The following is a 72,089-nucleotide window of genomic DNA, read 5'->3' as shown; positions in this document are numbered from 1 at the left end:
TTTAATAGAGTCATAGTTGTATGGAAGATTCAGAGAAAAGTTTTATGATTTGCAAGTCTTAAATGCTTAGAAAATGTATCTTGAGCTTACAGGCATCTCCATGATGAATACTCAAGCTGAAAGAAGATTTTCATCTCCCTATGGCACGCACAGATAAAACTGTGATTCTCACTGAATATTTGTTGTGCTGATTTCATTTTATCCAGAAGGGTGTGGATGGGTAGGAAAACAACGTTCCAAAATTAAAAGCTCAGAAGACCTTATACTGACCTCTTAAGTCCACATAATAACAAAGCAACATTGAAGGCCTGCCCTCACAAACTCAGAAAACACAGTGCCAGATAATCTTGTACAGTATAGTGAAGCCAAAATATCGAACCTTATTTTAGCTCTGCTCTGACAGATGCACCGAAGCCTTGGGCTCAGGAGCTGCATGTGCTTTTCTGCTCATGAGCAACATTCAGCTCAAGCTTCTAAAAAATATCCTGCATGTCCACAAGTGGAGCTCCCCTTGCTGCAGGGCTGCTGGATGCTGAGGACATGGGGAGTGCAGACTCTGGTACAGCTGGGGTGGGAATTGCACAGTGCATTGCCCTTCAGGGTTTCTCTTTCCTCCCTTGGGAAAGGATGGCAGGGATTAGATACAATGGAGTAGAAGTGGCAGTCCAAGAAGACCTGTGCTTTGCTGCTGACAAGAGATCCATGCCCCTCTTCTGGCATTCATTACAGCAAGCCAGGGTGGAATCCCATCACTTATAGTGACTAGGTCTACATCAGCTGTGAATCCTGATGCAAGACTATACGCAGTGAAGTAGAAAATAGCAGCCTACGTTAGACCTAGGGACAAAGACCTGTGAGGATTTATTCCAGTTCCCTTAAGACAAAGGTCTTTCTTAGCCCAGTCCTGGGACTGGGTATCATGATACAGAGCTATGAGGTTTAAGGCTACTTTCAGCACAACTGTAACAGCTAGAAATTCCTCTTTGGGATTGAGATACTCTGGTGGGTGGCTGTGGCCATTTCCTGACCTGCAGGGTATGTCCTAAGGAATAGCTCTGATTACCTAAATCCACTCTCATCTCTCTCAGATGGAGAGATGACTGAAATGCTCCTGGACCAGGTTTATCTGCAGAGAACTCGCTCTGAGTGCCATCTCTTCACTCTTTTCCTTTGAGGACAGTTGACTTGCAATAAGTCCTTATCCAAAAGTGTTAACCGCAAAAATATGTTTATATTGACACAAAAGTGTCTTTTTAGGGCTGTAATGAGGGAAATATTCCTGCTCAGAAAAGCTCTTATGTTAGTGAGTTTGTATTCTGACAAGGTGCTGCCTGTATGAGGATAAAAGTACAATGGAAATGCTTGGCTACTCCTCTGTAATTTATGCAGCATACGTAATGCCTTTATTGTAAAATATTACTTTTTTCCCTATAATGAAATGGCTAAAAAAAAGTTAAGCCAGCAGATGAAATAGAAGTGCTGCAATGAACTGCTTAGTCTTTTGCCTTGTCAGTCCAAGTAGAATTTTCTGCTCTATACTTTCTAATTGGGTTGCTGTTTATTTAGTTGCAGTTTTTTTCAGTTTAGACTGAAGAACAACAATATTTTCATCTTCGTTTGAAATGGAGAAAAGAATATAAAAACTCTGAACCTTCTAAGTAATGAAATGGGGATTCTTAAGTAAAAAAATGCGTACATGTTTAGAAATCAGATGTCAGAAGTTAGTTTAGGGTTTCATACTCCAATTAAAAATTGTCACAATGACAGATGACAAATACAGTATGGAGGGCACAGTATATCTTTTAAGCAATTAAATTGAAATGCTGTATTTACTTCAGGATACTTTGGAACTGGAAATTTATCCAGAAGCTTATGGGCCAGAGCAAGAGGAAGGCTTGCATTCCTTTCAGAATTCCAGGCAGAAGATGGATGCTCATGTCTGGTGGGATTTTTATCCAGAGACGCTTGCACTCATAAGCCTTGTCAGGATTTTTTTTTGTCTGACTAGCAGGAACTGTGACTAACAGTGTGTACAGTTACTAACAACACTGTGATGGCAGAACTAGGTGCTGTCAGTATTATCTCTTATAATACAGATATTTCTTAAGCTGTGGGTGCAGTGGGTGGTGTGTGATCTGTGATGAGAAGAACTGAAAGGGATGTGGATTTTTTTTTTCAACTAAGGCAGAGAGGCATCTCCTCCCAGACCTTCCACGCTGTCTCTGTGACTGTTTTCCCTAGCTTTTTGGCACAGCCTTGTCCAGGCAGCAGAGCCATTTGCACCATGAAGAACTGAAAGGTCTTGGCATTATCATAGTGTTTTATGGATGCAAAAATCACTGCTGCTGGGTACAGCACAGAGCCTGTCAAAGGTGGACCCAGATAAGGTGAACCGATGAGAAGCTGAGAGCTCAGCTGTTCTTATCCCCATCTGAAATTCCAGGAATGTTATATCAGGATTACAAGCTTCAGATTCTGCTGCACCTTGCTTAAGAGGGCAGCAGCTATAGGGAACATTGCAGGATTTGATAAGTATGTGAAAGAATACATTGAGTACAGATGGTGTACGGCTTTATCTTTTCATGTTCTTGTGAAGGATAACTTGCAATGCTGGGAGATTTCAGGCCTAGGGCATTACATAAAATAGTTGACGACGAATGTTAATACCTGCCTTTTCTGGTCTGGTCAGTTGTCCTTAAAGTAACTCCTGCAGACTCCATCTGGCCATCCTTATGTGACATTGAAAAAGTCAGCACTATAAACTTCATCTGACTGTTATTTTATTAGGGTTTTTTTTTTTTCTTCCCTGTCCAGGCAGATGGAATAATAAGAAAATTCCCTTTGCTGCCAAGAAACAAGAGAGATGATGATATCAAGTTATCAAGTTCCGGTACTTTCCCCTACTCCATTTATTCTGCATTGCAAATGTGTTGTGGAGGAAAGGGTAAACATGTACTTTCTCTGCTGAAGTTTCCCTGCATGTGGAAGAATGAGGGCAAATATAAAAAAAGTGGTGGGTTTTTTTTTGTCAGGAGGGTTTATTAACAGGACTTTTATGTGTAACGTGAAGGTATTTGTTCTGTTCTTCTTGTTGCTTGTCAGCCTTCAGATGGACAAATATGTGAGGGATAGATCTCAACATGCTTGTTCCTTCCTTCTTGTAGGAAGGTGGGTTAAGTGATCAGTTTGACATTCCCTCCAATTCTGTCCTCTCTATGATTTTTGGCTTGCATTTGGGTATCTCTACTTAGTCTGTTTCAGTGGGAGGACACTTTATTTATGGTAGGATAATCCTCAGTTGCTTATGATTTTTTGAGGTGGCAAGGCAGCTATCTGCCATAATGTATATTGCTGTGTATCTCAGAAAGCAGCCATCATGCTTTCCCTTTATATGCTCAAGAGCTGACTGGTAGTTGCAAAGATGAAATCCATGGACTGAAGAAGCCTGTGCAGGACATACAAGGAGTTAAACACACATGCTGGTAGATGCATGCTGGCCACACATGGAAATGCTGGTAGACTTTGAAAAGTTTGAATTTTGTATAAAGCCTCAACTTTGCTATCATAAACCTAAGGCAAAAATAATTTAAGATTTTTGTGAAAGAACAATCTTTTTGGCATTTTACAGTGAATTAGGTACTTCCAAATTTAGATATTTCCACATATATCAACTCTCAGCTCTGTTCTGTGGCTCTTTATGGACTTCCGTAGATGGAAAATCAACATAACCAGCCTCCTAGCTACGCCCTTTTTATCCCAACATAGAATGGAGTAGTAGTGGCAAAGATAAGTTGTGAGAAACTACATGTGTTCAGGAAATCATAGTAGTTGCCACTGCTTCTTGAGAGCCAGTATAGTCAGTTACATCTCAGAGGAGCCATGACTTAATATCAAACATGTCTCTAGAAAGCCTGTTTCTGAAAAGCTAGGTTTAATGTAACCCAAAATACTGGTGATTTGACTTGACTAATGAGAGCCATTTCAGTTTGATCTCTATGGCCTTGACAGTAATTATATTATGCTATATTAAATCTACTGTTACATTTTCAGTTGAACTCTGTAATTAAAAAAGTGCCCTCATTGTCTGGTAGATGACTTAACAACCCCCTTTATTAACTTTTTTTAAGGAAATGGTTTCTCAACATTTTTTCAGTTCACCTGGAGTAGAACCAAATAATTTCCTAAAGGTACCTGCTGACCTTTGATTTGATTTTTAGTATCATTCCTACCACAACTATATTTGAATTAATATCTCTATTTATCAGAATGTTGGCAAGACTATAAAAAATGCAGGCAAATATGTATGTGTAAAATGTAAAATCTCCACAAAACCAGCATACATTCAAATGTATATGAATGGATTTGGAAAAGCCCAGAATGGTCTGGTGTTCTTAAGCATTCCTATCCCTGTTCATTGAGGCTTTTGGAAGATGTTCCCAAAGCCTTCCAGTGATGGAAACTCCAGACCTTTTCTTGGCATTATATTCCATGCTTATAATAGAAAGTTTATATAATACCCGACTTCATCTTCTTTGAATCCTCTCCTTAGTAAAGTTGGAGACCAAGAAATCTGCATTTTTGCAATGTCCTCTTCCAAACTTCTTACCTCTTATCACTGAAAACAATTATTCTAGTATTTTCTTATATGTCTTGTTCTCTAGACCCCACCAGAATTTTCTCTATATCTTTCTTGAAATACGTGGCCTAGGGCTGGACGCTAAACTCATGCCTTATCACTGTTGGAAGGGTTAGTTTATCCATCCTCCATATAACACTCCTGTTTATACACTTTCATATGCTTTTTTTTTGCAAGAGGATGACAACACTGATTCACGTTTCACTTTGATCTGTTAAAATTGTTTTTTCTTTTTTTTTTCAGAACTGCTGTCTCTTCATTCACTTTCAGTCTTCTGTTGGTGATGGCTGCTTCTGCTGAAATGCCATATCTGGCATTTGACCTAACCAAATTGCACCCTTTTTCTTTTCCTGCCTATTTCTACAGTTTGTCATGACCTTTTAAAATTCTTAAAATTGTAGTCTCCAAAGCATTTGCAGTCTTTTCCTGCTTGTTGTCATCTGTCGGTTTAATAAAGGTGTTCTCTGATTCATCATTGGTGCCTTTGATGAAAATATTTACCAAGGTCCAAGAAAGCCCACAACAGAACATAAGCTTTCACAACAAATTATTTGTACCTTATCTTTGAGGACACTTTTTAGCTAGGTTTACCAAAAGCTTGCATTAGTTTCATTTATACTGCATTCCCATAGTTTACTTACAAGAATATCAGGTCATACAGTGTCAAACTCCTAACTAAAGTCAGAAGCTCTATTTCCCCACTATAAAAAATAGAGTGCATTGGCATGAGTTGCTTAGCTGTTACTGCCATTTTGTAAGTACCTAGAAATAATATAAATACTTTTTTGCATGACCTTTTCCTGTATTTTTTTTCTGGGAACTCAGTTACAGATTACTGAATCTAAAATTCCTATTTTCTTGCTTAAACATAAGAATTTATTTTTGTCCCTTTTTTTTGCCTCCTGATTCTACTAGATTTGATTGTTTAGTGCAGTCATCATCTTCTGGAATTTCCCAGCCTTCTTCATGCAGGCATTCAGAAGAGATGACTGAAACGGTCATGCCTGGCCTTGAAATATAGTGATCTGGGATATACATTTGTGAGATTATCCGTGTTCACTCCAGACTGAAACATGTTTTGGCTCCAGATAAGATTAAGTATACCTAGACTGTCTCCAGTGTTTGTTTGTTTTACAAAGTCTTGAAAACAGTCAGTGAAGATCCTACTATATTCCTAGTTGACCAGTCCCAGCACTTAAATATAATTCCAGATGGATATTTTTCCTAATGTGCTATCCAGATCTCTATATTTGAAATTGTTTGCTCCTTGCCTGATCTTTGGTTGGCATGGGGGACAACTGAACTCTTTATTTCACTTTCCTTCATGTTTGAACTCTATTTTTATGCACCCCCCCAGTCTTTTCTAAACTAGGGAAACCTGAATCCCTCTTTTCAGTCCTGTATTTCAAGCCTGTTAATTGTTGCTGATCTTTTTTGCATTCTTTTTGGCTTGTCTAATAGATGGTGCTCAGAACTGGATGGAGCACTCCAGCTGAAATTATCCATTGCTGTTAGTAAGTAGTACAAAAGATTAAAAAAAAATTCTGTACTATGCACCATACTCCTTTTATTACGTTGTAGACTGACACTTAGTTCTTTAGAACCAGACTGTAGACTTGCATACCCTTAAAAAATTTATTACAAAGTTTTCCCTCATTCCAGTTTTATTCATCTACGTTAAGAGTTGATTTCAGTGACAAAGTGTAATTCCACAAAAAAAGTATGCGACTCCAAGGAAGGCAAAAGCTCTTCATCAAATGTCCTCAGTTCAAAAGAAAGGAAAAAGAAAAAGCAAGCAATAACAAAAACAAAACCCTAATTACAAGCTCTGCAATGACAACTTGGCTAAACTAAATTTGTTCTTCCCTGGTGTACTCACATAAGGGCCAGCTGGCTCATGGCTCTTCAGAATTTAATTTGCTGCACCTAACATGAAGGGAAATTCTCTCTGTGGGCAATTTGACTTCTCCAATACTACAAGCAGAACCTTATTCCCCTACTAGAATTAAGCACAAGTACTTTCTAGTTCACGGTCTGGATTACAAGCCATCCCTCCCCTCTGGATGACAAGTTTCACTATGGTTTCACAGAGATTGCAGATAGAGCTGAGACAGAGCGAAGCTTTCTGATGTTGGATAAAACGAATGACTGCATAAGGTAGAGGCAAACGCAAAGCAGTGTTGGATACACAGGCAGCAGAGGTTAGCTGCTCATTCCAGGGATGTTCCTACAGCCAACTTCAGTGTGCTTTTATAGGCAATCACCTGCTTTGCCCATGCCTAGAGCTAGCCCTGTTTCAAATGAAGTCAATGGGAATTCTGCTCAGTGTTTCCCCACGAGCTCTATGCTGAAGCTTAAACATTTGTGTGATGCTCCAAACCTATCCATCCTGGTCTGAGCCATGACTCCGTCTTGCTAACTCCACTGACAGAAGTGCAATTTGCAGGACTCTAGTTACAGGCAAAAAAAGAGTAAGTTTATACATAATTGTTTGATCAATATTTGGAAGTCTCCTAGCCCATGATCCTTTCCTCCTTCTCATGCTCTTTGTATGAAGATGAGAGATTTGCCAGACAGAGGTAAGGTGTCTGGCACATAAGTTGCCAAAAGGTAATTAGCAGGACTGTTTCTGATTTAACATATGAAGCTGGCACTGACACAGGGGCAATGCTAAAGTTCAGATAATATCCTCAGCAGCCCTGGCCAGCTGTGCCAGGTGTGAAGTGTGAGGTCCCCCAAGTGAGAGAACTTGATTTCTATCTTCACCAGCGCTAACAAATAAGAAATATGAGACGCAGGCTAGTAGGGGGAATTTAGTCACTTAGATCCCTGGGCCTCACTAAGCACAGATTTCCGGTAAGAGAGATGCTGTGCTTGGGGACCATGTTTCACAGATATGTTGGCAAGGGAATGCTGGAGGTCATGGTGCAACAGCCTAGGTACCCACCCTACCCAGGTTTTAACAAGAGGCCTTCAACAAATCAAGCAGAAAATAATGAGGTTTTTTTTATAGTTATGCAGGAAGTGGAAACCTGTACCACAGGCACCTTGGTCATGTTGAAGGGTGGTCTGCTGGTAGTGGACCCTGCTTAGCAAGTATCTGTGAATGTGAGAGACTGTAGTCAGTCCTCTTCCTGCTGTGTTGTGCGGAGCTGTTCTCCTCTAGCTTGGTGACCTTTCTCCCACCACCACCACTGATGCATGTGAGAGGCTTTGGATCTTGTGCCCTGTGACAGGATTTGGTTTGCCTCTGCAGAACTTTGATGACTGAAATCCATCTGGGGCCAGTATCAGACACTTATAATGTTTTGAGCATAGCAGAAGAGCTCAGCATCCTCCTGCAAAAATTCAGGCCTGCTCTTTGCCCTCAGAGACAACTGCCAGCGCTCTTGTAAAATGAACTGTACGTAGTCAATATTAAGCTGTTGGCTATGCTCAATGCAACACACAAGTGATCAAATATTCTTGATCACTATAGTTTAATTGGATGTAGGAATGAACACAATTTTGTGAATGGGTACTTTTTGCTTTTATGACTGGTTGGTATTATTGCGCATATGTGAAATATAGGTAAATTAATCAGTAAAATCATCTTTTTAACTGAGAGTGCAATAGCAGAACAAAACAGTGGTTTACTTAGCCTAGTATTGTCGCTCTTGAAGTGGTCAGTAACAGACGGTTAGGGAAAACTCTAAGAAATTGGACAAATTGTAAATTATTCCTCCTCTTGTGATTCTCTCAGGCTCCAGCTATCAGTATTTTAAAAAATTCACGGATGTTGCATCTGTTCTGTTATGTTTATGTACTCATTAACTCCTGAAGTCAATTCACATATTTCTCTAATGTAAAATTTGTCTGCACAGTTATCATCAGTGACATGTCATAGCAATGAATTAGTTAACAATAACAAATGTATTAATTATGTGCTACTTGAAAATTCTTTCAAAATTTCCTTTTGTTTTAAACCCACTACCTCATAATTTCCTAGTGGGAAACTGCTTTTCACAGTTAATTGTCAGTGACATTTGCAGTTTGAAAGCTAGACCGTAACAACTCAGTCATCTCTTTTGCTGTGAAGAGCCCTTGCCTACTTAGCCTTTGTATGGAAGTTACTCATAAGCTGTCCTGTACACATCACTTGTTACCCACTCAAAGCATTGCTTTTCTGCTAAAAATAATTTTTAAAAAAGTGCAGTTTTGGCCTCAGGGAAAGTCATGAGTATAATTTAACTAGAGATAAAACCACTATGAACAATGGGAAACTGGCATTTTAAGAAGCTCACTGGGTTGAAAGCCTGCTAGGCTTATAGTGCTGACCTTGGCAAGTTTACCTTGCTGTCAAGGTACCTATTGTTCCAAGGTAAAAGCAATGAATAATTTCTACTGGTTAACGGGCAAGGAGAAAATACATGCACCCACATCAGCCAGCATCCGAAGCCTTCAGACACAAGAAGGATCTGAGATGAATTTTGAAGATTTCATGTCCTCACAGGTGACTGGTCCTTAAGTGTAATAATGAGGTAACTATTGGCCACTTACCATGCAAATTTGACTGACCAGGGAGGATGTGGGTGGAAGAAATCAGGAGAACTCTCACTGACACACTGGATGAGTCTTAAATCTCCTGATTCTGATTAGTTTGTTAGAATCATTATCTAAGCAAACTTCAAAGAGTGAGTGTATGCTATTTTTTAAAACAAACAGTAGAAGCATTATAAAGTAGGAGGTTAATGACCCAGCTTTCTGTTGGGTTGAAATACCTTTTTTATACAGAGGGGATGGCCCATTTTCCTGACTAACCCTTTGAGCTATGAACCAGAATCTTTGGCTGGGAGCCTCATCACCTTTCCCATGGAAGAAGAGCGCCAAGGAGGTGGAGACCTCCAGGAACAGCAGGACGTGATAACAGCTCTATCACTGCATTACATGTAAGTCAGTCATGTCACAATATCGGCCTGAGCAGTTTTGCTACTTCATTTTATGCCATAGCTGGAGATTTGGACTACCTGACAACTCCTTCTCTGGTACAACTTCACTGGGACACTTGGCTCAAGTGACACGGGTTGACCGTATCTGCTTAGGGGAGAGCTACTTGTAGTTAATCTATTACCAGAGAGCTGAGTGCACCTACATCACAGAGGTGAAATCGATTAGAACTGCAAAAGGAATAATCTGAAAAACCTTTTTGTAGCAGAACAATGGTCAGGGCACTGGTGCAGGCTAAGTTCAATGCCAGCTTCATTCAACAGTGGTCAAACCCATGGTTTTGCAAAACATATATCTGCATTTTTGAAATGGCAGATATGAATGTGGTTATTTTATCTCTTCCTATTTGAAAGCACAACTAACTGAAGAATAATAACTCATCTCTGTTGAATATCAGACATTTTTTCTTAAAGAATAGATTTCTTTAATGCTACATAGATCTCATATCCTCATATGCCTATAAAATATTTGTCGTAATTGTGCTTGTGCATGTGTAGGTGCAAGTGTATTTATGTTTTCTGAGTAGATTGATGCATCTTCCATGCAATGGGAAAAAGCATTTTCTAAGGGATAAGACACTATTTAGTGAACGCATTATTTTCAGTTAGAATTTACATCTGGAGCTCAGCAGCTGGAAACTGCAGATCATAATAATGGCTTTCTTCTGATGATATGTAATACCATCATTCTTTTTTGTAGTATTTTGGCATTGTTCTAATTTTAGTCAAAAATATTTCCACTGTTTATGGGAGTCTAAAGTTCAGTTAGCTATTGAATTTCGTGACCATATTTTGCAAATTGTTGTTGTTGTTTATTTGAATTATAAATTGTGCAGGATATATAACTACTGACTATTATGAAAAGGTCCATTTGTGATATCTAATTCCAGTTTATCAGCCAAACCAGTGAACTGATGGCCCCGGTCAGCACAGTAGGATGATAAAACCCAGCTTTGAAGTATATAATCCTCTTATTAGTTATATAAGACAGGCTAGCAGGAAATTTCCCAAATGAGGTCTTAAACTGTGTTGTTCTCCATTCATTCAAAACCATCCTAGAATCTCAGTAATGACATTTCAAGCCTACCTTTGTGTGGAAAGGAATTATTGTAATTTTTGGCATCTTTTATTAATGAGAAATAATGTCATCTTTTCTGCTCCCTCTCATTTTTCAGTCAATTGTATATTTTTTATTTGCTGCCAATTCTATCGATAACCACTTTTTAATAATTCTTTTCAAACATGTTGGGGCCTTGAAGAGTTAGTTTCTTTTCTTCTCCTGAACACTGTTTTCAGTGGAAAGAGGGGCTGAGAAAGCATTAGGAATATACCCACCAACAACTTTGTTCCTTCTTTAATTTTTTAAACTTACTTCAAAATCAGGAGCTCTATGGCAGTGTACTGAGTGTGCTGTTAGTTTACAGAGAATTGTTGGATTTAGAGGTTAGAGAGCTCCATTTTGTCATTTAATGTTCTAAATCTGTGACATATTTTAATTCACAGAAGAGTCATGCTGATTTAGCTGATAATGGTTTCTATTAATTCCACATGCTGTACCAATTAAAATCTGGGCATGCAAATTATAATGTTTATTCTGGATGAATGGAAGATAGGGGAGGTTGTAAGCCCCAAACGCTGCTTTTAAGCATGGCTCTATTTGAACAGAAAGAGCTTCTACATATTATACTCTGCATGTCTGTGTGTGTTATGTCTCAATCAATCCTTATCAAATGTGCCCAGGTTACAATAAACAAGGTTTTTATTTCCTTAGCTGCCAACCTTGACAAGCTGATGCAGTCTGTCAGAGTCAGACTGGAAACTTTCCATCACACATTACATGACCAGTAAGAAAGATTCTGCCTGCCAAAATCTGTCCTCAGCTGCACTCTTGCAATCCTGTTACCTCTGTAGCATGTCCTCAGTGACACCAGAGCAAATCCCTCCTGTGCAAGGGAGCTCTTCAGCTCTGGGGAAGGCGAGGAAAAGGCATTAGAAGTAGCAAAGAGATCTGAGGAGGTGACTGGTGCATTTTCCCCTTGCAAAGCTTCTTGTTTATCTGTTTGGTTTTGTAAAACACGCATTTTTATTGGAAAAAAAAAAAATAGACCCTTCCGACTGTACGTTGTAACTGATTAACATTTAGTGATCAATTTTGAAGATGAAGAACCATAAGGGCCAGAATCCCTTGGTTTCTCTCTTTGAGCAATGTTCTTTGTATTTCCATTGTGTTAGTAACAGAAAAATTACTTTTAGAAAAAAGCAAAAAAATTTAGTATTTTAAGGTGAGATTTGCAACATCAAGTGTGCTGGTTACTTTCTGGAGTGCAATATACAGTTCCCAATTAGTTTCTTCTATATAAACAAATAACTTTAAAAGTAACAGCTTTGTGTCCTGTATTTTTTGACAAGTGCTGGTTACTTAGCACATTTAATACATGCATTTACTCCCTTTATATCCATGTATAAATGGATATATTGCTTATTTTTAGGCACCTATAGAATATTTTGAGTGAAAACATTGATACAAGTAGCAGATCATGAACAGTACTCTTGCACTGTTTGTGACTTGCATTGGGTAGTTACTCTGTTAAGCAGGACTAGGCTACATCTGGAACTTTGTCTGCAGTCAGTTACATATGACATAACTTACATCCTAACAAGCTTTTTAAATGGGAGATTAGGTGGCAAAAGATGTAGTAACCAGTATTCCTTCTGATATTGCTGAAACTTCAATACTGCGTGAACATTTTTCACAACTACCAGTATTCCAAATATACAAGAACATAAATTGTGATGACCATGCATAGCAAGGCAAAGCAACTGAACAATTTTATTTGAAAAACATTTGCAGATCATTTTTGTTAGCAGCTGAAATAACTGTGATTATGAATATAAAGTATGTGATTGACAGAGTCAAGAGAATTGCTTTGAGTTTCACAGAATGGTGGTGCTTAATAGAATAAATGAAATTTATTTTAAATCATATAAATAAGCAGGTTTATTGTTCAGGCTTTATGAACTAGAAATTTAGCTTCTCAAAGTGATGTTGTATCAAAATCTAGGTTCGGATTTGTGTTTTAACAAAGGTGCAGGTTATATGTCGCATCTAACCCTTTCTGGTAAAATTGCATTATGGAATTCATCACTCCTGAATCAAATTGCTGTCTTTGGTATATTTTAGTTCATGACCTGATTGAAATACTGCAGTGCCATCATACTTTTGAAAGTGGAGGGAGGGGTGTGTGTGTCATAATTAGGGGGGTGGGGGAGAGGGGCGAAAGAGCAGAAACAAGAAAAAAGAATTGTTAGATGTTCTTCAGCAAAGGAATAGTATTGGAAATACCTTGCACAGGTAGCTATCAGTGTTTAAAGAAAAATATGAATAGCTTTAAGAAAACCTTATAGTTGCATTTATTTTGAGATGCCTTTAGATATACTGCATTGTGAAAAAGCTAAACATGTATGTTTATCTTAAAAGACAGGCATAGACCTTGGTGATGGGCAGGTTAGTAGAATTTACTTTTCAAAGGGGATGTTGCTTCTATAAAACTTATTTGTTTGGTAGAACTGCAGCTGTAGAAGAAGGAATTCTTGAAATAAATTAACTGTTCATTTAAATCATGGAAATGAAAGAGAAGATTGCTTTAAAGAAGATCTAATTAGAGATTCTCTGGGCTCATGAAACATCAGCAAATTGAGCAGACATACAGAGTCTTCTACTGTTCATGGATAGGGTGCCATAAAAATACTAGCCATTGCTTGGACTCAGCTGGTGACATTTGTAAGTCATGTTTTTAGTTGTTTGTATGTCAAAAATTACCTGATTTTTATCACTATATCTATGCTAACAAGTGTTTCATGGCTGAAGTAAGCCATTGTCAGATCTCTGCATTTGTAATATATTGACAGTACTGTTATCTGATAATAATTTTAAAGATTTTTGCTTTACTGTATCTAATGCTTTTTGGCCATTGTTTGACAACTTCCAAAAAATACTCCATCATCTGAAAGTCCTGTGTTTGCAAATATTATTGAACTTTGCATTGATTACAGTTATACAGAACAAAGCCTTTGAGCACTACAAGCCTGACAGTTTGGCAAAATTTTAAGAAAGTACTTGGCTTTAAAAATAGTTTTGTATTGTTAAAGACAAAAAATCCAGTGGAACTGTTACAAAAGAAAATAATGAGGATCTTATGATGCTGGAACTTGAAGTTTAGCCGGTAATTCTTTTGACATATAGACCACTTACTTAATACTCTCAGACTTCATAAATCAAGATTCAAAATTTTGAATCTAAGAAATTGATTCAGCTGTAGAAAATGATGATTTGTACAAGCACACTAGGTAGGTAGAGTGATAAAATTAGGTTGTAACAAAAGAAGGACCATTTTACTAGGACAAAAGGGGACTGGTGAAGTTCCTCAATGATTTGTTCCAGGATTGACTGAATCTAGTACCTTCATTGTTGTACAAGTTACCATAGGTTAATAAAATTTGCAGATGATACATTGTTGGAAGGCATTGTCAGTTCATGGAAAGATTTGAATAGTATGTGCTCTTGAGAAGAAATTAAGAGATATTGTGCATTTAATTACTAATCAAAACTTTTGCTGTTAAGAGTGGAGATCATGGGTTGAAAATGGTTGAGGAAGGAACATCAAGGTTAGTATTAATCCTATTATGGTCATCAGGATAATATAGATCTGGAAAAGAGTCCTGTGATTCCAGAAAAAAAATTAGCCAAGGGTTTCAAGGAGAGACTAGAAGATACTTGTGTGTATCTTTCTGCAAGGCAGTGGTGAAATCTCACATGTGATCCAGCATGCAGTTCTGATCACCAAGTTATAAGGAAGATTAATTCAAAATGCCATATGTGCAGAAAAGAGCTTCCGAGACAGTTAGGAGGAGGAAGAGCTTATCTTCACATAGCCAAAAGAAGAGGAAAACTGAAAGAGGCTAGGATTGTTATCAACAAACATAGCAGGAGGGTAAACAATGGGGAAGGAATGGACTTTGAAAGAAAATGTTGAAATAACTAGTGGACATTAACTGGTCATGAATAAACTTGGAAATTCAGGGGTTTGTAATTGCTAAGGTCTGGGATGTCTTCTAGTGGATTGACAGACTGAACTTGAACTCTTTGTGAATGGATGTAAAGTAGTTGCCTGAAAACAGAAGAGCTAAGTGAACCAGAAGTTCTCTCAGTCAAACATTCTTACAGTGTTGTTGGCCCCCATATATTCAACCTGAACAGCCCTGCTACTGAATGCAAACATCAAACAAGGTTAAGACATGCTGCCTACACTTTTGTACAGTGATTCCTATTCATCCTCTAATATCCCTTTAGAGCTTAAGTGTTGCTTCTAGTTTCTTGATATCATTCCAGTGGTTGCACTTCAATAACCTTGTGATAATCTTGGATTCTGAAAGCCTGTGTGAGAATGGAAAAATCAATAGGAAAGTTTTGTTGTTCATAGATTTTAGGGGTTTTTTTACTCTTATCTGTCTGTGTTCTACTTCCACTGTTTAATGTCTGTCTAGAGGGAGACCGAGTTAAATTGCTTTGGATTCAGTAGCATGCTTACATAAGAGCATTCAAGCCTAAAATTTATGTATAAAATAATAAAGCATACTTAAAGTTTAATTGTATTTTAGTTCCAGAAAAGTAGTATGTGTCTGCTCCTCTTTTGAGGAGTTAGTCTGGATCTGTGTGACTGAGAATAACTGAAGTTATTTCCTTGAAGTTTATTCAGCACAGATTCATTTAAAGCAAATGAGCTGTCTTATACCTTGCCTTTTGGCTGGAGGCAATGTCCATTGCTTGTGCTACTTTGCATTATCAAATAGTTTAACCTGCATGAAGAAACATGGCCTGGCCTCAGCCAGCAGAAGATACTTTGGAAAACAAAACAATACACAACTCCCACTTGAAAGAAATCCAAAGAGACCACCCCTTTATCTGTCTTTCTATTTGCACATAGTTGTATTTATATGCCACTTTATAGTATTCAAGATACTAAAGCCATCTGTCCACTTTAACAGGGCTTTGAACAGCAACAGCTGGATTTGCAGCACATCTTCCTTGCCTCTCCTTATTATGTGTGATCCAGAAGTATAAACAGATTTTTCTTTCGCAAAGTCAGGACTTCTGGAAATCATAAAGATTCATGATATTACTGTTGGTGATGGTTCTTCCTCCTGGCAGAAACTTTGTGAAAAAGAGAAAGAATTTCATATCGATGATAGTCAACAGTACTCAACATTTTTCTGGAAAGATGTTTGTAAAAGATTTCTCCTTTTCTTTTATGTAGACTCTTAATAAAGGTAAAAATCCATTGCTGTCATGGTCTTATTTGTATATACTGCCATAAAAAATAGCCTTCTAACACTTAGAGCAAAGGTGCTGCCACGACCCAGACTGGACAGACCAGGGAGTCGTGCTTAATTCAAAATTCCCTCGGGCTAAATTAAGGTGAAACACCACCAAACGATCAGTTAAAGATTTTATTCATGACAGAAGCAAACTGAACTGGGGGGGCGTGGTACAACAGGAATTGGCATAAGACTACTGCTGTAAACCGTGTAACCCAGGGTAACCATATAGAGCAATTCAGGGAATAAGGAGATCCCTCCCGTTGGGTCACGAGGTTCAGAGCAGACCCCCTTGCTTTCCAGACTCCTCCTCAGAGAAGGGCCCAGGGGCGGCTGGATCCACTCTTAGTCTCAGACTTGGTCAATGGTTTATATCTTGAAACAGATGAGGTGTAGGGATTGTGGAAAAGGAAAGAGAGAAGAAGACAGAGAGAGAGAAAGGAAGAGAGAAAGACTTCACTGGTCCTGGGTCCAGCATTGGTCCAGTCAGCCGAGGGGTCCGGTTCCTGTGGGCTTGCAAGCCTGGGGCTTCAGTTTGTGCCCTTTTATGATCCTTGCCCCTCCTTTGGGCGGGCACCCAAACTTGTCAGGCTAATGAGCAGTTTGTGAGCCTTTGGGCTTGGGGGTCCTTTGTGGAGTAACTTCTCCTTCCCTGCAGATGTGGCCATTGTTTGATCTTTGTATCAGAACAGCTTATCAGAACAGGGAGCTGCGCACCCTCCAGCACGCCCTCCCCCTCCTGTTGCTGATGTCTGAGCTGATGGGCTTTTCACCTGGGTTCCTTGCTGTGCAGGGTTTGTCTTTAAGCAGAACTTGCCCCACCACAATGTTTGAGCCATTAACTCTTTCAGTCTCTCACAGGTGCTGATCATTTTAGATAATGACATTCCTGCCCATTCTGGTTCTGGAATTTAGATGCTAAAGAGGGAAGGGGAATTACAAAAGAGCATAAGGATATGCTAATTCTTCTTTTTTTTTTTCCTCCCTGTTTGGAAGCTTAGCAGGATAACTCTGATTAAACACTTGGAAGAAGAGAAATGGGTGTGTCTGGATGCGAAATAGCTATGTTTGCTATGCATCACTTTAAAGGCCTTTTAAATTGGGAACTCTTTTTTCCTCACATGCATATGCACACAGCAGGCTAAAAGCTAGGTGCTCAGAGGCCTTACCATAGCTGACTTACACTGAAAACAACAAAAACTACCAAGAAACCTCAAAAGGACACATGCATTTTGGAAGAACAATTGAAACACGTTATTTATGCTTGCAATTACTAGACATGCTGTGTAATAGTGAAAGAGTAGTAACATCCAGTATTTTCCAAAGTAGGAAGAGCACTCAGGAATAAAGACACACTCCTTTTGTTTTCCCGTTTCAGGATTAAGTGCTCAACACTGCACTTATATGCAGGCGATGCTTACAATTTGATTTACCAACCTGGTACAGTTGTGAGGAGCAGGGTCAGTCACTGACAGACTCCTCACCTGTGACTTCTCCTCCAGCCCGTGGTGTGAGTGCAGAAGGCTGCAGGAGGAGCTGGAGGACCCGGGGGACCCAGGGCTTACCTGGCTCACCTGGCACTTGCAGCTTGTGCCTTTTTCTCTCCGCCTTCTGTCACAAATACGGCTCCCCTGACTTGCTTTTCCTGGCTGCTAATTTGGGGAGGGTTAGGAAGGAGTTTTGTCTCTGGACTACATGCAGCTCCCAGTGACCTCCTAAGGTGAGCTCACCTGAAGTGAGTAGAAGCAAGGCCAAATCCAGTAACTTATATAAAAGTATACCTTGGACTTAGGCTTTCTTCTTTATTAAAAGGAAAAAAATATTTAATTATGTAAGCAAAATGAAGCTTTCCTGTTGTGTTTGCAGGTTGCTTCTTCAGGGGCCCCAGAAGACAGGCCCCAGAAGACAGACCCTGTCGTGTGAAATGCATCCTGGCAGTCTTCTGGAGCATGCCAGGGCCCGTGAGCCTGTGTCCTGCCTTCTTTCCCGCTAAGAGCAGTGGTTGTGTTACAGCCATGGCTGCTACGTTGCACATTATCTACTGTTGCTCCATATCAACAATTGTAAATGCTAAGTAAAATACCTTTTTTTTTTCCCTTCCACAGATTTCTCCAATCTAATTGTATTTTTTATCAGCAGTGATGTGTGATTATCTTTCAGCTGACTCACAGTCCAGACAAAATTGAAATGGTTATTACTTTAAGAGCTTCAGTACTGATATGCAGCTACACTCCTTATTCCCTTTGTATTCGTACTGAACTCCTAGTATATTTCCAAATTCTTACCTCCTTTGTTCCTTTCTCCCACTGTCATCCTACAACAGAAATGACTTTTCTGTAATAGCCGCTTTCCTCTGATGTAATAACATGACACACAGTGCCTTAGACTAAAAGTGGTAAAGAACTAAACACTAGGTTGGATTAGGCTGTTGAATCAGGGTTAATAAAAAAAAAAAAATCTAAGGAAGAAAGAACAAAAAGCAGGGTGCTTAGTACAGGACGAAATGTCACTTAGAGACAGCTGTAGAAACTGGAATTTAAAATGAGATACAATATCTATGGAAGAGTGTCACAATCAGTCAAGTAGCTACTTTAAAATTTAAAAAATGTAAACAATGAAAAATCCCCACCTTTTTCTTTTCCTCTTTTTGACATATCTAATAACTTCTTTTCTGTTGAGAAGAATAATTTAAAAAAAAAAATACTGATTGTTGCTTCTTATTATTTTAATGTGCTTGGAATTTTAGTAAAGCAGTTTTGAGAAAATGTCTTTGAGAAAATGTCTCTGCCCTGATTGTTAGGTCTACTTCAGATACATTTATCACAGTAATATGACAAGAGCATGGGACTGCTTTCCATCTCCTTTCACCTCTCCATGTTCGTGGCCTTGTAAAGGGCCTGGCCATCTCCACTTGAACCTGGTGCAGTTTTACTTTTTTGCCTAACTTCCTGCATTGGACATTTCTGCAATGTAATAAGACTGTCCCTTAGTCTTCACATGGTCCCTTCCCTTGCACAGAATAGCACCAGCCAGGCCAGTTTCACCACAGAGAAGTTGCTGTACTCTTACAAGTGAAATAATACCAGCACTTGTAGCTCAAGTTCTGTGTGATGATTTCCCTCAACTGAAATTACTGTTCTTAAAACAGTTAGTGCTCATTAAATTATTGCACACTGACTCAAGCTATGTGTTGTAATATATAAACTTTGTCAGTTATCCAAATGCAATCTATTACAGATGCTACTGACTCCCATGGTACAGTAAAGTGTATGTAAATAACAATACTCCTGAGGCCTTATTAAGTTAAAATAATTTAATGCTGTGTAGGAAGGGAAGAGGAGGAAAGAAAAGTGGGAATTAAACAGTGTGTTGATGTGGCCCTAGAAAGATTTTAAATGACAGTTATCAGATTCAGACTTTGCAATGCATGGGTACTGCGTTACCTGATTGTAGTAGGCAAGAAAAAGAAATTGCAGGTATGTACTCCTGTGGTTTTAGCAAGTAACACACTTTTGGATCCTTCTTACATCATTTAGGGGACAAGATTTCTGGCTGCAGCTATAGAGTCTCAGTGTTTCAGCAGGGATTGCTTGTGCTTGTGACAACCCCCTGTTGCTGTCATTATTATCCGAGAAATTCTACTTTCTGCCAAAGGTGATACTCTTTAACCTGTCACTGACTAAGATTATGAGTTGAAATTGCACTTGTTGATTTAGATTGTTCTGGGGTTTTTACGTTGTATAAGTGCATATGCATTATCCTTTAATGAGTCAGGTTATTTAAATTTCAGATCAGATTGGAGATGTAGTGAGTGTGATGGTTCTATATTCCTCTACCATCTGTCACTGAGGAGCTCCTTAAAGCTGCAGCCTCGGTTAGAAGAACAGTTTGGTCCTATAATCTCTCTGTTGCTGTTTCTAAGCAAAGACTAGAGACAGGCTTCTCATCTACTGAGGATGTTTTTTTGAATGAATCTTTCATAGCGACAGTGGAGACACTAAGGCTATGCAGAATATTCAAAGACTATTGTGTTGGTGTTACGAATGTGATGTGTGCCTCAGTGGTTCAGACCAGGGAAGTTTCCTGCAGGAAGTCACGTCACAAGGTAGTAATTTAATGCAAATCCCTGGTGCTGAAGCAAGGCAGGTGACTGGTCTTAAGTTGCACTCCCACGGGGAAGGGAGGTATCTGGTCTTACTGCTTTTCTTCCTTTTGATGCCCTTCAGACATCTCAGACAACCCTAGCTGAAACAGGGGAGTCGCTCAATCATTTCAGAAGTGAAACGAGACTGACCAAAACAAAGACTCTGCAAAGATGGTCTGAGATACTTCAGCCTTAGTGTCTCCTTGCAGAATTTGGGTGACAGCCTGGAAAGAGCTAGTGATTGTTTTCTTAGTGGTTTTCTCTGTGATGCTTTTGTTCTGAATGTATGGTACCTTATCAAAGCTGGTTGGTTTTGATTCAGGCTGTCCTTAGTCTCAGGAGACAGTCCGTTTGCAGACACTGAGTTAAGTCAATCTTGCTCAGGTGGATTGTAGTGGACTGCAGGCATCAGTTAGGAGAAAAAGCAGGGACAGGTTGGAGGCCTGCATCCAAAGAGAAATGTCCTTAGGGAGCCCCTGGTGGCACTAGAAGCAGCAAGCCTGGGTGCTGATAGCAAACGTGAGTGCTTGACAGAAAGGAAAAGGAATTGGTCTGCAATTAGTTGTCCTCCACCCGCAAGAGAACAGCAAGATCTTTTTTTTTTCCTCCCCTGAAAACATCTATGATATTTTCCCTCTTCTGCATGCCCACGTTATCTGGTTAAATAGTGCTGCTCTTGCTCAGCAAGAGGCCCAATGGCATAGCTACTAAGGCACAGGGCTCAGTAGATGTAGTCTCACATGTCCTGCAATGATCATTAGCATTTTCCGCTCTCCCATTTTCTGTCATATAGTTTGTAAACTCTCCAGGAAAATCGTGTGTGAGGGACCTGGATGTTTGTTTGTTAGGGCCTTCATTAAAAAAAAAAAAAAAAAAAAAAGGTAGTGATATCTCTGTTGTTTTACTTGATTTATCCAGCTCTAACCTGGGTTGAAATATCTGAGAGTGGAGGGAGGAAAGCTCCATTCTATTCCCACTTTAAAAAAAAAAAAAAATCAATTATCTTCATAACTGATCTACAAAAGCTATTGGATTGTTTTTAGTTTGTCTTTCAGTAAAGGCTCTACTGTTGATTTAGTGATGCTGGCTGATGGGTAAATACATCTCTTATCAGTTTATTTATAGTTTAAATAGATGTTGCTGTGATCTTTAAATGGCATTGAGATGTCAGTGAGGACAAATGCCACCCATCTACTGAATACTTATAGGCTACTGTCTATATGAAAAAGTCACATGCACAAATTAAACATATGGTGTTTGCTAACAAGAAGACCTTTCCTACTGCTTTGGAGTACTGATGTGAAGTGCTTCACTGATATGTGAAATCAGAATCATGAGCAAAGTCATAATCTTCCTCTTACATGCAAATTTATGACATGGAAAAAATGGATGCTGCTTTCTATTCTTCAGCCTCACTCATGTCTCAATAATGTTGGAATACTTTTTGCCTTTACATTTCTAATTGGCTTCATGCTGCTGTGACTTGTCAAAATTCTGTCCTTGTCATAAGAGTGTTGCTAACATTTTCCTGTAAAACTTGTCCTGAATTGTTAAAAGAAAGCACTTGCGTATGTTCCTGAGTGTTTGGCTTCTTTCATTCATTGGAGTATTTTCTTATCTTCAAAATGAATTTGCTAAGTAACACTGACTTCCCATCAAAAAGATGTTTTCTGTTGGACAAGTAGGACTTCAATGCTATAATTCAATATATGTCACTAACCACACTAACCACAGTTGTGATTTCAGTGCTGGCATTAAAAAATAATAACATTTTAAATTACTTTTTCTCACCTCTCTGTTCAATTGCAAAATACAGTCCCTAGCACATGGATCTTTCCCATTAGTACACTTGAACTTCTTGAAATGACTAGATGAAAAATATGTGCTAGATTATAGGCTTGCACAGTGAACGTGACTTAAAGCACATACATCAGAATTTTTTTGAAGTCTCAGACTGTGTATAAATACTGACAAAATTAAATCACTGAAGAAGGCGATTATTAGAATACTCTAAAGACAAGGTTTTCCTATTTCGAAGTACTACTTACCAGTGAGATAAAAGAAATAAATCCCATTATAGTCAACATGATACTATTGTTACCTAAACTTCTGTTAATTCTCAGTTCTTTGAGTGTAGAATGTATTGTATACAATTGTACATAGTTATTTCTAAAATCTTTGTTTTCTTGTAGTGCTCCAACATGACACACAATCCCTGCTGTGCTTTGGACAGCACCTTGAACAGCCTGGCTTAATGGAGAGGAAAGGGTGTCATTGCTATGTGCAGTGAAAGAAGGACCACGTGAGTTTCTAGGAAAGATGATTACAGAATTGTAAAGGATATGGCAAAAATATAAAACAACATATGAAGGAAACTCTAGGAATAGATGAAAATGTTAGAGGGGGAAGGCGAAATATGTATATGCCCAGTGTATGATTCATAGAAGGTTGAGAAAAAAGAGAGTTTATTGAAAACCTGCCTGCAGTTTTGGGGTGAATATTGCCTGCCAGTTCCCCTGGGCACTGTAAAATTGCAGATTTTAAGTGTCTTATAAAAGTGTCATTGTTCCCAGTTCTACCTGCTGTGGCAGACATCTGCACTTTGGGAATCTGCCTTCCTAATACAAAAGGCAGCCAACAGCACTACAGAGTCAGCTCACTTACCCTGCTGCAGTCCAAATGCATTTAGGTCAATGTTACACAGGGGTTGTTTTTATAGTTTAAAGAACTTTAAAAAAAAGAAAAAAGGATGCTCACACAAATTACTATGGAGGCATATACCCAGATTGTCCAGGTCTGCTCAAGATCCCTTGCCAAAACAAAAACCTGGCAGTCTCCACTGCTCACAGAGCAACATAACTCTCCATGCCATAAAGCAGTGCCTTCCTCCCTGCCCGCAGCACTAACATGTTTCTGCTCGGCGGCAGCAAAATTCTGCAGCTAGAAATAATCTATCTGCATCTCAAGAATGCAAATACTGTGTCATGTATATCACCAAAACATTTTCCAAACTTCTTTTTAAATCTTCCAACACCTCTGGAGGAAGGTGCACTATCCCTTTTTAAAGGACAGGAAGATGGAGGTACTGGAAGAATGAATTCAGTCCTACTGGGAGAAATTATTTTGCAGCCATGGCAGTTTCTTGTTTGTTCAGCCAGATGTCCCTTCAGCAACTACCTCACGTAGTGTTCTCATTCCTGTTTAATTCTCTTAACTTTGTTGAACTGACACAGCTGTAGGAAAAAGCTGTGGCCTCTGTTCCTCCTGTGTACCATTAGCAGAACTCTTTATTGAGGTCACTTCCACCACAAGACAGGCATGGGACCTGCATTACTGTCCTCAAGAGACTATTTGGGTGGCAGATTATCTCGTGCAGACACACGATGCTCAACAAGGGCAAAGCCCAGCTTGATATTTGAATTCTAGTCTGAGTTTGCAGGATTAAATGTTAGCAGTAGAGACAAAAGGTCCCATTTCATTTTATTCATAAACTGAACAAAACTATTGAACAAAACATTGAGGGATGTATGCAGAAAACCACACGGTGGTAAACTAATTCCCATTTTTCAGAGCAGGTTCATGATAACCAGGTGAATGTTGTAATGATAACCAGGTACATATTTATTTCTCCCCTGAGCATTAAGAAAGAGAGTGGCAGATAAAAGATAAAAAGTGTTACAGGAGACCTGACATGGAAACAATGTGTCCAAGGTCAGACAGCAGTGGGTCAAAAACCACTGCAACTTGCTGCCTCCTGACAGCCGAATCCCTGGGTGAAGCCCACTTTGTTTCTAACTGTATGCTTGTGAAGCAGAGTTCGGTGGCTCTGCCCACTGTACGGATATTCGTCCTGCTGTATGGAAATGTCTGCAGCAGAGCTAATAATCCTAAACTCTCATTAAAGTTATTAGGGAGAAGTACATTCAGGGCACAGTTCATCTCATCCTAAAACAGATGTCTAAATTAGATAAATCATGCCTTAAAAGTTCCTGTGTACGCATTGACTACAAAAGGAGCTCTGGGTGAGCAGTTCAGCTGTAGATGTTGACCTAGCAGATGTCTAAAATTGTGAGAAGCAAAAATGGGTCCATTTCATTTACAAAAAATCAGACTGGTATGTTTGTCTTCTCTGAGAATTTTTTATCTTGCATTTGGAAAATGAACTCAATTTTTTGTCTTTTCCTTTTTTCTTATTATATGGAGTAACATTAAAGAGGCTGGAATAAAAACATAATCTTTTGATTTTGGTGCAGGAATAGTTTTTCTCAAACTTTGTGGAATAACTTTTGTTCCAGACAGGTTTAGATGAAAACAGTCTCAAAAATGTGCCATTTTCTCTGAAATAGGAATTCTAAGGTTTGAACAGCTCTATAGCTCTACTCAATTCTCTGAGTAAGAAATATGTCCTTAAGTAAAGTAATCATACATGTAGGCTTGCTAGGAAGTGTCCTCTTTTGGAAATTTAACTTAGACAGGCTTTTTATTATTTATCCAATATCTTTGACTGTAAATTCCAGACTGATGTCAACTTGACACGGTCAGGTGAACTGTACTACATAAGTAGTGAGCATGCATCTTAGACAGAAATATGGTAACCCTCTTCTGGTCTTTTAGTGGAAATAAAAGTGAGAAAAAGGCAATGAGTGTGCAGATAAGGAAGCAAAGGGAAAAGGGGGCAACAGGCAAGGCTGGTGGAAAGCAGAATATTTTCATACCTGAAGGTGCTGATTTCATCATCCTATTCAGATAAGTTTTGAGTTAGATATTTTATCCATAAGCTCAGTTTGTTCTTGAGGAGCTCTTTAAACAGAGGTACAACTTATGGCTATGTTCACACTGTATGTTGCTGCTGTGGTAGTATGTGGGGTTAAAACCCTAGCCTAGACTGACACTTGGGCACAGACCCTGCTGCTCCCCAGCAGCAGTCCTCTGCCAGCCTGGCAGCACAGCCTTGTCCATTGCTCTGTGCACAGGAGCTCTGAGGCTCCTCTCTGTCACCTGTCCTCCTTTGCAGTTATTTTACCCTGCTTTCTTTCTTTTCCCTATCATTCTGTATTCCTCCTCTTCCTCTCTGTTTCCATCTTCAGGTAGAATTTAGTTCTCAGTGCTGGTAACTATTTATTTACTTTGCCATACTGCAAGTTTTTAACTGTCTAATTAAAAATAAGCAAATAAGATCCAGAAAGAATTTTTAATTGGGTGTTAACAGTCCCTTGAAAATTAATGGTAAGGTGACTGTCCGTACGTATGCAGGGGATGATGACAATTAGCACTTACTTTAGGGGCATCTCAGTTCCTTTCTCTCCCCAGATCCCCTCTGTGGCTGGGCACTGTTTGCTGAGGTCTCTCAGCCATCTGCTCTTTCATTATGCAGTTGAGGAGTCGCAGCTATTGCGCACCTTTTGTAACTGTACTGCCACTTCACAACATGTCTCTGGCTGCAGTGATGAAGCTGGCTTTGAGGATGCTCTTATATTTGCCCAAGTCCTTTCCTTCTTTTCCATCCCACCTCCTTCCCCCATTTGCCTTTTCCTGAGTTGTGTTGTTACGGGTATTTGTGGGGCTGTACGGCATATGTTATCAGTGAAATAAAGCGGTTGAAAAAAATAATCCTCATTTGTACCAGCAAAATGTAGAGAGGACAACAAACAATGGTGCAGGGGAGAAAGCAGGGGATATGAAACTAAAAATAGCCTGACCATCAGAGGAGGGTTGTCGTATAAGTACATTCTGTATTACCTAAACTGACTCTATGTGCTTGGACGTGCATCACAGATTCACTGTAAATATTACCTTCTGCAATGGTGTTGTATGTGGACGTGGTTCCTAGCTTGGCTTTGCCAGTAATCAGCTTGCCTTGCTTTGAAGCTGAATGGAGACTCCTCTCATGAAAATGTGTAGTCCTGCTGGAGGTGGGTGGGGAAAGGTTAAGCCTGTGCTTCCCTCCTATGCACCAGCTGCTCCTGGGGATGGAGCACTTGTTTATACCTTAGCTATTCACAAACCCTCTCTGAGCTTCTCCTCAGATAAAGTCTATTCATGCTGTCCTCAAGAAAATATGTCAGCTTAGTCAGGCTTTGGTTTTCAAAGAAGTCCAAGTGATTTGGGCACCCAGTTTATTTGAAAAAAGTACCTGTCCAAATTCAGATGGCTTTGAATAGTCCCAGTTGAAGTCTGCTTGGTGGCAGAAAAGGAACAGACTGATAAGGCAACCTTGGCCACAACACTGAAAAATGACTCAGTGCTATTATTCAGCTTCCAGCCTCCATTGCATTTAACAGTATTTATTCATTACTTGTCCTAAAATCTTCTTTTTTCTGCCTTCCACTTCCTAATCAGGGACAGATTTCTTTTACGGACATTCTGGAGGACTTGTTTGTACAAGGCTGATCAAAAATTGCAAAACTGAATTTAAAAAAGACAAAATTATGTACTGAAATATGGAACATAATAATGGCAAACTTTTCACAATAACAAACCAAACAGCAAATAAGACACGTAACTGTTTACTCAAAGAATCCTTTCTTTAATGCACAGGATGCTTTTCAACGCTGGGGACTAACTTATTCTGAACCACAATAGTTGAGAAGCAACAATCTTTACCATGAGTGAAAAAGGTGATATTATGCATGGTTTAGGTAGCTAATTCGTATGACTGTCTGGTATGTCTGCAGTGCACAATGCTGTGCAGTATGGAGACAGCTGAGCTAGTCCCAAATGCACTAGCCTTTCTGTCAGAAGTGGGGTAGCTAGATATCCATGCAGGTTCATTTGTTCTAGTTTTCACTTTTCAATCATCTGTAATGCAGATGTGCTTTATGAATCATGGAACAAAATGTTCTACCTCCTCGCTTACAGCTTATGTTATCAGAGAAAAACTTTACAAATATTCTGTGAACTGTGCTCGTGCCATTTGTTAACAAATTTCTGGCACTTTACTCCTGTGAACAGCTTTCTGTTGCAAAACCAAACCCTAGAAGATAAGTTTTAAAAAAATAAAGCAAAGGCAAACTGTATGTTAGATAAATATTGCATTATATTCTGCATGGCAATGAAAGCCATTGACTATGCAAACGTACCAACATAATTTAGGTCTTCTTATCCTCTAATCCATTTTTTTCCTTTTTTTTGTAAGACTATGTTACAATTTTAAAAGCATCTGAGTAACTACTTCCCAAAGACATTAAACAGCATATCATTCTTCAAATTTTCTTGTAGGCTGCACATTTTTGTTAGACTCAATCATGTAGGAGGCTGTAAATTTCATATGGGTGCATTTGATTTAATTAGTGGCCTTGATATATGCACTTGTGCCTGCTCTGAATGTCAGGCCAGAGCATCAGCTGGTCTAAAACAGTAGTCTTCTATTTCATCCAAAGGAAGTACTTGAATTTGCATCCTCTGAGGAAAAGGAGCTCTGTCTGCATTAGCAATATCTATGTAGAAATCCAGAACCCAAATTCAAATGTCTGGTGAAAACTCGACTATGAAAAGAAATCATGGTTTATACTCCACAGTCTGAGTGTCTTCACTTGATCATGTAGTTGGTGACTTCATGCTTTTTGTAATCTACCCCAGGCTAAAAAGGAAAGCCATTTTATGGCAGCTACGAATCCAACTGTCAGTCCTTTAAGATCTGTTTTCTTCATTTCTTTTTGCTTTTCTATCATTTCCTGAGGCCTCCTGAAAACTTTTTTTTGCTGTACCCACAATCTTGTTTTGCATTTTCCATGGTGCTCATAAAAACAGTCTGAAAAATTCATATACAAATTTGAAGTGCAGTAAGACTTTGTAAAAGTAATTGTATCCTCTCTTCTTGTTCCAGAAGAAAAATTACAAGACCTTCCTAGGTACCTAGTAAATCACGTTATTCTTCAAATTTGGCTCTCTTTGAACCTACCTTACGATAGGTGTTTGTGTATGCATCACCATGGTAACCACCAGAACTTCACCTACAGCATGCTTAACTGTAACATGGAAGTACTGAACACAGCATCAGACTTACTGTGTATCAGATCATTGAACATGCACAGACTGACTTTTCATAAAATGAATCAAACAATTCAGGGATATGTTGGATTTACTCCACCCGCTCTGCACAGCAAACTGAAAAACATTATTGCATGGACGCAGGCCAGCACACGGGCAAGCTGCACCCTCCCTGCTCTGCCTGGGTGTGCTGGGATGAAGTTCGGCTTCTGGTTTTGCAATGAAGAAAACCTGTCATGAGCTGGGTTGAGCTTATCTCCAAGATCCTCCATTCAAAAACTAAAGAAAAGACATTTCTCAATTTTTAAATTTATTTCCCCTTTGCTGCAACAGTAGCCTAGTTTGTTCTGCTAAAAGTACATGAGAAGCTGGGTTGAGGCTGTCTCTGATTGGGGTGGGGACTAGTAAATTTTGGAGCTGTTTTGTGGGTGAATTTTTATGAAGTTACTGTGTTAAACAGAAATCCTTTGATAGAACTATTTAGAGGATATGATGTGATACACTTATGCATCTACATTGCTTTCCTTCATTAGCCAAACTATTAACACTTCTCTCTCTTAATAAAAGAAAGAAAAAGTTATAGCCTAGAAATGGTATGAAGCAAACTCATATGGACCTTTAAAAATAATCTCTGCAATAAGTGAATGCCCTTTCACTGGCTTTGCAGTTATTCAACTCCCAGTTAGAAAGTTCATACTCCTAAGTGTTACTTGTGCCACAGGATTTTTCATCAGGGGATTTCTTTTGACTTTGCACCTCCTCATCTTGAGCTAATGCTACCTACGCTTTGTTGTCAGTGTAAGTATATCAGCAACTAACAGCAGTTTCTGATAAGGCATTTCTTGATGATTATCTACAAAAATGACAATTGTCCATTCTCACCATTCAAACTTCTGCATCATTACAGATCAGCAAGCTCAACAATGTTGAAATGATGTTCTGCAAGGCTGCAGAGCTGAGGGCAATTTACAAGCCTAATAGCAATATTAAGCAAGATGGATATTTTCCTGTAGTTAGTAAGCAAATTACTCTTCCTGCATGTCTGCTGCATTTGATGTTTACAGTATTTACATTTACAATATTTACATTAATATTTAGTATATGCTTCTGATTCACATGAAGATCATGAAGATGTACATTTTATGCAGTTATGTGTTGCTAATGCATTTTGGCTATGGCAAGCTCTTAGTTTTCTTAGGTGTAACTGAGGCTGAGTTTGTGGGGTCTGCAGCCAGCAGTGGTAGAAGTCACTGGTTTTTAACACTCACACATGCACAGAATGGAATTTTCTCACTCCTCTGTATATATGCAAATACCTGTTATAAGACATGAAAGTAACTATTTATTCCTTGTTTGATCAGATTGTTTGTCCTAATAATTTAGACCTGAAGGTTATTTTTAAGTGAACACTCATTAAGGTGTTCTGGTCACTTGAGCTAAGCAGTATTATTTTATGTGTGAGACCTCCCTGCATTTCTACGCATGCTGTCACAGATAGTGTTTTTTCGATATGTTTCCCAGAAGATGGATCACTGAGATTACTCAGCGACATCAACCTCTTTGTCACTGCACAATGACACATGGTATTCTCCAGGGTCCACTCTGGCTACCGCTGGTGTGTGAAGCTCCAGTTGGCATGACAGAGGCTTCCCTAATTGCTTACAGGTGCTGTGCAAAGCCATCCTCACTGACGCCTGTCAAAATTGAGCTATTCACAGCTGACACATTCTTCCTGAGCCTGTGGCTGAATTTTCTGTTTTCTTTTTTTTGTGTGTGTGTTTTTATCTCACTTGTAGGCCATATTTGTATGCATTTTTTCCTAGATAAGACCTCAAAGAAGAAAAAGGCAGCTACTTTGAGACGGAGCCTGATCTGTTTATGAATGCTATTTCTATCACACGCACGAACAGGAAGCACAGCAATTCTTCTCGAAGTGTATATCCTACAGATTGCCAGTGTAGCATATTTCTCTGTTTATCTGGATTATGACAAATTACATTTCATAGAAATATTGAAATGTTCCCAGGGGGCACAAATGATTCATAGAAGTGTTGAAATGTTCCCGGCGGGCACAAACGATTACACCACTTGCTATGCAGAACCTTTAAACTTCTGGTTCACTACATGAGTAAATTTAGTATTTTACTGGAACCGTTTTGCTTGTTTATTTCTCTTATACTCAATAACTAAGATCTCATATTGGAATGACTGAATGATAAAGTGGCAGTTGAAATTCTATGTAGATAAATGTGAAGTAATGCATTTAAGGAAAATGTCTTCATTTTACATTAAAAATAACAGGAACTGAGTGAATATTAATATATAGGAAAAATATTTTGGGATTACAGGAGTTCTGTAGGAGCATGAACTTATTACCCAATAAGACTTATCTCCTCTGCACTCCTGAAATATGTTATAAATGAGAAGGAAAAAACAGAAAATAAAACAGAAAATATAATTTTACTAGTGTATAAATCCATGGTATGTCTGAATCTTGAACAAAGTGTGCAGTTCTGACCTTACCATCTTAGAAAGTTGTCACAGAATAAGAAAAGATTTAGAGAAGAGCAATAAGGATGAACAAGTTATGGTGTGGTGCACATATGTGGCAAGCAGACAAGGGCATTTTTGGAAGGGTGAAAAATAGAGATCTATAGATTCATAAGTGACCAGGAGAAGGTGGATAGGCAATAACTGAAAATTGATTACTGGCCTAAGGATACCTATGGTTTGAACTAATACAACTGTTCTTTTGGAAGAATAGAAGGCCTTAGTAATGATACCTAAAAGACATAGAGTTTGCTTAGAATTTTCTGTTCAAATACATCAATGAAGCTGAGCTATGTTCAAACTGACAGAGTTTGGAAATTTGGGTAAAATTTAATTTTAGTGAAGGCTCTTCAAACTGCTGCAAAATTCTTCACAGACAGCAAATTGGCAACTTGGCAACTTGGGAGGAGTACAGGGATCTTGTTAGATCATACAGAGAGAAAATTAGAAAGGCGAAAGCTCAGCTAGAACTAAATCTGGCCACTATCGTAAGGGACAACAAAAAATGTTTTTACAAATATGTTAACAGTAAAAAGAATCCCAAGGAGAATATCTATCCTTTAATGGATACAGAAGGGAACGTAGCAACCAGTGATGAGGAAAAGGCCGAGGTACTTAATGCCTTCTTTGCCTCAGTCTTTAATAGTGAGTCCAATCATCCTCAGGGTACTCCACCTCATGAGCTGGAAGGTAAGGATGAAGAGCATAACATACCCCCCTTAATCCAGGAGGAATTAGTTAGGGACCTGCTACGCCATCTGAACACTCACAAATCTATGGGACCTGATGGGATCCATCCAAGAGTACTGAGGGAGCTGGCAGAGGTCCTTGCCAAGCCACTCTCTATCATCTATCAGCGTTCCTGGTCAACAGGGGAGGTCCCAGAGGACTGGAGGCTTGCCAATGTGACTCCCATTTATAAGAAGGGTCGGAGGGAGGATCCGGGGAACTACAGGCCTGTCAGCCTGACCTTGGTACCGGGAAAGATTATGGAACGGTTTGTCTTGAGAGCACTCACACGGCAGCTCCAGGATAAGAGGGGGCTCAGGCCCAGTCAGCATGGGTTTACGAAAGGCAGGTCCTGCTTGACCAACCTGATCTCCTTCTATGACCAGGTGACCCGCCTAGTGGATGAGGGAAAGGCTGTTGATGTTATTTTCCTAGACTTCAGCAAGGCCTTTGACACTGTCTCTCATGGCATACTCCTTGAGAAGCTGGCGTCTTGTGGCCTGGATAAGTGCACTATTCACTGGGTGAAAAACTGGCTGGATGGCCGAGCCCAGAGGGTCGTGGTGAATGGGGTGAAATCCAGTTGGCGGCGGGTCACAAGTGGTGTTCCCCAGGGCTCGGTGTTGGGCCCTGTTCTGTTTAATATCTTTATTGATGATTTAGATGAGGGGATTGAGTGCACCCTCAGCAAGTTTGCAGACGACACCAAGTTGGGAGGCAGGGTCGATCTGCTTGAGGGTAGGGAGGCTCTACAAAGAGATCTGGACAGGCTGGATCGATGGGCTGAGGCCAATCGTATGAAGTTTAACACGGCCAAGTGCCGGGTCCTGCACTTCGGTCACGGCAACCCCATGCAACGCTACAGGCTTGGGGAAGAGTGGCTGGAAAGCTGCCCGGCAGAGAAAGACCTGGGGGTGCTGGTTGACGGCTGGCTGGATATGAGCCAGCAGTGTGCCCAGGTGGCCAAGAAGGCCAATCGCATCCTAGCCTGTATCAGGAACAGCGTGGCCAGCAGGAACAGGGAGGTGGTTGTTCCCCTGTACTCGGCACTGGTGAGGCCGCACCTCGAGTACTGTGTTCAGTTTTGGGCCCCTCACTACAGGAAAGACATTGAGCTGCTTGAGCGTGTCCAGAGAAGGGCAACCAAGTTGGTGAGGGGCCTGGAGCACAAGTCTTATGAGGAGCGGCTGAGGGATCTGGGGTTGTTCAGTCTAGAAAAGAGGAGGCTGAGGGGAGACCTTATCGCTCTCTACAACTACCTGAAAGGGGGTTGTAGTGAGGTGGGTGTTGGTCTCTTCTGTCAGGTGGCTGGAGATAGGACAAGAGGAAATGGCCTCAAGTTGAGGCAAGGGAGATTTAGGTTAGATATTAGGAAAAATTTTTTTACTGAGAGGGTTGTCAGGCATTGGAACAGGCTGCCCAGGGAAGTGGTTGAGTCACCATCCCTGGAGGTATTCAAAAAACGAGTGGACAGGGTACTCCAGGGCATGGTTTAGGGGGCATGGTTAATGGTTGGACTTGATGATCTTGAAGGTCTTTTCCAACCGAAATGATTCTATGATTCTATGAAATTCTTTTTTGGGGGCATCAAGAGAAAAATTGCTTTTAGTAGCTTTACCTTCTTTGTGGGTAACATACTGACCTCTCAATTAATAAAATTTTGCTATACACTTTGACAGTGCCTGGATTTCTCCCTTGGGTCCTTTCAGACTGTGATATGAGGAACTTCAGCTATGAAGCTGTCATTGAACGTTGAACTAGATGTTGAACACTCCTTTTCCCACATTGTTCTAGGTGATAACTAATCAGCATGATCTGATGCCTCCAATTCTGTCTGTAATACGCTAAGTTCTGAGGAGGAAGGGAAAGGGTAGGGGCTAGGGGCTAGAGGCTAGGGAGAAACTGTTCTTCATCTACCTGCTATAATGAATGAAAAAGTAGGTGAGAAATGTCTAATCCCAAACATTAGCAGTCAAAGGGCAATCTGTCCATCTATGAACGTAAGGATAGGAATTTTTAAATTCTAGTTAAAGCTTTGAATCATGTTTACCCAAGGAGGTCTCAAAGATAGAGATGTTGTCTTTAAAAGCTCACTGCTGTATAAGCGTGCAAGAGTAATGGTTTGCTAGAGAAGATGCCGGTTATGAGGTGGGTTCTACTTCAAAATCATTCTTCAAAAGACATTTTGAGTTATAACAGTATTTCACAGAAATAATCAAATCAACTCACTATATGTTTTCACCAGTAATTGTTCTGCCTTTTTTTCTTTTTTTTCTTTTTTTTTTTTTAAATTGCAAATAAATTAGAGTTACTGACTTTACTGCCTATTGCTAAATCAGCCTGGAAGGATGGGAATGAGTGATCAGGATTCACCACTGTACTTATCCTAGTACTCCACAGACTGCAACTGATTGCAACCAAAGTAGGACATCACAAGCTCAAACATGGTTAAATAGTGAATAAACAGCATGTAATTTTTGTGAGGCCCAGCTGACCACCAGGGCCACTTTAGACATCAACATATTTTGTCACCCATCTCATCTGTGGCATCTTAGCCATGGAGGTGCAGAGTTCTCTTCTTTCCTCCTTTCTGCTCTTTTTTTGTTGTTGTTTAATCAACCACATTCCCCCAAGACATCCTTTCCCCATGCCACAAATATGCAGTTTCTCAGTGCTAAATTAGCCACAAGAGAAAGACTCCTGTCCAGAGTAGAAATAATAAAATAATAGAAATTTGTTAATTAAACTTTAGATGACGGTAACAGTTCAGGGAATTTGCAGAATTTTTTTAGTGATGTTTACTATTTGCATGAAACATTTGCATTTAATTTCACATGTATTTAATTTTCTGCCCCATAAAAAGAGGACAATGAAGAAGTATTAAGGATAGTTTCCACATTTTTATTCAACTTTTTGAAAAGTATCTTCTTTTCTGAATGCATCACTGAATTAAATAATTCCATGGAATACAAAGAAAGGTAATATTCAGTTAGCATAAGGAATAATGTTTCTACAAACCAATTGTACTCAACTAATTTACATAAAGATAAAAGAGCATTATTTCTGAATTAAGGAGAGGGAAATAATCTTCCCTTTGAGAATCTAATTATATCATAAGATACCTCAATTTTCATCTATATAACTTGATATATCAAATATTTCTAAAAAGTAATAAAGCTCCACAGAAGTGTCTTAGTTCTGGAATGTGACAATCCTCTCTGAATATATTTTGATACAAATATAGAGGAGAAAGCTACAACAATGAAGAATCACCAATATTAAAGTACCACCACTCCTAGGAGTAATAAATTGTGTGAGTGAAGGGAAAAGTTGTGCACAGGCACTTCTGCCTTTGGGCGTAGCAAAGGCCAGATGACTGCCAAGCACCTTTCCAGACATGGTTTTTCTGGACCTGTGAGCGCAGGTCCCATCCTGGCAGGGTGATAATGCCGTGGTTTATCCCGTACTCCTGCAGCCATAATGTGCAGCCTTTCCCTTGGTGGATTCTTGGATATTTTCCAGTGGAAACATAGCCCACATTTGGGTGGGTTTGAGTCCCTGTTGTGGTTTAACCCCAGCCAGCAACTAAACACCACGCAGCCGCTCACTCACTCCCCCCCACACCCAGTGGGATGGGGAAGAAAATTGGGAAAAGAAGTAAAACTTGTGGGTTGAGATAAGAATGGTTTAATAGAACAGAAAAGAAGAAACTAATAATGACAATGATAACACTAATAAAATGACAGCAGTAATAATAAGAGGATTGGAATATACAAGTGATGCACAATGCAATTGCTCACCACCCACCAACCGACACCCAGTTAGTACCCAAGCGGCGATTCCCCCCACCCCCACTCCCCCCAGCTTATATACTGGACATGATGTCACATGGTATGGAATATCCCTTTGGCCAGTTTGGGTCAGCTGTCCTGGCTGTGTCCCCTCCCAACTTCTTGTGCCCCTCCAGCCTTCTTGCTGGCTGGGCATGAGAAGCTGAAAAATCCTTGACATTAGTCTAAACACTACTGAGCAACAACTGAAAACATCAGTGTTATCAACATTCTCCGCATACTGAACTCAAAACATAGCACTGTACCAGCTACTAGGAAGACAATTAACTCTATCCCAGCTGAAACCAGGACAGTGCCTTACTGACAGGCTTGTGTTTTTATCCTTCCTTGATGTAGTTCTGCCTCAATGTAGTCAGCAAGACAGACTGAGTGGTATAGAGCCAGGTTCTGGCTACATATGGCTCATTTCCTGTACTCAGGAGGCATCCCTCCTTCTATACCTTAGTGTAATTAATTCCTGTTGCAGCCACTTGCAAGAACCCAGTACGCTGTAAGAATGGAGATACTCCCTAAAAATGCTGGCTAGCAACCAATTCGATTCAAATTCCCCATGGCCCCAGAATTTCTTGGTTTGGATATTAGCAGCAAGGCAAAGCTGATCTCTTGGAAGTAGATTTTTTCCTGTATACAGCAGAACTAAAAATAAAAACCTTTTCTTTGTGTAGACTTTGTATGAAGCAGGCATGCTTTTTTTTTTTTTTTATCTTCTAATTAAAAACTTGCTATATTAAGTAAAAGGGTTGAATGAAGACATCAGTAGTAAACTTCTTTGTTCAAATACTCATTTTCATATAAAACTCATAGAAATTTACTTCTATCTATTGAAAGAAAAAGGGAAAAGTTCCAGAATGAAACTACAAAGATTATTTTATTAAATTTTGGGGGAAAATATTGACTGTTTTTTGCATAATACTTCCTCATTCTAACATTGACTGTAACAGATAGGTGGATAAGCAGAGAAACAGTTCTCTGAAATGTGTGAGTGTTAGAAGTGACTGCCATTTCAAAGACATTCTCTCTCTATATTGCTAGCCATGAATTCTAAAAATAAGCTTTCATCTCTATCTCTGATTTTCCTATAGACTGCTGAGCAGCCAACATGTTGTCAAAGCTTCAAAACCTGCAGATAGTCTTCCGGTTCTCTGGCATGCCAGTAAACAAGAAAGTAAATCTCTGAATACTGAGCTGACGCTTTTTGTCAAATACTTGTTTATGGTAATGTTCAAATAAACAGTCGCTTCTAATAAGTCATCATCTTTCATCTTCAGACTACTATGGAGCTCATTATATACAAATTCTATTGAACTGCATTGCTGAGAAATAAGTTCTAGGGCATTTTTTTTTAATGTGAACTCCCAGTTACGTTGCTGTTAGTGCCATCAGCTTGTCTAATCCTGAAAAAAAAAAATTCATCTATGAGATCAAGTGATATTCTCCTTTGTAACAAAACTGACTGGGTTTACTGTTTTATAAACCATGCAGAGTGTCAGGAGTTTCATGGGCCTTTTATTTTGGGGAAAAGAAGAGTGGGCATTTTGGGAACTTCAGTTAGTTGTTTTTGCAATCATTCTTCAGTGACCTGTTGCTAGCAGCTTCACTCTGATGTGTTTTTAACACTGTACAGTTACAGCTGGTAAAGCAGAAGAAAGATCATGGAAAATAACAGAAAACTTGATTTAACAAGCTTTGACGAATACATGATATTTGTGAGATCTAGACATGAAAATCGCATTTAATTTTTGTAGCCCATGTTTATGACTCTTGTTAGATTTCTAATGACCTGAGTGAGACTTAAGGAATAACAGAGGAAAATAATTTTTAAAAATCTGTTTTCTTCTCCCATGACTGACTTTCGTCTTTCTCCATCTCTGATATCAGTGTATTTTGATTGGTTTCAGTGGTGTGTAATTCATTGACACACTTAAAAGAGGTTATATTAGTCATTTGTTGTAGAGTTCATGAAATTGCATATGTAATATCCAATTTGTTAGTGAATATTTATCTCAGCCTCAGCTGCAGCATTTATTGGTCAGCTTCTCATTCTTCAATTTGAACTGTGACACACAGGCTTTTGCTAAATATATATATTAAGTTTCTGAGTGTTTAGTAGTATTCACAAAGCCATTTGGATGGCAAGAAATCCATTACAGCATGACAAACAGAAATGCCTGGAAGCCAAAAAATGAATGAGGGGAACATATAGGATGAGAAAAAACCTCAGTGTTTCTCAGCCTGTGCTCTATTTTACACTAGTAATATTAAGAAAATGAGAGTAGGACTAGAGCTTATTTTGTGCAGAAAAATGCAAAAATGCTGTGTGGGCCATCTGCTAAATTTTGTTGGGTTAGAACAATGATAAAAAATACAGTCTTTTTAATGTGCTGATTTCGATTCACCATCTCTGCCTTCTAAATTTACATGTGCATTTTAGAGATGGAGGAAATACTTAAGTATTGCTTATAGACCTCTGGACTTGAGCCTTGAAGGCACCTCATACCCCCTACTGAAAATACACAGATGCAATGAAACACCTGATAAGCAGCTGTGAGTGTGCCTGTCCTCTCATAAACTTGTTCAGCTCATCCACTCATTAGTGCTGTCCATGTTTGAGCCTTCTTCATTGAAAACACTTAATTTCTAATTACAGGTACAACTGTTGGTTTTCTGGTCTTTCAACTCACTGTAAGCATAATGTATTTATAATTATTTGGTGGATAAAGTCCTGAATGACACACTCTTCTTATATCAGCTGCCAGGATGGCCCACAACCACCATATAATAATGGTATGCTTAGAACAAGAAGATTATAACTTAGAAAAATTGGATTCCCAGAAGAAAAGAAATGCCAGATTTACTAGCATCCATCCAAACCCACCTCCCTTTACTGGCCATCTGTCTCAGCCACCGTGCAAAAGCAAACAGAGTTCAACTTGCACAATGAAGAAAAAGAACTTCAGTTGCCACTATTTTAACATAAGGGAAAAAAGGTAATCACACATTGTAATGTTAAGCACTGTCAAGAGTAACTGCCTTGTAGATCTAGAGCTTGCTGTGACTCCTGAAACCTTAATAAGTACCCACTTAGCACTTGAACTATAGGATGGACCTCATAACCATGTAGACTTATTCTGGTCTCTCTGCTCCCACAGCAGTTTCTGCAGCTATTGTTAAGTGCAAAGTCTCAGCTATTTTGAGTTGCTGTTTTAAGTAGTCTTACCACGGCAAAATCTTCCAAGAAGCACAAGCAACAGAAGGAAAACACCATTTCCCCCTCCCCTTCAATCACCCTGCAAAATTTGAGTGAAATTGCATAGAATAAATTTAGACGACAAATTGCCACCTGATGATTTCTACGTGCTGATTTTTAAAGGCTAGCAAAAGCATTGGTCTTCAGTACAATTCTCAAAGTAAAGTTTCCTGCAGAATGCTCTGCAGTGGAAAGTATCAGGTAATCAAAACATGCTATGAAGTCTTCCTAACAATAAAAGGATATGATGAATACTTATGACTGAATTGAGAAAATGGTATCCAAATTTAGAGGATTCACTTGAAATTCTGTAAACTGAGGGCTGGCAGTGTTGACCTTTGAACCAATTAATATTTTTAAGTTCTTTGAAGTTTAAAATAGTTCTTTGTATGTTTGTGCTCTTATTCCTAAGCATTATCTTGTAAAAGTGGTACAGAGGATTAAATGGCAGAGTTGAACCAGAGCGCTTGCTTTTCACCCACCTTTCAGCCTCTACATCCATCCATGTAAAAGCTAGGAAATGTCACTGTCCTTTGTTTGATAGCATGTGTGGACCTTGTTATGGACCAGGACTCCATTGTGCTAAGCAGTATACAAACACACAGCACCAAAAAGTGGCTGTTGTGTAGACTCTGCTTTCACTGCATGTTGTGTTTGTCTCTGCAATAACTGAGTGCCTTCCAGTAGTGCACTAAGCAATGCGACTACCATCTGGCATGTGTTTGTTCGCTCACTGTCTCCCCAGGGGGAGAAGTGTGTGCAGTAGAGTGTTATGTTTCTGAATTTTTATACATGGATACTGACACGTGCTGTTATATGTGCTTATGCTAGAAATGACAAGGTCAAAAAATATGCCTTTCACTTCGAGTGAAAAATGGTAATGTTTAGGATGCTCCTTAGTTAATTCTACATGTGCAGGGTCCTGAGAAAGATCTCCCTGTTGCATAAGAAGATGTTGTGTTTTGAATTTAATGCAGCATTTTCTCATCTTGCATAGCCTCTAGTCACCCTCTGTCTTTAGTAAGGAGTTGCCAGGGGCTTCCATCCCTTTCTCCAGATGGTGTTGGGAGCTGAAGGCAAGAAAAGGGAAGAGGAAAAGTTAAATTTAAAAGTGTTCATATTCACAGAAATGAAATGTGTTCTTCCTGAGACTAGGAAAAGTCATGACACAACAAATTCTCCACTCATTCACATCCTGTGCAATCCCATCTAGGACAAGATGCTGTTCCATGTGTAAATACATGCAGCATTTGGTCATTACAAATACATTAGTGCTTCCAAAACTTGGAATCAAATATAAATGTACATCTTTGGTATCTGCTGATAAAAAACAAAACAGAGAAATTGTTCATCATCATGCTTCAGAAATCATCCCAGAAAGGAGATAAAAATTATTGAAAAATGACTTGTTCAAAGTATGATTTTTTTTTTAATGTCCCAGAGTCTTACATATAAAGACAGCCTGTTACACTATTGCATTAGCCTAGCTGAAATGCCAGGGAAGAGTATTTCTGACAAGATAGGCATCTATGTTTCTTTAGTTATTTCATAACCCAGACAGGTGTCATGTGGAATACGTGTACTTATGCTTGAAAAGGGAAAGGAACCTACTGCTTAAAATTTTTTTTCCAAAGGGAATTTCCTGAAGACTTCTGAAGAAGTCAACAGCAGTTCACTTGCAATCATTCAGGAGCCTCCAGATATGTTGTAATCAAGTTATGTCTTCCTTGTGGATATAAGTCCATGGGATCTCTTTATCAGTTCCCTAACTCTTTTCCTTTGTAGTTATTGTTTATTGCTCCATAGTGTTTCTGTGGAAGCTGTATATTTAGCCTCTTTCAAAAGTCTCCTATTACAACATTTTTTTCCCCTGTAGATTGATTGTTTATGAATTTAGCAGCAGAAATTGGTGATTAACCTATTCTTAACAATTTGGGAGTGGAGTGATTCTGATAAAAAAAGTGTGATACAAGGGGCAGAGCAGGTCACTGGGAGACAAGACTTTGAAATTCCATCCTGAATTCTGGCAGTAATTTCCTTTGTGGTTTTAAACATGTTACTTATCTTCTCTGCAGCTGAGTTTACCCGTATGTTCATAAAACACATGAATTTATCTAACAGGGATGCTACTGCATTTAATTTTTGAATTAAGCACTTGAGCATTTTGGTTTCTGTAAATGAAGATTTTCTCTTACATCTTTGCTAGGCTTTTAGAGACCAAATTAATTTGGAATAATTTTTGTGATGCTTTTGTTGCTCATGAGATAAGCTAGTAGCTCCCCTTACAAATGGTCATTAAAAGTGCCTTCAGTTTACTGTCAGTTTAAAATTGTGATTTTCAAAATCTCACATAAAAGCTCTTATTTTTCAAGAGTGATGCTGCAGATTTCATCTGTTCTTGTAGTTAGTGGTGGGATAAACTACAAAGAACATTAAGAACTTTCCCTCGGTCACAGAATATACAGTTTCCTGTAAACTTTATTATGAATTACAGAAGACGATCCTTAATCCCAATTTAATTCCATAAAATTAGCTTTAGTTTTTTTATTAAACATGGAAGTGCCTTTGTAAGTGGATGGCTTACTACTTCTGCTATGGAAATCAAGTTATTTTTAATTACACATGTGAGATTGTATTTCATAATACTGTTTATAAGTACTGTTATCTTCTGTGTCCTCTAATTTAGGTGGTTATGCCAAAGCTGTTGAGCATCCTTCTGAATTTTTTTGTTTTGTTTTATTTTCTTGCTATGTTTTTTTTTGCAAATATAGTTTTGTCATGTGTATTTTTCCTCATGCTCTTGTCATGATATTTGTCACAGGACTAATGGATTCTGCTCCTTATCCTCTGATTCACCTGGATGCATTAGGGGATGGTAATCTATGTCTTAACTAGACTAATGCCCCTTTCGCATGGTAAACAACAAAGAGATGCCTTTGTTACATTTTAAAAGAAATCAAATCTGATTACAACTGAAATATTAGGAATATAGAGTTGTGGGGTGTAACCATAGTAGATAAAGAACTTAAAGAATGTGCAGTACTGTACTTTTAGCTGATTATCGTTGGCTTATATTTTCTTTTAAGAAGCCAAGAAGATTTGCTTCTTGAAAACTCCCTACCTTTCCCATTTTGATAACAAACTGAAAGACCAATCATTGAAAAGGTTGGATTTCAAAAGAGAACATAGTATACATTTTTATGCAAACTAATATAGATAGTGATGAGAATCATACTGCGCAGAATCAGCTAAAGGAGGTCAAGAAGCGGACAAGTGAGGAAGACTATGAAAGACCACCAGAGGGCTTCTGAAGACCACCAGAGACCTTTGCTGCGCCTGCGTGAAGAGACATATACATATGCTAATAATTTACTGGAAAGTTGATGATTATGTATAACATTTCCCAGAAACTTAATGAATATGTGTAACAGGTGTGTATTTAACTGTATCGTTAGACAAGACAGGTGCACACGATAGGTGGAGCGATCCCCCGTGTGCCCAGCGCTGCAATAAAGGAGTGCCTGCTTCTTAACTTCTCATTGCTGTTAAGGAGTTTTATTCCGAATTTCGGCAACACCTTTATATGCACTGGTAGAATGAACACTTTGCCTGTAACTTCTGTTTCAGTTTTTGAAGCTGTTTGTTCCTCTTCTAGTAAGGACAAAATATAGTGAACAATGTCGTCTGTGCACTGCACAGTTTTGCAATAAGAAGCTACATACTTTTGAAACTACCTTTCGAATCTGTAAGCCCGAGATACAAGTTTGTGTACCAATTGTGAAAGTCTGCAAAGTAGGGGTCTGCACTGAGGCCCCATCATCTGCTCTTTCTTTCTGGGTCCTGATCCATCATCTCCTGTGTAAGTGTATTGCACATATACTGGAGGCTTTAATTTCCTCAGCTGTTGGCTACCAACCATAGCCTTTTATGCCAAAAGACCATATTAGGGACTTCGCTTGTTTGTTCCTTCGGTATACAAAGATCCAGCACAAGAAGGTGTTTACTTACTTAGCACATGCTATAGCGTCATGGGTGCTTCTTTGGGATATGGGGCTTGAAAGCTTAAATAAGGTCTATCAAGAAACCAGGCTTCTCAAATCCTGGGCAAGCACTCTGTATTACATGTATTGAATGAGAAATGGGCACTCCTTTTGAGTCCAGCCATGTTGTAACACAAGTGCACATCAATATATGTATTCATATCACTCTTTGAGCACACCTAGAAAACCAGGCCTTCAGTAGGTTGAATTTAAGGGGAAAGTTAATGTGAGTGTTACTGCATTTGGAAGTAGACATCTAACAAAGCCTGGGAAGTCATGGCTTAGAATTACCTATTTCTCTTCAGTGGCTCTGAAGAGAGCGAAGTGAAATAGTTCAGGTGTCTTCCTTATGGATGAGGAGAACCTCATCTACTGTTTCTGGCTTTGGAAAGGCCATAGGTGTGAGAGATACTCATGTGCCTGTTTTGTCCACTCAGCTCGGGAAGGTTTCATAGTCACGGCACTTCTGTCTTAGGTAAGTTTGGCAGTCCCTCCCCCAAGCAATTAAATGTGCAGAGGGAATTGATTTCTTCTCCTGTAATCTGTAGGTCCATTGAGAGATGTACTTAAACCCTGTTACAAAGAAAGCTGGGTAATCCAGTGACAATCACAGCAGGTCTGGTGTTAAACTGGTGTGTGATAGAACTGGTGTGGAGGAGAACGGTGTCTTAAAGACACACATTTCAACCAGAGGAAAAAGTGAAGATTATAAGGCAATTTCATTCTAAGCAGGGCCATCTGAAGTATATGGAAAGTGGCAGAAGGTTCTGAAGAGAGATGGCAAAACGCTAAACCCTGGTTCAGTGTTTCGTGATCTGTACCAGCAATGCTGAGACTCCCATTTCCCAGCACACTCCAGCACCATCCAGGAAGTGTTTCTCAGCCATTGATCATCATTTTGAAAACAAATGTATTATCTTTTTAAAGTCTTACATAATTTTATGTATTTATAATTTTATATATACATTTCTAAAATGCTACAGTGAAATTTTCATCTTGTTCTTTAGACATATATCTGGGCACTGCTAATTCACAACAGAGATGGGACAAGTTTATTCAAATGGAAGTGTTATCAAAATCATGGAATGATGCTGCCAACTATGCCATTTCTACCATAGAACACGGTTTTCTTTTGAAATGAATGCAAACCTTCTGTAATACAATTACACTTGTGGGAACATTTGTCAGATGGAACGCAAGCAAATTAGGGATTTATTTACAATGGTCCATTACAGTTCATTCTAGATCAGCTAGAAATATTACCAAATAGTTCCATTTAAATTGTTAGCTGCTACTGTCAGTCTAGGTCTTTCACAGATGAGTTTTATCGGAATAAAGTGCTGACAGCACTTTTTTAAACTGAACTACAGAACTCAGGGTTATACTCCGTAATTTCCAGTGTCCTCCCATACCCTTAATATCTGCTGGATGAAAACTGTTACTTAATTCATTTGGCACTTTTATCCAGTTTCACCCTTGAAGGTTGTAAATGGGGCTTGAGTTCTTTTAGCCAGACAAGATAAAACTGAATATCTAGCCTAGAAAACCTGACAAAAGTGTATGTGAGCTTTATTAAAAAAAAAAAAAAGTTCTCAATTTGTTAATAATAACACTTGAGTGTCTTATATGTAAAGGAAGGATATGACTAGGGAAGTAACTGAGGTAAGAACTTTGTTGTGTTCAACACTTATAGTAATGGCTAGATAAACTACAACTGGTTTCCACTTTTTGAGGAATGCCTGGTAACTCAGAAGGGAAATGATCAGCCACTGATAGCCTATAAATGAACTCCAAAGTGTTATTAAGCCTTAAATGTTCTACAGAATGCAATCATTCCTAACAATTGCTGTCCTCAGCTTTTACAACTGAATTGAGTGTGGTAACTATCATTTTTTTTTTCTTTTCTATCTTTCTGCTGAACTCTAATAAAGACCAGCATGCTGTAAGGTAGCTGTGCTTGGGTTCCTCTGAGAGGCCTGATGCTGTGAGTGTTAGCAGAAGACTACTAAATATTGGTAGGATCAGAACTCTCACTAATTTCAGTTGTGGTCTTTTTCTTTTGGGAAAGGAATGTGCTGCAGTCTGCCTCTTATAGAATAACTTCCCTATCCATCTCCTTCAGCAGAAACTGGTGAGCCTCTTCCTTTTCTTCATAGATGCATCTTCTGCTATGTCCAGAAGTATGTATTTTGTTCACCATGCCGTCAGCTTTTCTGATTGGAAACCACTCTCTATTTCCTTTTTTTTTGAAGCCAAGGCAATGTAAAGCAAGAAATGTAAGAGTGCTGACACCAGACACATGGAGCAGGACCTAGTGTTAAGGCAAGAGAGTCAGCAGAAGCTACTATTCCTCCCTCTTCTCCTGCTACTTCTAGCCCTTTCCCCCTACATCCCTCAGTTCTCAGCTAAACAATACACGGGCATGAGGCCAAGCCACCAGGTGGGAGGTGAATTGGCCTGTCTCCAGAAGATGCAATGGCCAAGTTTGTAGGCAGAATTGATTTTTAACATTCGCCAAATTTGCCTGAATTGTTGCCAGCACAGGTATGATGAAGGGGGAGAAAGAGAAGAGGAAGCCTGGACAGTAACTAGTCATTCATCAGAGAATAGTGTTTTCTCCCATATTGTTTATGCATTTTAGTCATTGGATTAAAATAACTGGACATAACTTTTCAGGCTGTCTGAGCCCTTGTATCTTCTGTACTGCTTTGTGTTCACTCTACCTCCATAAATGTTGCATTTGTTGCTGTTCGATGGGCCAAACTAAACAGGAGTCTTGAAGTCTGTACTTAAGGATTCATTTTAGGAGATCTGGATTTCTTAGGCTAAGGAGGGAACTGAATTTGCCTTTCTGATGTACTGCTTTAAAAAGAAGATCACGTAAGTGGTACACTCTATCACACTTGTTTAGGAGTCCAGAGCGACATCAAGGTTTTTTTTTTTTTAAAGAATAGACTGAAATGTTATGCAGGAGTGAATGGGGCATGGCAGATGCTTGCTTGAAAGGCAAGACCTGTTGGATCCTACTAATAGGTCTGGTAGGAGGTCTGAAGAAGGTCAGCAGACCACTGTGAAGGCAGGCTTGATGGCATGTCTTCTTTCATACAAAGGGCCCGCAGCCATGTGGAAGTGATTCTGTACTCCCATGCTAGAAGCCTGTGTGCCCATCTTCCTCATTTCTTCCCTGTGTTAGGAGTCCATCTCCTGCAGGATGGTATCAATGCACAGAAGCTGAAATATCACACTTCCTATCAGAACAGACTGGATACAAAAATCTAATGATTGTGCAGGTAGCAGTCAGGGGCAGGGAAGGCAGGTGGGGAGCAGATACTTGTGAATTCTCAAAAGAGGCAAGAAAGATCTGGCACAGCACCTCCGCAATTACACTTTTGATTTCATAGTGACTTGAAACTCTCTATTTAATGTTGCCAACCACTCCAGCAAATTAAGGAGTTAGTTCTTATTGTTCTTTTTCACAGGATTGTTTAGGTTAATTTTCAGCGACCTCTAAACAATAAATAATTTACAATTCTACAGAAACATGTCTTTTACTGCTTGAATAGTCACTTGACAACTTGTTAAGTGGGAGCTGAGTAATTTGGAGCTGAGAAAATCTTATGGTGGCAGCAGAAAATTATATGATTTAAAAGAAGCTTATGAAAGGCCAAGAGAAAAAAAGCAATAGGTTTGATATCCTTCAAGCACAGTTGCAAGGAAAGATTCTGCTCACTGTGCTGGTCCAAGGGGCTCAGGGTAGAGTTCTGGCAGTGTGAGAGGGAAGCGGTCACTTCAAATATAGCCTGTTGATTCAGCCTACCAAAAATGAAAATAGCCATAAATAAAAAAGGTAATTATTTATGCTAGAGAAATAGTCTCTGGTTTACATTTTACTGCACTTAAGTATGACTCAGTCTTCAGATCTCTGAAATTGGTGATTTATTTCTACTAAGTCTTAGTAGAAAGTCTCCATACTAAAACATTAAAATAAACTTCTTTAAAGTGTGTATAAATGTATATATATATATGCATATAAAGGAATAAATTTAAACCTCAGTTTCTAGAAAGTCATTCTGTACTTGTGGAGTAAGAGCTAGCAGTTGGCAGAACATGTAGTATGGTATTTCTGTAAAGCAGTATCTAATCCTACTTTAGGTGTAATCTTGACTGCAAGTAGTATATTATTAAACTACTGGATACTAGAAGCTCATTTTTCATAAAGAAAGTATTGGGAAAGCAACCAAAATGGTTTCCTCATGGGCTCAGCCAACTCCCTCTACACTGAATAAAGATCCACTTTCTTCTGGGGATAAGAGATTAGATTCCCAGAGCTGTTTACTGTTGGAACTATAATTACCAGAGCCTGTCTTAGTACCTGGAATGGTTTCGCAGAGATAACTGCTCTTTTTATGTGCTAATTCATGTTTGACTAGCACAGCATTTGCAGCTGACTGTCTTTGTGTGTCGATAGCTGAATCCACTATCCACCAGTTTGTTCTCCAAATGTTACTGCATAACTAGCAGAATGTACTTACATACTTCTGGGCAATAATTACAAAGTATGAATTGATCCCTCTTTATACACTTCTAATACAGCCAAATACACTAGCTGCCAAATGAAACATATGTATATCTACAATAGGGAATCTGCATGTTCTATGTCAGGCATTTGTTATTTACAACCAATTTGTTGAATGCAAGAATCAATATTTAATCAGAACCTCCAACAGTTATCTTCAAGTTTCGGAAGTCATGATTAGTTTCAGAAAATACAATTTGAAGCCCTCTGACACTTCAGAAAGTAGGAAATACTGTACACAACCTAGGCTGTCAAATGTGAAAAACCAAAAGTCTGACTAGTTAGTTGCGCTGCGGGAACGCTGACTTGTATAATACACCCAGCTGTTTTTTCCCCTTTCCAAGGAAATAGGAGAAATACCTAATCTGACTGGGTCTCATTTTTAGGTCTTAAGTACCTGTGTGCTGGATCAGTATCCCACAGTCTATCTCTAGTAACAGGCATCATTTGGCTCCCTGGGGAAACTGACTCAGGAACAGGGGAGCCCCAAATTAGCTCCCAGCTTGGTCACTGGCTTCTCCTCTCCGTATCGCTCATTCCCCTCTCTGTGCCAATTCTCCCATGCCACTTGGGGTCACCACGCATCTGACAATGTACACATGGGAGTGTAGGTGTCTTTCACTTCTCACATCTGTAAAACCCAGTGTCATAATTCCCTGCAGGCTGTTTTTCTCTGGTGGGTAGCTCAAGCAGTGCCAGTTCATATGGCCTGTTTTTCCCCTGTGCAGAAATGGGAGAGCTTTGTGTCTCCAGTGCCACTGAAAACCTTCCTGCTGAGAAGAGCGGTTGCAGGGCAGCAGTTGAAATTCCTCAGTTGTTGTGCTGGGTCTGCGCTGAAGGCTGAGCTATGTTGGTTTCATCAAGAGCTGCTTTACACTCATAAGCACTCACTGATGTTTTCCGCTACGTGGGACACGTCAGGGATTTGTGCTTTGATTGGATTAGAGTCTGGTTGGTGGTTACAGCATACAGGCAGCCCTAATTCTTTCAAAAGCATCTTCTAAAAAAACATTGTTAGGAATTGGACCAAGTGAGACACAGATCTTAAAATGCTGGGTGAGAGAAAGGTCAGAGTAGTCTGAAACATGAATGATTAGTATTTAACATCCAGCTGTAAGCTCTATTGTCATGCAACTTGTCAGTAAGGAAGTGTGTGGTTTGAGACATCTATGCATTACAGAGGATGTATTTACTCATATGCAGCAGATAGAAATGGGTACTGATTGTTGGGGATTTTTTTTGTTGTTGTTCTTTTTAAAGCGGATTTACAAAACTTCAGGGGCAATGAGTGATGTTTTTGCTGCGCCCCTGTGCAAGCCTGAGGAGCTGTACATGCCTGTTGCACTGGCTGCACCCATGCTGGGGTGGAGGGAGGTGACAGTGGATGTTAGCAGTGGAGAATGAAATAGGGACATGACAAGGGGAACAAGAATGAATGTGAGAGCCGTGATGCCGAAGGAGAGAGGCAAGGAAATGAAAGAAAAAGCAGACCAGGGAACCGGACCAGGATGAGAGGGATGAACACAGGTAACCAGGCCAGATGGTCAGAAGAGAAGTAGAGGGTGATTTCCAATGTGAGATTTTCAAACAAATTTCAGTCAAGTTACCATGCCAAGATGTGCAAATCTGATCTGATAAGTCACTGCCACTTCAAGCAGCAGGTTATGTTCTCTTGTCTCTCCTTCTCCCCATGGATTCCCTGTCCAGCCCTGCCATGTACTACTGCCACTCATGACTGCTCTGGTTCTCACCGGTCACCTCTGTGGCTGCTCACAAATGTGGCAGAAAAATAATCTAGAAAAATACAGGGTAGTCTTCTGCTGAGGTGGGTTCTACTGCTTCTGCTGCAGAAAGGTTCAGTCAGTGCCTTAGCTGGCTCAAGGGAGGAAATAATCTGGAATGGGGATGAGTGAGACAGTGAAGAAACACGAAGGGATGGGATGGGATGGGATGGGATGGGGTGGGAAGGGAGCAACATTTCTCTCCTTTCAGTGACAGTGAGCCATGTGGTAGACTTAGCCACTTGTAGAGATGCAACCTGAATCTAATTCATGTTCCAAAATAATTTGTAGGGATGTTGGGTCCCACACCTTTCTACTCAAGATTAAACATGAAAACACATCAGCAGAAATCACAGACCTTGACACTGCTGCCGTATTTATAAATGCAGAGTCTGTTGTAGGGAAAGAGTGCTTTCTTGTGAGATGGTGCCGATAGCTGTTCAGAAGGTCAAAAAGGCAAGGCATCAGTGCTGTGAAAGGAGTGCCTGTCTATTTTTCTCTTAATTTTCCTCCTTGCAATTCCTGCCATCATTAAACTCAGTGAATGTTTTTGTGCTTGTTCAGATGAAACCCCTAAATCATTTGCAGTATGCTTTCCCCTAGCAATTATAAGTATATGGGTCTGTACAAGAGCTTTGCCAGACTTAACTATTCTGTTTCGCTGAGCTTGAAGCAAGCCATTTTTCTGTATGTGTATGTGTGTGTGATTTACAGGTTTGAATTACTTGAGTTTCTCCTTAGGATTTGTGTTCAAACCTTTCCTGGTTTCAATCATAGACAATAAACTGGCTTCTGCTCATTCAAACCCCAAGGCAAATGTCTCGGATGTGTTTTCAGTTCTCAGTGAATCTTCACTAAGCGTGCTGAATTCTAAGCCTGTTGCTTGTTTGCAGTTAGGAGAGCTATCAGTGAAGCATAAATCAAGTTACCACAAATTATCTAACTGAAGTAGATTTGTCAATGCTACACCAGTATAAGGTGAAAAAAAAAAAAAGTTTTGTTTGTATTTGCATATCTGTGATGTACCCATCAGATACCTCAAGAGCATGACAACTTTTCTGTTTGGGAGTAGGACTGTCTGGGACATTATATTCTAAGCAATTTATACATAAAGTCATTGAAGAGCCACCACAGAAAGCCTGTTTGCTTTATTGTGGTATGTTGGCAATGGGATGCATCCCTCCTGTAACTGGAACAAGGTCAGTCAGTAAAAAGTTGTATTTGTGATGGCACTGGGCAGGACAGAAGGGCTGTAGAAATGAGAAGAGTTCCTCATGTGTAGGGTCAGGTAGACAAGAACTTCTAAAACAGTTGAAGTTAGGCACGTAAATTGCTTTACTGTGTGTGGTTTGCCCTGTTTCTGTTCTTACCTTCGCACACACTTGCTGTCACCTAAGAATCTCAGCTTGTTTCCACCTTTTCTATCTTCTTCCTGTTGATAAAAAACCCACAACAATCCCTCAATCACTGTTGCCAGCTCAAGGGGGAGGGGTAAGAAATGATTAAGAAGGTATAGACAGGTGGATTGTACATATCTGTAGAAATGGCCTCCTTTGAGGTGATACTGAAGCACAGTTTTAATTGATTAATGCTGGTGATTAATTGTCACTAAGTTTCTGCTTGTTATTCTATATTACTTCCTCTTCTATTTCTGTTTATGTTGTTGAGGTTTGAGCTACCTTTTATTTACTGTTCTGTTGTAGTGGATTAAAGCAAAAATACCCATCACCATCCCTGTAGAACACCACCTTAAAATGGCTGAACAAAGCATGAAAAAATAATAATTGAGTAACTAGTGATTTCAGCTGAGAAAAGAGCAGAAAATTTCTATCAGAACATGCAGGATCACCACGTTTTGTGTTTAAATCTGCTTTCCACAATGACAGAAAATTCCCTCTGAAATTAAGGAAGCTGCCTTTTCTTTTCCTAGTACAACGGAATCGATTTTCTGTGTCTGTTACGGTGACTTTTTGCTCAGTGTGCTGGGGCATGTCTCACTATCATCAGTTGTCAAGTCTGTTTGTTAGACTCTGGGCCAGGTTCTGCTCTGTCCAGAACTAGTGAAAATCTGAAGTAAGGCCAGTGAAATTAAACAGTGTGTGAGGCTTGAACATAAGTTCAAATGTTTTCAAGATCTGCACCTTGTACAACCAAATCATCATAAAGCTGGAGGCCCTGTACCATTGATATGCTAGGAAAAAAACAGATCTCAGAGACATTTTGAGATTTATCCTCCTGATAGCAAAGCTTTGGGTTATACCTTTGCATAGGTGAGGTTATTTGTGTACAGAATAACATTTTCTGGTTTATAAGTCTCTATGCTTGTGTCAAAGAAAAGCAGGTTGAAATAAAACATGAAAACATAGGATAAATGCCTCCCACACAATTGTTCTTTCAGCTGAGTCACTTTCTCAAATGCAGTACTACGGGACAAATGCAAATGTTTCCTCAGTGTCCTAAAAGCGGTCTTTAACAGTAGAATTGGGTAATTTTTTGTTATAGAAACCAAAGAAGAGCCTGGATCCAGTGTCTGTATAGGAGGGAGATACAATGCTGCTTTGTTCTGGTTTTGTAAGGCATACAAGTCTTTTGATAGATTCTGCCACTGGAGGAGAATTCCAACAGCTTTCCACCACTGTCATCTTCTCCTCCTTTCCCAGTAAGCTACTCTAGAATTAAGCAGAGAGTGTAATACAAGGTCTGAGAACCTGTAAAAAGTCAACCAGTTTTTAGTTAAGTTTTAGAATTCTTGGAGTGATCTTCAGAGAAACCAAGTGGGATATCTTTTTAAATACAGTATGCCATGGTATTGGGTTTTCTACAGTGACATGAGGGTTATGCTTCACTCTTTTCCTTAGTGCCTTATCTTGGCTCATAGAGTAGGAACCAGACCATCCCTCACTTATTGCTGCAGGAGATAAGGGCACATGAAGTAAATGTCTTTTCCTTTAACTGTTTGTTTTCTCCTTGTCTGCACTTGAAACATGAAGGAAGCTAGCAAAGAAGAAGGGTTCCCAATGACACAACTTTTTCACTGACATACTCTTGGGCAATGGCATCATCTTAAGGTGGATTTGTTATGTCACACTCCTTACTCCTCTTACCTTCTGTTAAGTAAGGAATTTACATTGCACTGTGAGAATATGGTGGTTTTTCTTCATGTAAACAGAATAGGTAAGTCACGGCAGTATCCCATCTCCAATTAAAGGTCATCCACATGTTATTGCCAGCAGACTGGTAGGAAGGCAGTTTTGCTTCAAATTAGACAGAATGAAGAGTCAAATCTGAGCCTTGAACACTCTGGGAATGATTGCCTGAGGATTCTTCTCTGCATCCAAACAACAGTTAATTATAGTTGGTTTTAATTTTAAAGTCTGTTATTCTAAGAACACTAAAGGGGGTAGCTGTCATTTTGTATATGCATCTCTGACAGTTTGTCAAATTGTTTGTTTTCATCAACTGCAGTATATTTGCTGTAGCAGAATTCATTACTGCATTGAAAAAAATCAAACATTTCTCCCAAGTTATCAAAGGAAAAAGAATGTGTGTTTTTCACCCACTGCCCAATGGCAGCCAACATAGTTTAAAATTAAGGATGAGGGTGGCTAAATGTCTTGGATGTCATCAACTTCTAGCCGACCTACTTTGTCCAGAGTAATTTTTACTGTAAACTAATCTTTACAATGTCAGTTCCTCAACATTATCAGTGTAATTAATGCATCCTTCACAGCAGCAGTGTGGTCAAAGATTTTGCTGATGGTGCTGCTTCTCAGGGCTCCCAGTGACTCATTGTCTGAAATGTTCTGATAACTGAACACACCATACCCCAAAACCCTCCCTGTAAACAAACTCAGTCCAGCTCCAGCACTGGACCTTGACACATGGTGTGCGGTGAACATATAAATCTATATTTAATTAGGCCAGAGGTTGTAGATTAGACAGAGGTATGTCAAATGTTGCCATTTTTTCTTCATTGTTGGGTTTAAGTTTTGTGAAACCAAAGGGTTGCAAACCACAGCCTCTTTGCATCTAGCTCCTCTTTATCATGCTCTGTACTTAAAAAAAAGGTGTCCTACCATTCAAAAATCTATCTTCAAGGCAGCATATCTTCATTTACCACTTATTTTGAACCTATTTGCGTCTAACATCCATCCTCAGTTTTCCCACAATCAGTATAAAACCATCTCTCTTGAGTCAGACTGTTAATCAGAAAGACTTGTTTTTTGGCTCTGTATTTTACTCCAATTTGGTTTTTTCCAGTCAGTTTACAAGCAAGTATCTGTAAACCAATTAGTTTGAGCAACTCATCTGAACCAAGGGGCCATGGTAGCCTTCATCTATAAAAATATGTCATACATACTCTCACCTATGTTGCTAAATTAATCTCAGAAAGACTATTTCTGCAATAAGGCTTTAGCTAGTAGCAAGCGTAGTAGCATGTGACTTGAAAGAGATTGCATATCTTGCACTATAAAATACACTTTAGATAAAGTATCTTAGCTGGTGGCACTTTGATATGGAAATCTGTACTGTTACATCCTCACAGACTACTGCACTCACTTCCGAGATTATTTTTGAACAAAAACTGTAAGAGAGAACCTAATGAGGTTAGGCTTTACAGCTCAGCTTCCTAGCAAATGAAAGATTTTTTTTGGACTTCTGTCTGCTTTATTGATAATTCAACTATTGAGGTTTCCAGATAACACTGAAACTTTTTAATTCAGCACAAATTCTGGGATTTACCTAGGCTTTAAAGGCCACGACTGACAAACAAAACCTTCAATCTTTGTTAAGGAGAAACATAAAAAATATGGCGAGGAACTTAACTGCAGCACTAGGCATTGTGACTGTTGCCATAAAGCATGAAAGGCAGATCTTTAACCGGTTTAGTGTGAAGTTCGTTGGAACTGTATTTTAGGCTAGCTAATAACTGTTCCAGAATATTCCTATTTGGTTTTAAACATAAAAAGCTATTGGGCTAGGAAGAAAGGTTGCTGTTATTAAGGTTGGGGGGGACTGGGAGAGAATATCAAAGTACTGGCTGAGATTATTTTAATACCTTTTTTTTGTAGTTGGCATGTACAAATTCATCAAAATCTAATCTGCTTGTGAGAAAAGACTGATTTCAGTTTGTATTATCTTTCCACAATGGACTGGGGGGGGGGGGGAAGTTTCAAAATTGGTGATACTGCCTTTTTTAATATTTTGAAGACAAAAATAGTTTGAAATAATGATGTTATTTCATAACATAAACCATAATAAATAACATGTAAAAGCTCAAAACTAGAGCAAAACTCTGTGATAACCCAAACTGATCATTGGGCATGGCTTTCTGTTGCTGTTGTTGAAATTTTAAGTGTTCCCCAATTCAACCAGAAAAGAATCTCAAACATCGCAAAATCTCAATTTGGAAAAAAATAATCTCTGAAGTGTATGAGAAACACATTTTTTTTTTTTGAATGAAGAAACTCTTAAAAACATTATTTTTCACCTTACAATAACACTGAGACTATATGTCAGTTAGTTTGTTATCTTCCAGTAACAAACCATATTGGTTAAGAAAACAAGCCAAGATTAAAGGAAAATAGATTAATAAGAGGACTTTCTATTAATAGTAAAGTAGCAATAATTTTAGAAATAAGCTTATGCTTAGATTTTTAAAAATTATAGTGATATTCAAGGCCTGTTATAACAGTGTCTTTTGCTAAAACATTCAATTTTTCTTCTCTTAATGTATCACTGCATTTACAGTTCTCATCCGTTGTATGCACAGGATGGTATGATTTCTTTTTTTTTCCTGAGGTATTAAAATGCTGTTAAACATGACAGCACTAGGAAGCATTTACTTTCCCTGGAGAGACTCATGAATTCCGATATTGCCTCTGTATTTGCTGGAGTATATTCTTTGCACTTTCTATTTAGTGTTGAACCAGAAATAGAATACCCTGTTGCCTGAGCAAAACGCTGGGAACATAACAAGTTCTCTTCAACAGGCCCATGTTAATACTTACCTTTATTTTCCATGTAATTTTCATTAACAACTAACAAAAGTCTAAAGCAAAATATGTAGTATGTACACTTCTAGTATAATTTAGTGCATAACACCCCACACTTATTTGCTAGCACTGTATAATTTAAACTGGCTAGAATTATGTCCCAGAACATTGTTTAAATCAAAAAAGTAAAAGCAACAATTAGGCTGTGCACAAAAAGGTGACATAAAAACCTGTTACTACTGCATTTGGATTAGTGTGGTGGTACATTATTGAAGTAGTCCTGGCTCTTGATAGGTACTCATGTTTAGTTATATATGTACTGGAGTACACAATGCACAAATATAGAGTACACATTTTTCATTTAACAAAGCAGATTGAAAGAGCCTGGCAAAACTAAAAAGCAGTATCTGTTAAATATAGGATGGAATATGATATAGAATGTAATTCTGGGGTGTTAGTCTTTCCATACTTATCCAAATATGTGTGTGTGTTACATGTGTGTATGTACATTTATGTACACATGCACACACACACACACAGAGTTCAAAAGCTGACGCAGCTACTGAATATTGGTGATACTTTCTGTTGTTGAGATGGTTTTTCATGACATATGTAGCTGAACACAGGTTTTGCTGGTAAAACAGTAATGAAAAAGAAGAAAATTGTGGCTCTTTAAGGAAACTGAATGCTAGACATGGTTTTGGAATATTCATCAAAGATTAAAATAGTTCCAAATGGACAGTCGAAAATTTCTGATCATCTGGAGGCACTGAACATTCATAAACAATAGCTAAAATTTTGAAAAGGTGACATGAATTGCCCTGCAGACTGTCTCTTTGCTATGTTAATGCATTTTACCAATTTGCTGTAATTTTTAATATTGATTTACAGGAGATTCTTCTACACTTAGGCTCCTAATTTTCAGACCCTCCAAGCAATCACCATATACTGACTATTGAGTTAGTTCAGTTGTTATCATTCCTCAAGTGAGAATGAAGGACACCATATACTATTATTTATCTTTGCTTATCTTCCCATTGCCATTAAGTATAGACCTACTGTGTTTTCCTTCTTCACTCATTTATGTGCCAGCATTTACACATGTTGTGCTATTTTATAGTGTATGAAATATATTTGTGCACACATTCAAGACTCTGCCTTGTAGCAAAGTTACAAAATATTCATGCATGGGAATATTTAAGAGACAGCATAAATTTAACTTGGTTTTACAGCTAAACTAGCCAGCTGCAAATTAACTGATGAACATTTAGTCTAGCCCTATCTGGGGCCAAATATACCATATTTCTTGACTAGAAGCAATATATGGTATCATAGTACCATTTACTCTGCAGAAATTATTCTGACACTAGTAAGAATCACTATGTGTAGGTTAATTATAAGTATTAATTTACAAAATTTGTGCAATGCAAGATCTTAGTTATGATAAAATTTGGATCACTAGTTTATAGTTGTCATCTCTAGCTTCACAGTTGGATCAGGCTTACACCTCGGTGCCTCTTTGTCCTATATTTAAGAGAAATCCCAGAGTCACAAAAAGCTCGAACAGGCTTTAAATGAAGTGGGAATACGATGCTTATTGCTCTGATAGTGGTGGGAATGTCTGATAGGACAAGGAGTGGATAATGTCAGATGACTGGAAGAAAAGTTTTGGTTTTTTTTTTTTTGCTAAGATGGTGCACACTTTTCTTTTAAACACCAAAACACTCTTGAATATGGTCCTAAAAAAAAAAAACCAGAGAAAACCAGCTCCCATAAGTTCCAACTTCCATGGGTATCAACAGAGCTAGTTGCCACCTATTTGTAAAGATTTGCTCTGTTGGGTCTAGCCCAACTCCTGTTAAAACCAAAAGGAATCATTTCAGCTGGTCCTAGCTGAGTAACTGATGTTACTATTACATCAGTTTAATGTAACGATTATCATGTCTGGTTTTTAGGACAAGTTATGACTTATATAATCTTCATGTTGAACTTTTTGGCTGTTGAGGATTCACTGGATAATATTCTAGTTTCTGAAATATATACAGTGTCTCAAAAGACAAACTTACTCTGTTTAAAGCCATTTTCTGTATAAATTGTTATTGTCAGAGAATGAAGAGTACATAGGATTTGCAAAAACATGAGAATAGATCATGGATGTCAGAATCACAGGATGACTGAGGCTGGAAGGCAGGTGTGGAGTTCATTTGTTCATGCCCATTGCCTTTTGTCCTGTCACTGGGCATCACTGAGAAGAGTCTGGCTCCATCATCACTGGAACGAACTCAGTCTAGACTGTTGAAAGCTTACCCAGCAGCTTCTATTAGCCAGCAGCATCATTAACCAAGAGATCACTATGAAGCCATGGAGTTACCTCATCTGCAAACAAACATCTTACACAGGTGTGGCATTTTCACTGACTAAAGAAGTTGGATATGAGCCTCTAGACAGATGTTTTGTTCAGTAATACAGCAACATCTGTCCAAACATATATTGGGATATCACGACTGTGACAGCTGAGCTCTGTAAAGTGAAGCTGCCTAGGTTGTCTACACAGTGCTGGAAACTGGACTCCTCACCTAGATGCCCTCCCCCCTTCCCAGCTAAAGAGCTAAGCTAGGAATTACTACTTACTTTCCTGCTGCCTCAATAAGGAAGTTCAGAGCCTCCTCCTCTCCGTAAATCCCTTCTCCAGCTTCTTGATCCTCTTGCTAGCACTATTTGGACACGTATTGTGGCAATTCTAGCAGGGAGTGATGCAACCTACTGAGACTTTCCCAGCTTGTAGGAGCATAAAATGGCTGAGCTATTTCTACATTATTTATGCAGTTCTTGTACCTTTCCTACATTGCTCAGAAATGAATGTGGAGGAAAGACTGAAAGAATACCTCAAGCTTATACGATACCAGCCAGGTAAACCTAGTAGATCTGTGCCTGACATCTGTTTGATCTTCTCTGTAATTTTTCTTACTGTTTCTTGTAACAAGTAAAGGATTGTATGAAGTCACCAACTATGAGATATGAACCTGAAATTACTTTATGAAGTTCAGCTGGTGCCAAATAGATGCTGATGAAGTCTGGAGAATGTGTTAGACATTTTAATGTCAGGCACTCAGACTGATTCTGCATTGCTGGAAGGACTCACTGCAAAGTCAGAATGTGCAGCACAAATCTCATGTGTGCACACATCTGAGGACATCGTTATTAAGAAAAGTTAAAATCAGTGCAAACTACAGATTTTATGAGATTTGTCTAACAGAGAGAAATCCCTTGGTCTGAAGCTCATTCCTTCTGTCTGCTAAATTACTTTGAGACCACCTTGGGCTTTAGGAGTTATTTGGAAGGGGGAGGCCATTTTTAGATTTTGGCAAGTCAGCCATCTTGAGGAAACTGGACAGCAAAAGTAAATCCGGTTTGGGACATTCATTTTTCTCCCCTCTTCTTCACAAAGCACCAATATTTTTGAATGAAATCTTAATTTTTACATTTTGATTAATCAAAAACTCCTGCCATCACATGTGGAGTAAGACATTTACCTTTCTAATTGGAAGAAGCCAAATATATTTGAAAAAGCTTTGGCCACTGCTGCCAAAATACTGTTTCATATTCGCTATTGATGGGATTGCGTCCCTGCAGCTAAAAATGCTGCTTTACTGCAAAAGTCAGCAGGTAATCAAGGAGAAAGAATGGGAGGAGGTGACCTCACTGAAGAAATGAGGTGGGTTGTCATTACAAATACATATCTCACTGGCTGGGGAATGGGACTTTTCTATTCCATGGGTGTAAACAGAGGGCATAGGGTATCTACTCTTAAATATAGAATGTACATTATAAAGCCCATGTTCCCTTTTAGCTCTTGTTCCTTTCATTTGATGCATGAAAGATATACTGATTTGCTTGTTGTAAGAATGCAGGCATGCACTGTTGAAGAATTGAGGATGCGAAATATTTTATCATAATTCTTTATCAGTAACAAATGAGAGCTAAGAGTTACTACTATAAGAATTAAGGAATTAATAACACCTTTTATTAGTCCTGCCTCTTCTGTTGGCCCTATTCTTTAATTTTTCATCTCTTTGGTGCCTTTATATTTCAGAAGGAATTCCAGAGCTGAATTTTGTCCTGTTGAAAGAAATTAATCTGGTGACTGTTGAGAAATTTAAATGTAGTAAGTGTTTCTGCAAAGAAATGCCCAGTGCTGTTATGACTCTATATCACTCTATATCCACAAAAGGCAGCCCATAGAATACAGGTCAGAAAACCTTTTGGTGCTGTTAAAGTTTTCACATCAGTGATAAAATACTAATAAAAAGGTCCGTAGATGAAACAACAATCAACAAATATTAAAAACATCCTCTCATATATTACAACACAGTAAAACAAAAACCAGAGTTACCTCTAATGAGTGCAATTTTTACTTCTGCTTATCATTTGTCATTCCACATCAACAAGCAAGATTCACAAAACTTTGAAGAGACACTGTGTTTCATGTGGGCGTAATAGATGCTTTCCATGAGCACAGCTATCTCTTCTCCTCTTCACAGAAGGGATTGCAGACACATGCCTGTTCTCCTTTCCAGCCTCCAGAGTAATGTTTCTTCAGAGACCAAATTTCACGGGGCCTATTTTGATCCTGTCTTCACACTATGTTTTTTGATACTGTCTGGGTGAGTAGGGCCAAGAGATTTCTGATGTGTCCAAGGTTCTCAGTAAAATCAGGAAGACCAAAAACGTATCTTCTAGATAGATTTTTCTAAGCTAAAAATAAATATATCTCCCTGTATGAAATTTTAAAAGAAAGACATGAATGGATTTCAATATATTTTGTTTGTTTTGCCATACTGTAGAATGAAAATACTAGCTAGAAATGCACTAAGCCTTAACGTTTCAAGATTTATGAAAAACCTACATGTAGAATACATACTAGTGAATACACCCATGACAATTTGTGTTTGTAGCATTTATGCTTTTACAGCCATATCCTAGATTCTACCAGTGGTTGTGTGGTTAAAAGAGTTGACATATGTAACAGTGTCACAGTTCAGAACATTTGTAAATGTGAATACTTGTCGCCTTACCTTTACTAGCATTGCACTGCACAAAACATAATCTTGTAAGCTACTGGTGCCCTATTGTCGTGGTTTAACCCCAGCCAGCAACTAAACACCACGCAGCCGCTCACTCACTCCCCCTCCACCCAGTGGGATGGGGGAGAAAATTGGGAAAAGAAGCAAAACCCGTGGGTTGAGATAAGAACAGTTTAATAGAACAGAAAAGAAGAAACTAATAATGATAATGATAACACTAATAAAATGACAACAGTAATAATAAGAGGATTGGAATGTACAAATGATGCACAGTGCAATTGCTCACCACCCGCCGACCGACACCCAGCCAGTCCCCCAAGCGGCGATTCCCCCGCCCCCCCTTCCCCGTTCCTATACTAGATGGGACGTCACATGGTATGGAATACACCGTTGGCCAGTTTGGGTCAGGTGCCCTGGCTGTGTCCTGTGCCAACTTCTTGTGCCCCTCCAGCTTTCTCGCTGGCTGGGCATGAGAAGCTGAAAAATCCTTGACATTAGTCTAAACACTACTGAGCAACAACTGAAAACATCAGTGTTATCAACATTCTTCACTCTGAACTCAAAACATAGCACTGTACCAGCTACTAGGAAGACAGTTAACTCTATCCCAGCTGAAACCAAGACACCTATACACTCTCTTTCTCCTACACTGTAATGTTACCATTGGTAAAAGCAACTCAAATTATGTCTACAATTGTTCCTTTGAACCAGCTCCTTTTCTGCAAATGATTCTCATAAGATGCTTAAAGTTTCTTGCTGCCATCTCAATAGCCATGCTGTTAAAATGTTTGTTTTAAAATAGACACAAGCTCAGCTTTTTAAAAGGACCACTTTATTTAGCAACATGCTTTTTTTTTTCTTTTGCAAACTTTTCCTTCACTTACTGTGTGACTCCCACGCCATTTTCTAAGCTTATTTAAAAAGTTAAAAGTATTTTATGTATTTAAAAAGTCACTCTCCTCTCATGGACATCTACCATCAGTGTCCATGGTTCACCTCACATCAAACAAACATCAACTGTCCCTACACAAGGTCCTGTCCTGTCACTGCAGGGAAAGTAGTGCAGATGTACAGAAAAGAGATGCACCAAATGTTCATGACCGCAGGCCATATGGAAAAGGCCTTAGCAGGCCACATCTGAAGCTGTTTTTATCAGCCACAGCATCTTTGGCTGTAAGGGAGATGTGTCATTTTACACTGGCTAAGGATTGCTTCAGAATGAGACGTGGTTGGGGTTTTCTTTTAAAGTAGATTATTTATCCATCAATCCATATGTATAGCTGTCTCACCACCAGGTAATTAATATATATAAAGTGACTAGGGTATCTTAGGGGATTACCTTTCTGTTTAACTTTGGGGTTTTTTCTTTCCTCAGATGACTTGTTAGTTTACAGACAGACATGTAGCATTTGACTTTATCTCTCTTTCTCCTCAGTATCTCTACACCATGCAACGCAGCGCCATGCACAGATATTTGACCTAGCTGTGAGCAAGGTTTTTTGGGTGCTGGCAGCAGCATGACCATATTCTGATGCATGATCTAATCCTCCTCTGAGTGGAAAATTAGCCCCCTGGGACTGCTCCACTAAGTTGCCAATACGGCTCCCAGGACTGAGGCTAGTTGCTATACAGCCCTGGTTGTACTTTTGACCTATGTTCAGATCAGGAACTGCAAAATTATGAGAAGCATCTGCTTATTCTTTGTCTTGGGGACAGCGAGAGAAAGTTACGTTACTGAAACTTTAGATTAGTGTGAAATAATAATAAAAAATCTTTTGAAAACTAGAAACATCTGTTGCAGTCTCTTTTTTTCTTTTTTTTGGTGTCACAGCAGTAATGACCCTATTGCTGGTGAAATTTCATACTGGCATTAATTTAATAAAACAACAATACATAGTGAACATCTGGCTTCTTTTCCTTTTGTCTGTCACAGCCCATTCTGGCCCAAGAGCATTGCCCTAGTGGGTGGTAAACAAGTACAAGGGAAAATAAAGTATACCATCTGCCTCCATTTGTGTTTGCTCATTATATGTTTTCACGTTATTTATTCACTAAGCAGGGTCAAGAGCTTCAGTGCGGTCAAAAATATATAGCAAGATAGATTTGACTTATGGCACAGCTTCCATAAACAGTCTTATAAACTGTGGAGTAGCCTTGACACAGTGGACAGCATGGTCGAGATGAAAATACTGTGTCACAGCTTTCAGTTTGGTGGGAACCTACCAGACAGTTATTTTGAATAACTCTATGTTATTATGAAAATGGAAGGGACATTAGGTGGGATTCTGTACAGGTTGCTCTAACCTGCTTCCATTCAGTGTTTTTAGCCAGATGCTAATTAGCCAGATGCTAATTGAGGGTGCAAAGGGCTGGGAAGGCTCTACTAGTGTGTTAGCTGAAAGGTTTTGAAATTACATGATGTGGAAAAATTGCAGAAATAGTCTGAAAAAGATAAATTAGCATATGACATGGGCAAACATTGAGTCATGGCCTTGGCAGGGATAAACAGCTATGCAGCTGTAGGATGTAGTATTGGCATTGTAGCTGCCTATGGGTTCAGAGGGGTCTGGATTGTGGATTGAATGTGAGGCAGCACTGATGTTTTACAGGGCAAACATCATCCTGGAAAACAGAATGAAGAATAATTTAAGATAAGCAATATAACTTTGTCCTATGCAAAATGAGTAAAACATTAGTCTAGAGTCAGTTACTCCACTCTGAGGGAGACTTGGACTACCTGAAAACATTTTGGTAAGACACAGCTCCTAGGCGTCCAGAAAATATTTCCTACAGAAAAGACTTAAAGATTCAGGATTGTTTAGACTAAAGAAGAAATGGTGGAGGAGGTGTATGTGAAAGGAGTCTCAACTTTGTAAGAGAAATAGTAGAATTTTGTTTTGGCAATGAAGATTCAGACCAGGCGTTAGAAAAAACTTTTTAACTAGAAAGAAGGCCAACCTCTGTATAGACTCTCTGGGGAGAGTAACGAGGCTTTATCTGTGCAAGTGTTCACAGCTATGGTAAACAAGTAAATGTTGGAAGATATATTGCTATGGCTAGTATTACCTTGCCTGTATGAATGAACCAAATAATATCTTCTAGGGATCCTTCTAGCTTAACCTTGATGGATCTTGACAGCAAATTAACCTTCACACATAATCCAAGAATGGTTCCTTTATTAATCAAACAGTTAAAGTTAGATTAATTATAAAGGCATAGAGAGCTGTATTAAACATTTTGGTCCTTTGCTTTCTCTCTGTTAACAACTGTTAAGCTACTAGTTTAGTAACAAATAATTCTACTGTTACTGAACTGTACTGCATTGGATTGTAAATGTTTTACAATCCTGGCACTTGGACATCAGCTTACTATATTTATGTTCATTGTGACCTGTAAGACAATTATTCTTCCTAGAAAAATAAGGTTGAGAAGATCATGGCTTAAACTAACAGACAGCAGAGTCAGGATAATCTTGGTAGTAAATTTTAGGTGCTTGAAAATTATAGAAGAGAGTCAGTGACCCTTTTATGAGATTGGAAAAAAAGCTAAGACAAGCCTTTAATGCATACATTGCTTCAGTGAACATTTTCCAAGAAGAGAATAATAATCATAATAAATTAATGCAAATTTATAATCTAGCTATCAATGAAATATATATTTATATATAAAGATGAATCAGCCACACTCAGTTATTTAATATTAATCTAAAAAATACAGCATTATTTCTTTTACTTGAGAATTTTGAAAACTTCTAGATCCCAGGAATATGGCAATTTGTTTAGATGTCTCCTCTTTCTGGTATGAAGGCAGCGACTCTGCAGCTTTTGCTGAAATGCACCCTGGCACTCACATGAATAATTCCCTTGCAGCAAGTGAGCTATTAGTTTTGTGACTGGAAGAGATCACATCTATTCAATTATGCGGCTGAAACACCTCCTCAACAGGCTGGGAAGGCACACCAGCCCTGGAACAGCTAACTTTATTAAATCAGTCTTTATGTATTTGTGTGGGTGTGTCAAATAACACTCTGGTGTACAATGTGGAATGTAAATGGCATCAATAAGCTAGAGAATTTCTAGGATATTTAAATTACTCAAAATAGATGTTTGACATCGAAAGCTCTTCAAATTATGGAATAATTATGATGCATGTTCAAAATCATAACAGAGTTTGGGATTTTTTAAAATTGTTCCTTTATTTTGCCTGCTACTACATTTACTGTTTGGAGTTCTTCCAGTAAACATATCAAATTCTGTTTTTCCTTAAACTGACTTGATTTTTAACAGAAATAAAAATTTCATTTCTTTGCAAGTCTGCAGCACAAACCTGAGTCAGAATATGCAGCTAGGAGTGTTGCGGTAGTTAAATAAAGTGCTTTTAATACTCCTTTTCACCCCTCAGTTATTCTGGTCCTATTCAGTTTTTCTCTAAAAAGATAAATGATTCAATTTAGTTTAGCTTAATATTGTAGCAATAGCATGCTATATGTTTAAAGGAGACCTATAAACACAGAACTGATAAACTCACTGGTTTGATCAGAGGTTTTAGAAAGCAATATAACTCAAATAAATTGTATTATTGCAATGATGGCATTTCTAGAGACATAACCTTACCTATTAATTTTGCCTGTGAAAAAGATGTATTGAAGAACTATTTCATTTTTTGAATTATCTTTTACAAATACGTGATTCATTGAAAGACAAACAAAATGTTAATTCATAGTGTTAGATCAAGGCTAACTTGCAAATTGGGTTTTTTTTGGCTTAGCAAAACTAATGTAATGCTAAATGTAGTCACAACAGCATAGACAAAGATGTCAGATTGTAAAACAATTTATGATCTTGTTAAATTTATTATCATATGATTTTATCATATAATTTTCAGTAGCTTTGTATTCTTTATAGAGAATGTTTCTTACAGACAACACATCTTATAAAGTCCAGGATGTTCAGAATTGTCTGTAACCAACATGAGGTGTCAGCTTACTACTATGTTTCTATGGAGGAAGGGCCATTTTTGAAACACTTCTAAAATATGTTGGTCAAGAATTGATGTGTTGTTACTCTGGCATTTATTTCATTCCACTTCAGAGTGAAAAATAAAAATATTGAAGCTCTTGTAAAAATTATTTATTTGCAATTATTAAAATGAAACACTTGGATTACAAAATTATATTTGTTGAATCTATTTCATTTAATTATAATGGGATTTCAAAAATTTTGCTTATGACCTCATTCCCCTTCCTAGCCTCTCTTCTAGGTGTACAGCTCTGGTTAATGTTCCAGGGGATACAAGGTGTGGATGGAGCAGTCCTGTCATTCCTAGCGACTTTCAAACTTCTGAAAAAGGAGAGACAAATCACTTAAGTACATCAATCCTGAGTTTATTGTTCATTTGCAAGCTTTTTGGTGGTGGCAGTGAAAAACAGTAATCTTTTTCCATTTGACAATACATCACATCAATCAATTTTTGTTTTGAATTCTGTGTCTGAAAGGAAAAGAGCTGGAGTTTTAATTTTGCCTTTATATAAGTTTAAGTCTCCAACCATATTACACCAAGACTGCTGGAACCAATGTTTCATAACAATACAACCAGTTCAAAATATAAGCTTAAAATTAATTTTAATCAACAAAATTTAAGTAGAAGTAGAGACATGGATCTTTTTTTTCATACCTGCTTCTATGATTATGCTGTCAACTACCAAATGACAACTTAACCAAAGCAGATACCTTTTTGATTTCTGATGAATATCTCTATTTCTCAGAACTCTATAGTACAGACATTGTTAATTTCACTGAAAAAATTACAAAAGAAAAATCTACCTTGTCCTAGAGTCCCCAGTTTTGAAGCTGTGATTTGCATCTATGTGTTGATTTTAATATAGATTTATAAGAGAAATGCATCTGAAAAAAAATCTGTATATAATTTCCATGTTTTGTATATATTTCAGGTTTCTTCAGGAGACCCATCTGGTGAATTTTCTCTAGAAACAGGGTAGAGGTCATCTCACCTGACTATAGCTGGGTAAAAGTCAGGGTCTGATCTAAGTTCACAGCATTAAGGTGCTCTTGTAGTCAATAGAGACAAGCAGTTTCAGCAGCACTTCATTCCCTTGTTAAATAGATATGCAGAACTGTTGTAATTAACACCTAGTGTGGATTTTGGATGGTAGGAGTCAAATGAGATGAATCCCACTCCTTTTGTTCTTCATTATTTATATTGTACATTTTGTATGTTTCCTTTATGAACAATTTTGTTTGTGTGTTCTTATGTCTTTACTACAGATGCCATCAACATTGCTCTGCTATATTGGATAATCTAATTCCTATTGTTAAAATAAAACTCAGACTATACTGATGAATTCAGTGGGAATACCTGTTGGAGTTTTTAGACCTTTGACCCTCAGGGATGGCTGGGAGCTCTCCCCACCTTATAAGAAGTGTTGGATCTCGAGGAATAGGACTCATAAAAGAAATTGTCTCTATGAAGCATATCTCAGTGGTTTAATTAGTATTTCATTTCAGTAGTTCTACTCATTTGAGAGACAATTAGTCGCATGAAGAAGCTTGGCACAGATTAAGTCTGTTTAACGGTAATCTGTTTGGTGTTATAAAAAATACTGATCTGGCACTCCACTTTTTCATTACGGATTTAATGGTAATACAAGTATTTTACTGCTATATTTGTGCTCACAGCAACAGACTCATTCTTTATGAGTCCTGAAAATGCTTCTCTGTTTACTGAACTCCTTGCTTGATGCTTTGCAATGGACATTTGGAAATGGAGGTTCCTTGCCTCAGTTAGTCTGGATACAATGATGTGTTATATTGGAGATAGAGTTGTAAAGTGTATCTTTGTGTGTTATATGAGAGACTTTTAGAATGTATCTCTCTTCTTCTTTAGGATAATGATTATTTTCAGCTGCTATAGTATATTGAATGATATTTGTATTTGGCCATAAACATTCAGTAGATGTGATTCCCACTGTAGTGCCTTTGTTTTAATGATCCTGTGAAGTGTAACCTGATTTACCATACTATATCAGACCTTTGGCACTTGTTAATGCTCTAAAGTGATGTTATCAGATTAACAAATAAATAGTCTTATAGGAAACTGACTAGGATTACATGTACTCCATGTACCAAAACCCCATATCATGCCTGGATTTTTCTCATAAATTTTCCTAAATATATATTCCGGGAAAATTCATATTACATATCTAATAAAGATCAGTATGATGCATCTTTCTTACTAGCTGTCATATAGATGATGTAAAGTTGGGACCTCTTTTTAAAAATATGAAGTGAAGTTGGATTTTTTTGGTAGCAATGGTAGTGTACCCAGTGACATCTTTTTTTTTTCTCTAATTGTGATGGAACTGCAATGGAAAGCTTATTTGAATTAGTTGTGTTCACAGGGATATTTTAGATGATTGACTAAGCATGAAACTCATGGAACCATTAAAGCTCAAAGACAAACCTTGGTGGAAGGCAACATGAGGAAAAAAAACCCAAGAGAATTCATAGTGATTCAGTGAACTGCACAGCATAAGGGGAATTCAGAAAAAAATCTGGCATCAGGTAAAGGGATATTTGATTTTTTAGTGTTTTATAGGGAAAATGAAATGGTACCTTATGTAAATGATACTCTAATACAAATGAAAGATCTTGGGGCATGCTTGCAGATAGTGTCAGCCTCAGAACCATCTCTGGCTCATCAAGTTGTGTGAACGTAAGCTCTCTCTAATTTTCAGAGTTGCTTCCTTTCACTTTTTGTCAGTTCTACATTGCTGCTGTTAACTAAGCACATGTCAGAGGAAGCTGAAATACAACACTATATAAATGGAAAAATTAAAATGTAGCAAGAATTTTTCATTAATATAAATATATGGGAGTATTCAAAAACTCTAAATTCCTGTTGATTCCATCAGGTGTATCGTATTGGAGACAGAAAGCTTGATTTTCTAGAAGTAAGGTTCACATGAAGGACTGAATTCAAGACTGAATAATAAGCACTTAATAGTACAGAAGGTGGCTTGAAAAATCTCTTTGGCTTGCCATTCCTGAGAAACAGTAACAATTTATGGAGAATTATATAGAACAGGAGAAGATCGGAACACAGTTACATTTATTCCTGTTCCTTTCTGTGATTGTAATATCGCCCAAGATATCATTACAAGGAAAGGGAAATTTACCTGCAAAACATTGATGTTTAATTTTCTTTTGTCATATGCAATTGCATATGCATACAGAGAAATGAATAGTGCAGTACATTACTGTATGGCTGGATAACATTTTGGTATAAGAGTTTTGAAGATTTCTCAGAAACTGTGTCCTCATATTATGTAGAACAGTGTTTGATCTCCTGTAACAAAACATGAATGACCAAAGAGATTTCATTTCCCAAATTTAACATGTCCAGGAAGTCTTATTCACTATACTCCTTCATGTAAACATGTCTATCTTTTTAGTGACTTAGAAGGGTATACAGGGTGAAACATAAACCATCAGAGAAAATCTGCCAGATGAAGTGGTAAGGAAGTTGGACAAATGATGAATTCTGAGGGCAAAATACTTTTTTGCAGACAAGTTGCTTTGTGGTAGACAGAAGGAATTTTTTAAAAGTTTACCTTATTTCAATGTCAGAATTAATTTCCTCAAAAGTCTGTTTTCCTTCTGGTAACAAAAAATAATTTTCTTAAGCTTCTTACTTTTTTCAGTGGATAAAATATGTTCCAGTGCACTATCGTCAACCAAATGTTGCTGTCATTCTACCAGCAGAAAGAAAAAAAGAAATTATTATTTTCTTAATAAAATTGAGACTTAGATTTATTTTAGGATAATAAAAAACAGGAACTTTTTTAGCAGTGACCCTCAAATTCAGCAAACTTTTCTCAGCTGACACATGAACCTGTTGACAGTTATATAAAAATGAGGGCTGTCTTAATAGGAAAGACAGTGTCATCATGCTATAAAGTCTGTGAGAAAGCAGAAAGATTGGAAAGACCTTTCGGTGTGTTTTGTGGGTGACCTGTGGAAGGAGTCTGCAGTACTCCATTCAGGATTTTTCAGGCTTAGTAATTGTCCTGAAAGTACATGTATCATATTCTGCTGCCCATCTAATACAGCTTTTAGGAAAAATTATTGTGTAGAGGAACGGTCAAAGGACTATTTAAAACAATGGTTTGCAACTGAAAATGAGTTTTCAACTAAGAGAAAATTTCAAGAGAAATCCTTGCTTTCTTTAACTATTTTGATTTTTGTCTTTCACTTCATCAGAAAGCTCAGAGATGATTTGCCAGAAAAATAACAACAGTACAAGTGGTCAGATTTTAAAAGAAGTTTAGGTCCTCCATGCCCATTGATATTAGTAAGAACTAGAAATTTAAATCTCTTTAAAATGTCTTGTCTGTGGTACTTCAAAATGGATACCTCATCTCTCACAAAAATAAAATGGTGAGGCACACAGCTGGTAAATACATCTGGGATTGATTTTCTGACAGAAACCTGTAGCTAATCAGGAATTACATGCTGAGGTAGTGATAGACATAGCAGAAAAAAACACATATCCTGGCTTGAAAGGTTTCATTGCAATTAGTTAGTTTTGATGTCTCTTGGATCTTTCTATGTCTCTTGAAGTATCTTCTGAGATATTCAGGAGGCATTACTGAGTTGAAAGCTTTATATTTTACCTACCCTGTTCACATTCCTCTGTCTTGGGATACTAGGAAGTGGGAGGACAGGTAATGGTGCCTAATGATGTGTAAATTTATCTGAATTATGTTAAAACCCTGGTAGACCATAGTTTTCGAGCTAAGACTAACTCCTGGCTGATAGCTCAGGTCTGCAATTCTACCTTCAAACATATCTATCACTGAGTTCTGCTCTGTTTCAAAAGAGGACAAATAATTATTTTCCTGGAAACTAGCATGGCTGTAAATAAGGATTGTACACTGAGATTCAGCTTTTGAATTGCGTAATCCTGTAACAAAGCTGCTCTCTTCTGCAGTTTGGTACAAGATGTGTGTTTCCATCATAAGGGACACAAAGGGATCCTTCAAGTATTTAGTTACTTTGATACTTTTCTGTTTTGTTTTTGGGGGTTGTTGTTTTTTTTTTTAAAAACTAGCCTGAACAATGAGCTAAAATGCAGTCTTTTTGGTTGTTTCTTTAGGAAAAGGATTCATAGTGAAATGGAAATGTATACATTCCAATTTCTCCAAGCACAGTAGACCTCACTCAGCAAGAGAGAGTTGTCTGAGAATTGTACAAGGTCTCCCTCTAAATGCCAGTTTATTCTTAAAATCCTGCCTGTCAAGCAAGTTACCTATTTCTCACTTTCATTTTCTTAGGATCATGCTACAAGGACATTAATAGCTTTATATGTTGGCTTCTGATTTCTGATTTTTTTGCAGCCTTCCAACATATGTGTCAATATACACATTGAAATTTATCTATAATTAAAACCATGTTCTGTCCATTTTTTTGTTCACCAGACTTACGTGAAATCCAAAGGATCTCAATGCTTGTATGAAGGTGGTGATTTCCATGCTTGGGTGATGATTTTTGCACTATTTAATGTGAAGTTCACTAAGGTAGTTCTATTATTTCTTCATTTTCACTGACTGGAGTCTATTCTGCCAAATGTTTTTTCCATTAGTTCCACTGATGGGTCCTTTTGAGTTGCTACAACTCAGGGTAGCAGGAGTTCAGATAAAAACTCTCAGGTTTTGTGTGTGCATGTTAAATTTAACTTCACAATTTAACAGGAGAGGAAGAAAAACTGCACTGCATTGACATAGCCTGTCTTTTCTGGTTCTTCCACCTTCTGACAAATTCCAATAACTTGACAGCAGAGAGAGAGTAAGATAAGACTAAACTCAAATAACCATTTCTTCTAAAGACTGCTATACCACTTAAATAACTTCTAAGTCTTAAACCTTGTAATGAATTTATATTTGGCTTAAATAATAAAAGAAAAAGAAGATGTGTTTAACATTTAAAAGTACCTTTTTATCCCTCCTGCATTTATGTTCATAGGTCAGGAATGTGATATGCTTGCAATAAAAGAAGAACAAATATATCTGAAACTTGACTTCATTTATACAGCTCAGTTCACCTCATATATTCCAAAGCATTTCACATATTATATGCATATCAGCAACAAGTGTCAGCAGCTATAATAAAATATTTGAGCAACTTGTACCATTAAAAGGTCCCGAGTAGTTTCCACTGTTCCAGTAGCCCTGGAACAGCTCTATTATCACTGGCAAGTGCAGCAAGCCAATGATGCAGACCATGGCATACGCAAAGCCAATTCTTTCTCTCTCTGTTGCTCTGCTTTCCCTTGATCCAGCCAGGACTACAACATACATGCTCAAATACTGTTTTAGCTGTATAAAACTAAATGTATCACATTTTAGGAGGCATACTGTCTTCCTTTTTCTGTTGCAAATCTCAAAGGCTCTAGTTTGGATACACATCTAGCGGTAAGGTACTTGGCAAAACCATTCTGCTGGTATTTTTGATGTATCTCCACTTCTATATATTGCCCAGTCTTGATATTTTGTTGTTGCTACTTGGTTTCTGCAAGCATTTATGCATGCGAATAACTATCATCGAGAAGAGTTGCTGGTTCTTGAAGAATCAGGCCATGACTCCATGAACACCTTTTTAAGAAGATTTCTATGAGCAGGCATGCTTTCCCGTGCTGCCTTTATGGCACAAAGCAGAGCTGGTCCTGCTGTGGCAAATGCAGCACTGCAAACATTCATAAGTATGAGAAACAGAATAATGAAGCAAAATGAGGACGAAACGGTTGTGGAAGCAACATTAATTGAGGTGAAAGCAATTATCCAAGTTTAAATCATTTGTCTGGCATCTTAGTACCACAATTCAATATTCCAAACAATAATTTTCAGTAATAGAAGTCAGATAGTGCCAGGCTTAGAAGCAAATATGGACCTGTTAAGAAGGCTATCCATCATAAAGAGGGACATTTGTGAGATGTGAATTATTCACTCTTATCTACTTTCTATTTATTATCTTTTTATGTCTTCATCTATTCTATTTCATCTCCTCACAAAGCATAATTGGAAATGACATTT

General features: G+C 38.5%; 1 long non-coding RNA gene across 1 annotated transcript; it reads right to left on the bottom strand.

The window, feature by feature from the left end:
- Window positions 1–36,100: 36,100 nt before the first annotated feature.
- LOC128137122 (uncharacterized) lies at window positions 36,101–63,838 on the bottom strand. The gene is made up of 3 exons (XR_008233561.1): window positions 63,716–63,838; window positions 59,293–59,649; window positions 36,101–39,576 (listed from the first exon to the last, which is right to left on the bottom strand). It is a non-coding gene; the product is annotated as an uncharacterized LOC128137122 (long non-coding RNA).
- Window positions 63,839–72,089: the final 8,251 nt, after the last annotated feature.

This window comes from Harpia harpyja, chromosome Z, assembly GCF_026419915.1.
Source record: "Harpia harpyja isolate bHarHar1 chromosome Z, bHarHar1 primary haplotype, whole genome shotgun sequence".
Taxonomy (NCBI): Eukaryota; Metazoa; Chordata; class Aves; order Accipitriformes; family Accipitridae; genus Harpia; species Harpia harpyja.
Note: the sequence above shows the minus strand (reverse complement) of the source record. Positions and strands in the feature narration are given on the sequence as shown.